The following is a 72089-nucleotide window of genomic DNA, read 5'->3' on the forward strand; positions in this document are numbered from 1 at the left end:
TATTGTTTCCAGTTTCTCTCAAAGCTGAAGACAGGACAGCTCTCCCAGAAATCAGAAAACCCAAAGTCCATTAGATACTTCTCAACATGTCTTTTTCCACAGTTCCTTATGTTCACAGATTTGATATTCATAAAAAAATGTAGTGCTGAGAAGTAATTACTTGAAATAAGTGCTTCAGTTGGTGCAAAGAGTGGTAAAAAGTACAACGGATTAGAGAGACTGCAGAGTTTTTAGTAATGAAAACAAAACCCAACATTAGATGGCAGTAAAGTTACTCTGATGAGTTTTTACCGTTTCATTCAACATTCCTCTTTCATAGTGATAGCATCCCTTAGAATAGTGGAGCAAAATCTTGTAAACTTGTAAAGCTGAATTTTCATAAACTGTAAATTGGAAGCCAAATTGAATAAAAATCTACTGTAACACAATGTAAAGTGAATAACATGGTTTGAGACTTGAGCCAGAGGAATATTCTTTTTTTTTTTATGTGAATAAACTTTAACATCAGGCCAAAAATGATAAATTATTTAACAAAACCTTTACATAATGAAATAGTTTAATGGAATGTTCGGGGTCTAATTAATGCCAACAGAAGAAATTAGGGGAAAAGTAAATAGTTCTTCCATTAATATGGAATTTTAAGACAGGAAAAATATTTTTCTTTTACATATAACAATAATTAGTTTTAATTTTAGAACTCATAAATCTGATTGAGAGGACTATCTGTAAGTGACCTACACATTCATCACTGTACAATAAAGCATAACATCCAGGTAAAGGTAATGGCAGACACAGAGCAGGCGATGACTATGAAGTTTAATGGGGCCACATGAGGTGAGGTTCTGCTCTATTTGTGAATTGAAGCTTGACCCTAAAAAAGGTTATGAGGACTAGAGGTGTTGCCGTGACCTTTTGTGAAGCTGTGAATGTCTGTTGCTGGTTGCTCGGGTCCCGAAAAAACATGGCAAGCATACGTGTGCATATTGCAGCGTCTTCCTTTGAAAGAGTGAGAGCTCAAGGCGGTCTGGAGCTTATTAAATCCTTTTGTCTTTCTCCAATTCTTCCCTCCTGGTTGGCCTGTCTGTTTTTACTTTGTGTTATTCATATTCATTCCATTACGACCCTCCTCCCTTCTGTCTTCAGCATCCCATAATGCATTTCGTTCAGACTGCCAGGCAGATGTGTTTGTGGTGCTGAAGCATCTGCAGAAATGTTAAAAAAAAAAAAAAAGTGAAACACTAAACTGGAAAATAATCCTTAAAATTGAGTAACTCAGTTGTTTATGTTAAGTTGTGCTGTAGTATTAAACTACACAGAGGCGTAAAAGAGACAGTTTATTCTATTGATCCTAGCAGAGATCCCTTCCCCAACCCACATGACAGAGCAGCTGGCTGAGAGCGGCCTCATCTGGAACTGCCATCAGTCGCTTGTTAAATGCAGTGTGCGAGCGGGGTGGGAATGTGGCAGTATGCAGTCTCAGCCAATCCATAAGCAGACACTGGGAACTGTGCACACAAGCTGCAGGTCACACAGCAGTTTTTTTAGTGCGTGGGTGTATGTGGGCTACATGCCTATGCTGGACCCGACCATGGTACGGAATCTGTGCTCCCTTCTCTTTCTCCGAATCCCGTCTATGTAATTGATCCCAGACTGGACATTTGAGTTGCCAGCAGCGATTCATATCATTTTTATCTTTTAGACAAGCCCTCTACTGCTTCCAGATGGCGAAGGCACTCCAGGGTTCAAGTTTGTTTTTCAAAAAAAGGGGGTAATGCTTTAATGTCTTTACCTTACAAAAGCCACGCAGCAAACGGAGAAACCGACATCAGTGACGCATAGCCTGCAGCAGATGTGTGTCGCTGTCTGAAGCTTGCAAGCTGTACCGCAGACCCCTTGTTGTTTACCTTTGTTGGTGTTTGTTTTTGTGGCCGCTGGATGTGTGAATGAAAGCTTTGTACACTGGAGATAGTGGCTGGGGTTTACAGCTGTAGAAAAACAGCTGGTGGAGCAGCACAGTAAGAATCCATGTCAGATATTTGTTCTGATTAATATTCTTTTTCCCCGGAACATTAGACATACAATCAAGATGTGGCTGTGCTTTGAAATGACACTCATTCACTTTTCCATGTGCATGTCTGCATTAAAAAGCTGCCATTATCCACATCAGAATCTATACATTTTAATCCTTTTACGTGCCAGCTACTCAGACAAATATACTGAGGTTGGTTCCCATCTGAAGCACTCATTGGACAACTTCCATATCAGGGTAGTTGAGTATCCATTTAAGAACCTTGTACATTTGCAAAAGGAACACAAAAGAAGAAGTAGTTTCTTGCTGATGTTACCTTTGTCTTACATATGAGACATCTGTACAGAAGTCAAGTTACAAGCTAAATCCAAGAGCGTAGATAACATCAGGCTGGCCAAAGCACAAATATCTTCTCTTATGCAAATGTAAATATTATATTTGGCAGATATATGTAGACCTTTGGTTTACTTCCAATCTCAAAAGATCAAACAGGAGCATTCCCAGACTGCATACCTTTACCAAGGATGCTCCATTCCCTTTATGAGGAATCCTGCTCAAAAAACAGACAAAAGCCCACATGGTTAATGCCCCCCCCCCCCCCCCCCCCCCCCCCCCCCCCCCCCCCCCCCCCCCCCCCCCCCCCCCCCCCCCCAAAAAAAAAAGAGTTAATCAGGCCATGATTCTGTAAATATACTGATCAAGCCCTCAGGTGTTTAGTGTGTGGAAATGCCTTTGTTTTTGGATGGATGAAAACGTTAAGGTAGCAATGAAAAAGGCTCATTTTAGTGGTTTTAGTGTCGAGTTGTATTGAATTACCAGGACAGAGTGATATTATCAATACAAGAAGAAAGGTGTGGTAAAAGTTGTTGGTCTGCTCATTTTTGTGACACTTATTATCACTGCAAACCCCTCTGTGCACACGGTACGTTTCACATTTTCCCATCGTTACAATTCTAAAGTTGGCTAAGCACAACTATGAGGTTTTACTAGAATTTATCAAAATGAACTGAGTAATTTTACTGTCAAGCCAGTAGAAAGTTTTCTACTCCATTTATTAAACCACTTCGCACACATTGTAGTTTCCTCCAAAATCCACAAAAGAAAACATTTTCAAATTAGATGAATTTCAGAGGGGAAAAAAACCTGAACATCTATCAGAGGTTATAGGGATTCTCTCAGAAATGAATGGACTTCTGGTCGACTCACATACAATCACTCGTATGAGGAAAAATTATGTCCTATGACGCAAATCAAAAGAAGTGTGTGGAGTCTCTGCAAGACATCAGCGTCAGATCTGTGGTTGGAAAGCAGCAAACTTGAATTGACTCTTCTAATTCTCTTTGGACGAGTGGTAAAATATCTTACCACAAAATTCTGAAAGCTGCCTGATGATTTCAAAAGTAGACTTTCAACAAAGATTATATTTGAACAACTGGATAGACAAAATGTTTTAGAGAGTTTCACATCACTGGATGACTAATCCATTTGGCTGCAGAGATCCTCTGACTAGGACCACCATCGGGTTTGTTATCGTCTTTCAGCTGTATTTCAACACCATATCGATCATTTTGCTTGATTTTCATTATATGTGGTGGAGATATTAGGCTGCTCACCAACAAATACTGACACTGTTATTCTCTTGTTCCAGCGTTAAAATGAAGATCATTTAATGACAATAAAGTAATCCTCCAAGACTTCCCCTTTCTCCTCCCCTGTTACTTCAGTTACTTCAGTCACAACTTTCATTTCCACACTGAAACCTCTAAACAAAAGGCAACTACAGCTAGAGCAACAAGCTGGAGCCTTCATGTGTGGAATTTGCATGTTCTCCCTGTGCCTCTGTACTCTGGCTTCCCCCCACAGTCCAAAAACATATGCATTAACTGGTTTTTCAATAGTGAACATGTTGGACCTGTGATGGACCGGCAAACTGCAGGGTCTATGCTGCCTCTTGCATGATGGTAGCTGGCATAGGCTATTGTTATTTTTACTCTATTACGTTCATGTCATGAACTGTTGTTTCCATCATCACTTTGTTCTATATGTTACTGATTTTACTTAAATAGAAAGTACTTTGGGCCAGTTTCTGGTGTTTTTATGTGCACCATGAATAAAGATGACCTTTCAACACCGGGAAAACTCAACCAAAAATCCACATGAACCAATAATTAGTATTAAGTTGCGTTTTTTTTTTTGTTGTTTAATTCTAGAATACTACTGAAGACTTTCGAGTGTGTTTTAAACTTTTTTTTTTACAGCATCTGTAAAAATAACACAAGCTTCTGACAAACCTGTGCACTCTGAATCATGATGGACCTCATGGGATTATGTTCAAGGCTGACAGACTCTGCTGTAAGAACCATCAGCTTCTCTCTGCAGCTGTGATTTCTGCCAGTCTTGAATCAACAAGCATCGTGCCAACCAGCATCGTGCACATTCACGCTTGGACAACTCGGTAGTGTGCTCGTAAATTACTTGCAGGATGTAGTTTTCCGACAAGACGAAGGAGTTAAACTATGTTTGACATCTCCATTACACCAGTGGAAACAAAACAGTAATTTCAGCGTCATGCTGAAAGCTTTTTTTAAGCTAAATTTTGGTTTAATGGAAACATCTCAACGTTTAGCTTGTCGACATTCCACATTGTTGAGCTTCTGTTGAGAGAGAGTGTTATACATCTGGTGATAAATTGGATAATGTCACAAAGTGATCTTCAAATGCTGCAGCATAAACTGTTTTAACAAGAAAACAAAGGTCACAGTGACAGTAAATTATGTCATCTATGGAGAAAATAATAAGTTAACATCTGTCCAAACCAATTTAAGCAAGATGTTTAAAAAAAAACATTTTTTACGCTGCGTTCTTACAAGCTTCCAGATACCCTCACTGATTCCACTTATAACCGAACAGCGACAACATGGAAAGGCTTTGTAATTTGAGTTTATCCAACACTGTGAATGTTGGTGCTTTATTACAGACACAAAAGCTAATAGAAAATGTGTGGTTTGGTGTTCCGGGAGTCTCCACTGTCCAGAGATGGCACAGTCACAAGATGTTAGGAAAAAATATTGGTTCCAGCATTCACACTTTGGATTTAGTACAGATTAAACAGTATGTAGAGTACATTATCCATACTTTATAGAGGTCATGAAGGACAGAACGTTGCCACATAAACACCATTCATTTGTGATTATGCACACGACAGTCCCTGCCATCAGTTTGCAATCACAAATTATTCTAAACAGGACAATATTCTGATAACACAGGAGGGTTAAAGTAGTAGCTGGAACAATCATTACAGTTCTAAAGCAATGAAGAGGAGTAAAACTTTCCAGATACAACCAGCAACTATCCTTCAGCACATAGGAGTGACCACATCAGGACGAAAGGTGGAACTGGGCAGTAATACTTTAAATACTGTTGGGGCCATTTTATATCATCTAATACTTTGTGACCTAATCATTTTTATTATATAATTATTATTTCAATATGGATTCATTTAAAACACAATTGATTAGAAACAGTGAATCTAGCTGACATCATACTGAATTGTGGGGACAATGTATTGACTTAACATTAAATGAAAACAGCTGATATTCTTGGGAGTCAGTCGTGGTGAACGATGTTTTGGAGTCAGCAGACAAACCCTTTAAATTACAACATCTACAGAAGATGCTCCAAGAGTGTGAAACTTGTCCTTAAGAAGATTTGTTTTGTTGTCTCTTTTACAAAACAAGAAAAGGCTTACTGCCTCCTTCCGTTGGTCACAACGTTGGTCTTTTTGGTAAAATCCCAAAAAGAAACACTCATTGCGTCATCCTAAATATCCCCATCTAATATGATATTCTGACTAAACGAATTAAGCCAGAGAAAATGCTTCCAAAAAGCCTAAAGCTCTGGATTATTGCATGTTTCTCTTGTTCTTGGGTCTCAGCTGTCATGGGAGTCTGTGGAAAACAAAGAGGCCTATGACAGACCACCTGCTCCGAGAGGATTGTGGGTATGAGCTACTGTACATTAAACAGCTGAACCGGGAGCAGTCTGCGCGTCCCCTTGGGAGAAAGACTTGAGAAGGGGCAGTGGAGGGAGGCTGGTCTGGAAGAGGTGGCCCTGTGGAAATCGTAGCAGAGGTCAGATATGAATGTAGCATATCTGCTCTTAGAGTCCTGATGGACAGTGGTCAAGTCTTTGCTCAGTGCATAAATACTCCACGCTACATTAGCCACCAAAGCCTTTCCACATGTTGTTTGCTGAAGGCCTCCGTGGTGCTTAGGCCCCAATCCCCATCTGGCTGTTTCCAGGTCAGCCCGTCCAGGACTTCACACACGATCCCTGACATGGACATGCTGTCAGCTTCACAATAGGGGAGAGTGCCAGGCCAGGTGTTGTCCTGTGGTTTTGAATACCCAACACAGCCTGGTGCAAACGCAAACCAGCCCGCTGCAAAAAATCGCAGCCAGAATCTCAACTATTCCTCTGTCAGAGGGATGAAACAGGACTGAGTGAGTTTAAACAAGGCAGGAAAAACAGATCTCTCCACTTGTCACATAAAACGACATTTGATTCGAGTAAATCTTTACCCAACTATATTTATATAGATTTTCTTCTTGATTGGAGAAAAGTGCAAAACAATAAACCACAGAGTATGTTATGGTAAGTTTTGGTTAACTGTTGTTTTGTTTCGAGTTTATTCTTATTCTAAACATGTGTTTATCTCTGAGGACTGAGAAGACAAAGTATTATTGTGTGTGCTCCTCTTTTTAATATTGGTTTCCAGTGGAAATCACTTCAGAAATACAATATTTTCTATGTATTCATGTATGGGATCTATTTTGTGTGTCTCCAGACCAGAACAGGAGATTAGTGAGAAAACAAATGCATGCCTGCAGAGCAGCAGTTACGTGGAAATTTTCTTCAAAACAGCATTTTGTGCTTATGTGCTCCTGGGGCTCAGTTGAGGAGAGAGGCTCCTTCCTGCCACTCTTGTCCCAAGGCCAGTCAGCTGTGGCTTTGCTCTGCTCAGTGATTCACTGGGAGGCCCAGCAGGAAGCCCTCTGCAGAGGAGGCCAGCATGGTAAGGACGAAGGCTTTGAGATGAGATGTGAGCTAGGAGGGAAGTGGAGGTCATGAGGAGGTGGTGGGCTTCTGTGTTTTATGAGCACAAACTTCTGCACAGCTCTGCTTACCTCTTCTCTGCCTGCCTGGCAGATAAATGATGACAGAGCCAAAACATACGGAAGGCTGGCTAATATGCAGTATGTTAGCCTGTCTAGCAGAGTAATACAACAGCCACGCTGCACCTCCTCAATGTGTGGTCCGTGACACAACTGTCAGCTGAAGAAAAAGCAGGGAGGAGGAGGAGGAAACCTCACAGCTGCCGGCGGCATGAGATGTATGGGACTCAGGTCTGAGAAAGGTGGGGGACAGAGAACAGCTACACCTACAAGTAAGAACAAGGCAACATCGCTGGAAACTGGCCAACTCTCCCTCTCACAACTAAATAAAGTTGTATTTAGTTAGTAAAAATACAAGAAAATCAGAATCTCATTAGACGGTAAGTGGAAACACATCCTTACTGTAAACCAGCACAGATTACATTTCTCATCCAGATACTGAATCATCTTCTGTTAAGCTTTAGTAACACATTCCAATACTGGTGGTCCTCTGAAATAAGAGGTTGTATTTGCCTTCAACAAAGCCAGTGGTAATGACTGATCTAATCACAGGGCACGCTCAAGGAGCCCACCTGTTTTGCCAGCTTTGCTCTCACATAAAGTGCAGTCTTGCCAAGAGCTCACAGTCTGGGCGGGTGGCACATGTTGGGGTGGCAGTAATGTGTTACGCAGATCCCTATACAGTCTCAGTTATCTGGGTCTGATTCTGTTCTCTCATCTGTTGCCAAGGACAAAAAAAAGTTGCGAGACCTCGGCCTGGCCGGATCTGCTCAATGGGGCACTGCACCTGAAAGCTTTTAGACCTCAGAGCGTCCAGATAAGATAAAAACTCTCCTTTGTCCAACTCCCCCCACGCCGATCCAAAACATTTTTTCTCAAACAACTCACATTTTCCAGTTGCCTGGTCCTCTTCCTTCCTTTTTTTTTCAAAAAAAGTTGCAAGTAGGCAGCAAATCAGGCAGGCAGCCAGCAGATGTGGCAGGCCCTTGTGTGCAGGACTGCAGTGTCTAGAAAGGATGTGCTTCACCAGTAAAGAATTTGGTCGGCTCCTACTCCAACAGAACAGTACTTACTGGTGCCATTAATGACAAGTCATACTCCTTTTCTCGTTCGTCATATTTCTGATATTATAGCCTGAAGCAGCTGCAAGGCACAGCCGCCTTGCTGCACTGGCATTGACTTACATTTTTTAAGTTTCCGAGTTTCATAAGTAGAATCTATGGTAAGTATATAGAATAAAGATTCTCTGTATCTGATTCTCTATTATCTGTATGTTGTCTGTCAGTTGTTCCCAGAGATTTCAATTCTCCTGTCATTACAACTGGTGAAAGTTGTATGAATCCATGTTATTTCTCTTTTTTGTAAAGTTTTCATAAACATCTTAATGTTAATCATTTCTATTTTTACCATTTTACCATTTATGTTGTTATAAGCTGTCATTTCTTTTAAAGTTACAAACGCTTTATCAATATCTTATATGTTTGTCATATTTAAGGTGAATCAAAATCAAACCAGACAACAGTGGTGTAAAACATAGGAACACAAATTATCTGTACAATTATGTTTAATACAGGAAAGGTTAAAGGGCTGCAGGAGAAAGCCTCTTCTCTCGAAAAAGAACATGGCAGCACAGCTTAGGTTTGCAAAGCTGCATCTGAACAAAGCACAAGACTTCTGGAACAATGTCCTTTGGACAGACCAGACCAAAGTGGAGATGTTTGCTCATAATGCACAGCAGCACGTTTGGAGGAAACCAAACACAGCATATCAGCACAAACACCTCATACCAGCTGTCAAGCACGGTGGTGGAGGGCTGATGATCTGGGCTTGTTCTGCAGCCACAGGACCTGGGCACCTTGCAGTCATTGAGTCCACCATGAACTCCTCTGGATACCAAAGTATTCTAGAGTCAAATGTGAGGCCATCTGTCCCACAGCTAAAGCTGGGCTGAAACTGGCTCATCAGCAGGACAATGATCCCAAACACAGCAGCAGATCTACAACAAAATGTGTGAAAAAGAAAAGAATCAAGGTGTTGCAATGGTCCAGTCAAAGTCCAGACCTCAGCCTGACTGAAATGCTGTGGTGGGACCTTAAGAGAGCTGTGCAGAAACCAATGCTGCAAACCTCAATGAGCTGAAGCAACGCTGGAAAGAAGAGTGGGCCAAGATTCCTCCACAACCATGTGAGAGACTGATAACGTCACACAGAAAACCATTTCTTCACTTTATTGCTGCTGAAGGTGCTTCTACAAGTTGGTGGACCATGAGGTGGGCTTAGTTAAAATATCAGGCGTTTTAGTTCATCCAAGGTTGTATTTACTTAACTTTAAAACCTGTTACACACTAGAAGTTTTTTTTGTTATTATGCTCCCATAAGAAAAAACTTGGATGTACTTTCTTTTTCACATGACTGTATGCTGGAATCATGGACAGATTCCATTCTTTTCAGCTACTCCTTGTAAAGAAAATTACAGGCAACCACATTTTACAAATTCATCTTAAAAAAAGAAACATTCTGGACGTTAGCCTTCAGATGCTTTTTCGCTCTCTTAAAAGAATCATCACTATGAAACGTATTAACATCTTTGAACTCAATCTGGAAGTCCAGTCTGCACTCACAAACTGTGTTCTTTTATACCAGCTTTATTACATCTGTTTGTATTCTAGCGGATTTCTAAATATAGCCCTTCTCTCCTCTTCAAAAAAAGAGCTAAAGATGAAGCCATTACTAATTAGAACCTTCTCGGCAGACCGGGGTTGCCTCTAGTGAGAGCGGGTTTATGGACTGCTTGCAGGGCAGCAGTGCCGAGCCTCAGCCTCTTCTGTTGCTGCCTGCAGGCCCAAACATCAGCCAGATTTTACTGCATGAAACCACTAATGATGCTCACTGTTTGTCTCCTAAATCGAGTCCAAACAGAGACTTTTTTCTTGCAAATGAGATGCTTGTATGAGGATTTAGAGTTCTATCCATGTAGAAATTATGTAAAAGACTGCATTTTGAAGTTCTCACTGCACAGCTTTCATGTGTATAATCTCAGATGAGACTCCAGTGATCAGCAGATGCTTTGATTTGTATTTTGACTGCCTTTTTAAGGGTAAATTTTAACCTGCGTGTGTTTTTGTGGCAGCCTCAGAGGTCCCAACCTTACCGGGCCTTTGTTTTCATGTCACGTTGTAAGTGATGGAATTTCTGAAAAGGCTATCTCCACCAGTTTCTTTAATAATATATGAAGCAATCGCGTCATCCTGACACCCTATATTTTTCTCTCTTGGGTTTAGCCAGTGGCCCAGTCATGAGTGGAGAGCCGGAGAGACAGGCAAAATGGAGCAACACAGGGGAGGTGGAAACACTGATGAATAATTAAATGTGATTCCAGTGTAGTTTGACAGAAATCTCCCTGTCACTCCTCTGGCCTCGCTCAGTCATTCTCAGTGTGTACAGCAGTGTGGACCAGAGAGGGGACACGCTAAAAGCACAGTGGTAGGCCTCCTAACTTTAGATTTCCACTTGTGGCGTCACACAGGATCTGAGGATGCCTCTCTTTTTCTGCTCGCTCCTCTGCTGGCTGGTGCTTCCTCTACAAGGTAACGGCTCTTTGTGTTTTAGCTCACTTTAACAAAGAGGTTCAGGTGGAGGCAAGTTGAGGCAAGTTGCCTTCCTCTTTACAGCAAACTGGTATCATTATTTTGTCAAACTGCTGAGCACAGCCAGAGGGAGAGTCATAAAATTTGATCTATCAAACAGGCCAGAGTATTAAATTATGTGTTGTTTGTCCCAAAGAGCTGACACAGTCCATTCCTAACAAACTGTGAGGTCTTGAAAAAATTTCTGACTTCACTTGCTAATGAATAAATCTGTCAATACCGCGGCTGTTCTGTTGTGTTCAGAAAACAACAAAAGCTCTTCTTTTCATGTAATTGCCGTAACTGACTCTAGCTGTCTTGTGTTACAGGTCTGGAGATATTTGATCCTGAGGAGGTTGAATATATTCGCTACAATGCTACTGCAACTGTAGGAGGCTCAGTCACCTTGGACTGCGGCTCTGTCATGCCCACCATCTTCATCTGGGGCTTCACCAAACCAGGAACTGATAATAATGTTGCAGTGGCGCATAACTATGGGCAAGGCCCGAAGCTCCAGCCTCAATCCAGCAGCCTGGGCCGCATACAGCTGCATGCTAACACATCTTCTTTAGTCATAGAGGAGCTTGAGAAGGACTCAGTCGGGATGTACACCTGCCAGGCTTTATATGAAACAGACGAAGGAGCCAGGATTACATTTTACTTCACTCGACTGGATGTGGAAGACAACTAGTGATCTTCAAAACATAAGCTTCAAAGCAGAACTTGGTAATCTTGAGAAGACGGTTGGCTTTGCATGAAATTTTGAACACGATGGGGAGGTCCCTCCCTCTCTGCTGTGCTTCAGCTCTGTTCCCAAAGTCCCCCCTTCAGACGTGGCTGTCATCCAAACACACAGGCCAGTAACCCGTGACTGACAACACTCAGAGACTCCTGCTGGCTCTGACTGATTGTTTTCTCACAGATATTGTGGATTATTGCATATCATATTAGAAATAATAGGAGGAGTCAGATTTCCAACAGTTTCAGCAAATATAATATCAAGTTATTTTTGTTCAAGGTATCAAGTTTTGCTTTAAGATTTGGTTCATCCAAACTATCTTGGAAAATGTCATCTGTTATATCTAGTAACCACATGAATATTTTTGTTTTATTTGCCTCGGTAGTTAACTGTCTTTATTACCATCACATATCAACGGTGGTTGTAACTTGCTGCACATGGTCAGAGTATCACTATGAACCTCCTCTGTACTGACTCAGCTCTGTTCAGTTTTATTTGGTATCTCTGCCCTTTGTGAGTTACTCCAAATATGTAGAATTTTTTTGACTCCTGGCTGCTTAATAATGTATAAATAAGCTAATAACTGAACTCTGTCACATCCGAACACCCTGAGACATTGTTGAAACAACCCATTCCTCCAGGCCACACAGATGTCATTACACAAGCATGACCACAAACACTGTTTGTCTCAAATATATGTTTTTTCATCTGAAATAGTAGTTGCTATTAAAGCAGAAAGTTTTGACATAGAGGTGATTAGAACTACTGCTAGTAACTGATCTTAATAGAAATATATAGCCAACATCTGCGTTTGAGCACTGACTCACCAGGCAAAAATAAATGAAGAGAATTTCACCCATAAAAAAGGTAATTTCAGGGGAAATCTTTTTAGTCATTGTAGGAAGTCGACACAACCTGTAAAATCAGTTTCGTGATGTCAAACATTAATCTGGAGTTTTGTCAAGCTGGAGAAAACCTGCACTTCGTAACAAAGTGAGAACACCAGGCTGATGTGTAACACATACTGAAACACTTTGATCAGTGGAAGACTGCACCATTGTCTCCTGCAGACATGTAGACCTGCGGGTTGTGGTTTTCATTTCAAACACTTTCCCACTCTAGTTTTTTCCTGATTATTAGAACCATCTGTGCTCTGGGTTCATTAGACAAGACCAATTTTTGTGCTTTGTTTTCCATTTAAATATATTGTTCATTACAGTTCCTGTTTCATTCTAATAAGAACCCTGCTGAGTTGTTTTTCTTTCTTTGAGGGCATTAGACTGTGCTTATTATTCAACTACCGTGTGTTGTGACTTTGAATAAAATGATCACCTGTGGCAGGCTCAGGGCTAAGCGACCCATCTCACCATTTTAGAGAATAATACTCGAGGAAACAGACTTCTCTGAATAATTTCTGGGAAACTTTTAGCCTGTATGTACTGACGGATACTAAAACAAGTTGTCTTGAATAATGAACCTGACTGAAATAAAAATCTTTTCTGATTTCTGTGCACAGTGAATAAAAATAACTGCATGACCAGGTTCACCCTGCTTGTTTTCAGCAGGCTCATCAATTCACAACTGAATTTACATGAAGAGGGGGGAGTTAAATGAGATTTTTCCACCTGATTGTATCCAACAGGTGCAGTTAACAAATGCAGCTGCTCTAACAGGATGAAATACCAGCTACGTGGCACCTTCTTGGATCAAGACCTGAGTCTGATCACAAATACAGAGCAGATATCCTTGAAGGGGAAATTGGATTATTAGTCTTACAGCATGTGAGCACATCATCTACAGGGACCCACTGGAATGCTGTTGGACTTCATCCAACTACAACATGCTTCACTTGTAGTTTGTGACATCTCAAGGATAAAACCGCCCGAGGCTGAATCAAGCAAGTTAACAACACACTGCCCGATTCTTAAGAATCGCATTCATTCAGGGTGTGCTGGAGAGGGGAGTGAGAGGAAGAATAGAGGGCGGAGGGAAGAGGGACTGGCGTTAACAGGTCGGCTCTGCAGCAAGGGGCAAAAATTCCAGGGTGGACAATGAGCTTTCTTGTTCCCATGGGCTCCTTAATGAAGGGGTGTAGCTGCGTGGGTTGAGGGTGCAGAGCAGGACTGAGGGAGAGTGCCGACTGACAGACGTGGGAGATGGAGAAGCAGCTCATTTAGAGACAACCTTGCCCTTATCTTCTCCTCATCAGCCCAGGCTGCATCTGTCAGCATGCCCTCTCCCTCCACAGACCATTTCCCTTTCATTTCCAGCTTCATTTCCTACACATTGTTTTGTTCCTTTTTCTTCCAAAGAGCACAAATGGACACTTGAACGAGCCACAGCAGGGAAATAAAGTTAAAGTTGAAAGGAAACTTAACGAGACTGTGCAGAGAAAGGCCAGTTCATATCATTATTCTGGACCATTAGTTACTTTCTGTTTTGGTTGCTGACTTAAAAATCAGGATACATCAAATACATTTGAGGGTTTCAGGGCTGAGAAACCAAGGCAGCCTGTTCCTGGGAAAGAGCTGAGTTCAAGTCAAGCGAATCTGATGAACGTAGCCAGACATAATCGCGCTACAGCCGCCTTCAGCACTAAAAATAACTGCCGGAAGGGGCTGTGCCACGCCTCAGCAGCAAGGCGAGTAAATCTGGGTGCCAGGAATATCTAGTATACCATCACGGAGAAGAGAGATGCCAGGCGAGCCGGGGCCTGAGGACTGGCAGCCAACTCTGGCAAAAAAGACGGGCAGACAGGCACCAAGCGTGGAAAGCCTGCACCGCAGTCATCCTCAGTGTTGCACAGCCAGGCCTGTCATCTGCCTGCTGCAATCCTATCAAATCCAATCTGCCAGCACACCAGGGAGATTATTCTAAAGCCAACAGAGGGTGTGAACTTTTAGAAAAGGGGTTTGGCCAACACAAACTGACATCTGAGAAGTTTCTGCTACAAGTGTTTTATGAATGAGCAGCTCATCTTCCTGCTGTATCCAATATACCACAGCATGCTTTGCAGAGATATTAAAGCTACACCCACAACAATGTTGCCAGCAACTTCTTTTTGCATGTACTAAAGGGCCTGTTCACTCAAATCCAATGTAGGCCAAAGTGCTATCTAAATTTTATGAGATTTTTCCCTCCAAGTGGAGATGCAGAATATATTTTTGCTGCATGAATTACTGAACATTCTGCCCACAGCTTCAACAATGTGGATTAAAAGAAGTGAACTTGCATTTTTGTAAATCACGTGAAGCTTTTTTTAGCTGCTTGTGACATTTGTACTTAACTTTAGATTTTTTTCCCCTTCATGTGGCTGAAAACCTGCAACTTGCATTAGAGGGCTGCACCAACACAGAACTTCTGTTTTAATGTAACTGCTCCACTTGTCCCAACAGATTGGGGCCAGTAGGTCAACAGTGCTCTCAAAGCAACAGTGCATTTTGTGTAAAGTGATGAGCCATCATGTATTCAATGAAGCAAAGAGCAGCAGCCTTAACTGAACAGTGAAGGGAGTGTTCACCCCATTCAGGGGTCACTGCAGTGGAACAGCCCATCGCAGAGCCACATCAAAGGCCTGCCAGAAATATAGATGGGTTTGGACCAAGGATGGGAAATTCACTGCAGCAATCATTCATCCGGCACTGCACATGAAGGAGGGGAAGAAAGACATTCAAATTGGGTTCTTTTTGGCTCTCCCATATCTTCTCTTTATATTATTACAAAACTTTACACAGACAATTGCTAATCTCCAGACTTGAGTGGAACACAGAAGGACAAAACAGCAAAAAATAAAAAGTATTTCTCATCCAAGGGCATAAATAATATAAAAGACAAACTTTTTTCTTTTAAACAGATACATTCATATGAAATAATATTTTACTACTACAAAAAAATAAATAAGTCATCTAAAGAGTTCTTGATCTTTTATGGGTCTTCCCTCCAGTGGGATACAGTTTCTGTCTTTTTGTTTCTCTCCATCTGGCTTTGATCTCAGTCTTTTGGAGTCGCTTTTTTTATTCCCTCGCGTCACTCTTCTCCCTTCAGTCTGACAGTTCTGCGTCCTTGTCACCGTAATATGCAGTGTCTCTGACTATCCCATCACCTGTCTTCCTTCTCTCACTGTGACACATCCACCTCTCTCTCTGCCCAGTTTCTCTTAACTCTCCACATGTGGGGGAGTGTGCTTGCGTGTGGGCTGCATTCAGGCCTCCTGTGGGCCGGGCTGGATCAGCTCTCCTGCCAGGCTGCTGCTGCAGATCCAACCAGGCTTCTCGTCACAGTCCAAGTCTGGCAGGCCGAGACTTTCCCAGCAAACCACCGCGTCCACGCACTCTGGCTCCTCCTCTGCTGCACACAGATACAGGGAGACGAGAGTCTTTGGTTTGTACTTCATATCAAAAAAGGCATGCACAGATTCTGGAGAGGGCCTCAGTGTAATTTGTGGTGATGCTGCATAGTTTGTCTGCAGACAACACGAGAAATGCTGATGATATAAAACCGCACTGGTATGGCATGAACAGAACAGCAACAGTTCAATTTCAGTGCTGAACCATGAAGATCTTGAAGTGAGTGTTACATAATCTAATTTCTCAATTTGTAAAGGACAAAGTAAGGACAAAGTTGACATTTTGGGGGAATATTATATTCAACTTCTAAATTTTCTAGGAAAAAGATGGCTCTGCCTCCGTCTCTGGGGGTTCAGGCACTGGATGACCAAAAGCACCTGGACCCTAAACATCCTGGGACTTTTTTCAAGGTTTCAAGGAGCTAAAATCTTTTTTCAGCCATGAGGCTTCTGCAACTCCCCTTAAGTCTAAGGTACAGTGCAGTTTAGGCATCAATCAAATCAATTTAAGTTTTAAAAAAAGGAAAGAAATGTCTCTCTCTGCGTAAAGTCAGGCTACAGTGCTGGTCACTCGGCAGCTCAGAAAGCAGACAAACCAGGAAATGCTTAACTCAATGCCACACATTTCTATGGGGCCGTGCGTGTTTTTGATCTGCTGTGAAACAGATTTGACCATTTTATTGCTCTGACTCACTGCTTTAAACTCACGATTGTAGTCATTCCTTCTAATTCATTCTCGTTCTCACTCGACACACGACTTTGAATATTGTGTTTACAGATTTAGTAACTATTCCTTCAGTACAACTTAAAATTGGGATATTAAATCTCAGATGACAGAGACAGAAAAGCTCGAATGAACAGCTGGGAATAGGTCAGAGCTGTAATCCCCTAATCCCCACCTTGAAAGTTCCAAGCTACTTTCTTATCATGGCTGTTATAGGGGATAAATATCTCCCTGGAACCTCTTTTAGACCCCCTTTAATCCCCAAAAGATCCTAGTTTCTGGTAAAAAGTTCCTATAATTGAAATGCAGCTGCCAGTGTTTATGCAAAGCATGACAGTGGTACCAATAATTCTATCAAACTCTCAGTGAGAAAGCAAATAAGCAGATCTATGAAAATATACTTTAAAATCAGAACTGGGCAACTTTGAATTTAAAGAAATACAAGCTGCGGGTCCATTCCTCTCTGCTGTGCTTCAGCTCTGCCTCCCCACTAAACTCACTGTTTTCAGTCAGGTGCTCTTTAACATTGCATTAGAGACACTGAAACCCCTTTTGTCATACAGGGGTTCCAGTGCTGGTGCTAAAGCCAGTTCTAAGCAAAGAAACTGGATTGGTTTTCCACCAGCCATGTCAAACTTTAAATGTCTAATGTTTCAACCTCCGTTCAGCATATTCCTAATTTCTGTAGGGAACAATAGTGCAGGGAGAAAGTTTATCTTCACAAAAACAAAAATGGTGTCTCAACATCACCAATCTAATTTGTTACTGCTGTTTTAAGCCACAGTTGTTGTTTGTGAACCTCTTGCAACACGCTCTCTCTTGAATTAAAAAACAGACTAAAAGCTACAATGGCCCTGGATTTTTAAACCTGATGGTCACAACATTTCATTTGGTTTAGTTGGTCTTCATAATCCTGCTCCATAGCCTCCGACATCAGCGGTTCTTTCTTTGGCCCAGCAAAGAATTGGTGTCAGTGTGGCTGTAGTTTATCAATGCTGGACAGGCTTTGGCAGTCAAAACAGAAAGAACTGGTTTTAAGTTAAGTTTTGGCTCTAAACCAGCACTGGAGTCATTTTGGTGGAAAAAACCCCAGGGAGAAACAGATTTGTGTCATTTGTACTGCTGTCAGGTCTCAGCGATTAAGTTTCCAGGTTTTCCTAAAGCTGTACCTTTACATCTTCTTCTATAACCTCATAATTCGACTAACATACCACAGTATCAAAAAAACACCTGCAATTATGTGAGATTATCTGAAATACCCAAAGCCAGACAGGTTGTATGAAATGACATTTCCTCACAGCTGTCGAGAGAAGATGTGTCTCACCAGTGCTATCTGCTGAAGAGTTTTCAATGTTCCGGATTAGACAGCACGAGTGCTGTGAGGGTGAGGACTCCTTGTGCTCATCTGGCTCGTATCCAATGTCTGCCTCCAGGTCGGAGCTGTGGCACTGTGACGGAACCTGGCCCAGAGGCACCATTTCCAGCCCATCTTGCTGGCAGGGCGCCACACGATGCATTAGAGGCAGAGTGCCACTGGAGAACGTACCGTTGGTCTTGTTGTAACATCTGCTTGGAGACAGAGTGAGAAGGAAAGTAAAGTGGAGGATGCTCAATAATAATGTGTCAGATGCCTGTTTGGTGGTGTGTACAGACCCACTGACTCTAAGCAGTGCTCTGCATACTGCTCTGATTCTTCCCTGCTGCAGATAACTAAGTTTTCCACAAGACACAGGAAAGCACATATGTTACCACTAACAGTGTGCAGAACTATTGAAGGTGTAACATAACTGAAGCACTTACACACAGTTGCAAGAACTGTATTCAGCAATTGAATCATGTATTAAAGCTTCAGGCCCACAACCCTTAAAATAACTGTGACACGTTGTGGCTTTGTTTTTCTGCGAAGTCACTGAAAGCTGAACGTTGCAGCAAGCTTCCCTCTATCGGTGCATGATTGGATTGAGACCACACCTCCTTTTTTTCCAGCAGCTGGAGGTAAATAAACATAGGGCTCATTAGGTCTGCTGGCTGGGTGCACAAAGAGTAAACTGTGCTGCTGGGGACGCTTAAGTACATAAACAAGACAAGCAGGAAGAAAATCTATCTGTGTGTGTGTGTGTGTGTGTGTGTGTGTGTGAGAGATAGGCCCTCACAAACTCCCAAACACTTCTTGTCAGCTGCATCTTATGAAATACAAGTAATGTTTACCATTTTCGGCACAGCTTTACTCTGCAATAACCATGAGACTCATCCTTTTTGTTTCAATTTCCATCAAAAATATACATATTTTTTCCAAAAGTAGCAGGCTGATTTTTATGGGATTTTATGTTCCCACACCTAAAAGCTTATTGTGCTTTTTCTGCAGGAACATTGCGATTTATTGTGTGTAACTGGATACAATTAACAACTAATAAATTCTCTAACCTGTTGTTGTTGCAGAGGTTCTGACAGCTCATACAATCCGAAGACTCTGTTTGAGGAAGAGCTGTGTACATGCTTCCACCCTGACAAGGCAACACAAACAGCAGATTGAACATAACTTGAATTAATTGAAACCTGCCACCAGCACAGTGTGAATGAAGCCATCTCTCCTGGTTTGGAGAACTTTCTGGGCTGTGGCACTCACGTTCAGGTGGTGGTGAGGGTGTGAGTGATCGCAGTCACGCGTGCTGTGGGGCAGCGTGCCTTCATGACCATGTGGGTGGCCAGGTGAGAATAGTCCTCCAGAGCCATTGAGCAGCGCCAAGCCATTGGGGAGTTTGTGGTGGAGGTGATGGCACCCCTGGGGTAACATCTGGCCACTGTGCCCGTAGCCCCCATGGATGCCTCCATTGATGTGGCTGGTGCCAGGCGCCAGTGTGGTGTATTCGAGAACATGGCCGTTCATCTCTGCTGGCTGGCACAGGTAGCGGGGAGGGTCATACTCTGCAGCGCAGGGGGTAAAAATCAGGTTGAGAGTCTAATATAAAGCTTAATCTCCGATTGATCTGCAGCTTCATTCTTCAGATTTATCGTTGCACTTAATAATTACTGTTAATAACTTAATCAATCAAAAACATATTATTAAAGAAGGCAGAAGAAGACGTGCACTATATATGTAAGTGAACCCCTCCTAGATCGCCTGTAGTTGCACCCCCCGGAGCCTCTTACAGTTTAACATTGAGTTACAGGATTCACACGAACAGTTCTTATTACGTTGCCATTTCTTTACTTCTGTCAGCTCTCACAGACCAAACAGAAGCAGTTTAGGACTTTTGCTTTCAAATAACCTTCTCTGTAGCTTACGAAGAAAACGAATGTTAGCAAACAGCATAAATGGTGTAAAAAGAGCAACAGAAAGTGACTCATTTTCAGTTTTTCTCCAAAATGTTAAAGGTATAAAATGCCAATTATTTCCAATTCCAAATGGTCAAGTAAAGAGTTCATCAAACGACAGCCAACACTTTTGCAAGTCTGGTGGGATCTGCATACGCACTTGGAGCGAACACTTGGAATATGCTTCACAAGCCACCTTAGGACCAACTATCCCTAGAAATGGGGCAACATTTGTGCTTGTGGTTCATTTTGGAGCAAACTGCAGTTCAACTTGGGAGTGCACACAACTTTATAATGAATCTCTTTTAGAATCATTATGTAAAATCTCACAGGACAAGCAGCTACTGGAGCGCAAAGTTGTGCTTATCTGGAAACTCACTGTGCATGTTGTTCTGCTGACGATTCCTCCATAAACACATGGCAATAAAAGCCAGCAGGATGAGCACCATCACCGCTAAAACACAGCCCACAATCAGGTAGAGTAGTCCTCCTGGGGTGCTTGGTGGCTCCGGAGGGTTGATGTCAGGTGGGGTGATGGGGTGCTGGCTGGGTGACCCTGGTGACTGACGTGCTGCAGGGGAGAGGGGACACAAGGAACAGCTTCAAAGGTAAATAACACAGTACCAAACGGTAAAATGCAAGTCTTTGTTGTTTCTTAAACTGGCTTCAGACGATTTTTGTCATAAATATAAATAAAAGTGAATTGAATTGGCCTCATGAAGTTCATTTAGTTTAAATTTACAGCAAGCGATGTGATTATTAAATCCACAGACTTTGCAGAAACGCGCCTTGACTTCAGATAAAGAGGTTTGGTAGAAGCATGACTCGTGTCTTGGGTGTTTTAATACCTCTGGTCTCACAGATCATAACGTTGCTGTATTCACTCTGCCCGCCATCATTAAAGCACTGCATTTTGATATCATAGGAGGTCTCAGGCTGCAGTTGTGCAATCAAGTGCCAGCTTTTTATACCTGAAAAAAAGAGGAGATGGAAGTCAGTGCCGACTTGTGTAAACTCACAACCAATATTTATGCTTTGTCCTCATGTCTCACAGTTCTTTGGAGCTTGTGTTCTTCCATGCTCCTTCTCTCATTCACCCCCTTCTTTCTTTGCTTCTGTCATCCCACCCTCATGTATTTCTCTGTCAGTCCCACGAGGACCCAGACTGCTGCTTTACTCTAATCGAGCTCCATATATGGCAGCTTCATGTTTGCTCTGGCTTGCCTCCAGCAGTCCTGCTCCATACTCACACCACTGCTGTGCTGCCTCACACTGTCGCACGACAACGTGTTCTGGGATCACAGACGGGACACAAACGTCCAACGTGGAAATGCTACATTTCCAACAAGTGGGGTTCGAAGAAGTTTTGGTGCAAGAGTTCATCAATGACAATCAATTCAGAGGTTTGTGCTCAATCATAGATTTAATGAAGGCAAAAGAAAAAAAAAACAACAGGGAGTATATACTGAGTCTCAGTGCTGACTAAGTATATACTCAACTGTCTTCAGCGCAGATGACAAGAAAGCTCGTCTAAGAGTGTTCAGGCTGTACTGAAGAATAAAGGTGGTCAAAACTAATATTGACTTTCAAGCTTGTTAAAAATGCACAAACTCTGTTGATTTACATACTGTATTTGTATTCATCTTTGCACTAAATCACTGCATTTGTCTCCTGTTCTCCTGACAATATATTAAGACTTTGGCACCTACTGTAACTCGTTAGGAAAAAACAAAGAAAATGAGTTAGAGCGGGGGTAATATCAAACAGTAAGTATTGGTGTAGTCTATCTCTTGCTCACTTACGTGTCAGTTTTACAAGTAGCTGTAACGCTTTACATATTATTGTTTTGTCATCAGACAATGTTTCATATCCTTCACTTTTGTGGCTCAAAGAAGCTCGCTGGATACCCAGCCTGACCCCACATTTGACCCTGACAGTTAGGTGCCTAACTGCTAAGATGTTGAAGAGCGGTGTTAAGTGAATGTACGCCCCTCCTTCCCTCCCTGTACCAGGCTCAACTGTTAGCATTCCTTGCGGCAACCCGAGCCCCTCTCCTCTGGTCGGGCTCATGTTACAGCTCTGGACCATTAGCTGGCAACCATTTATTAAAAACAGATTTCAAAAAGCCCTGCTGCCCAGGGAGAGCACTCTCTATAAATCAAAGGGCAAAAATGCCCTCTCTCCACTGCTCCCCACTCTCGACTGAGTATCCATTACACTCACAGCTCCCAGTTTATCTGCACAGCATGAGCTTACGTCCACGACAGGATGACGCTGTCGACAAACACTTTGCAAACTCAATCTGCGGTGGAAACATGGTCACACTTTAAAAACACATTTCTCTTACCGTCCACCACATCTCTTTTGTAGTCACTGTCATTGTCGCTGTCTGTGGGCCGGTAGTAAATGTAGAAGCCCTGGATCGGAGTGTTGTTGTTACTTGAGGGGCTATACTGGATGGGGAGGGGAAAATGTTTGTTAGATTGTGGCAATTACTTTAGAAAGAGAGGACCTTTTTCCAGCAACTAATGGTGGGATTTGTTATCAGCAGATGTAGAAGACTGCAGGCTGGGCTGCGATTGCACTGTCTGTCTGAAGCTCAGGAAATAATGAGAGTGTCTGAGGTTAAGTGCAGCAAATGTGGGGAACTATCTGCATTCATCTGCTGCTCAGACCGGTGTGGGGATGAGAAATTACTTTAAAGACAGAAGAATCAAAAAAGTAGAGGAACCGGAGCTCTAATCAGCACAGCCGCTGATTTAAAGGTCTGATTGAGTCTTGGCTGCTAGTGACCTCCAGCTCAAGCACAGGTGAGCCAGCTGGAAAAGATAATGCAACACCCAAAATTCCTCAGGCGGCTCAGACAGAAACATTCAAGTTTACTTGAAACCTGAAAGTGCATATAAGAATGGAACATAGTCACCATTTGGTTTATCGTGGTGTTTTTGGAGTCAACACCAACTCAAAATCTGATTGGATAAAAATATGTCTCTTAGTGGTTTAATATGTACATGGTTTAATATGTAATCATGCAATTATTTTCAGGATTACCAGCACAATGATCAGATGGAAAGAATCTAGCTAATGACATCACAATGAGCAGTGGGAAAAATGTTTTGACTTTGTGTTTAATGAGAGAAGTCAGTGCTTTTTGATTAGGATGCCAGCACGTCGACATTTGCTTCAGGTTCGTGATCATGATGGCAGCATCCATCCCTTTTAAACTCTCATTCTCATTGTAAAGAAAAACAAAGTGGTGAACACAATTAGAAGGTTTACATGCATCAACAAGGCCAAAAAACACAAGAAGACAGATTACTTAGACGGCTTCAAACTGAACTGCTCAACAAACTCGACTTACAGTCCACCGCAGCATGATCTGCGTGTCGCTGATGGCATCCGTGGATGATATATGAGGTCCCACCACCGGCCGGTCGGCCATGCGAGAACTGGCCTGCGGCACCTGGTACGACTTCGAGGGAATGCTGTGGGGACTCTCGCCGTACATGTTCATGGCTGCCACTCGAAACTTGTAGTTGGATCCTGATAGAAGAATGAAATGAATGAAGTAATGTTAGAGAGCAGTGGTGCTGGGCAGTAAATGAAGTGTCCTGTGGTGTCCTCCTGTTTTGTTGTTCAGTTCAAACGGTTTCAGTTGTGCAGAAATACGTGCTGCTTTCTCACAGCAGACCTGTAATTTAGACTCCCTTTAATAAACATGTCCATGTATTCTATTCTATGCAGAACTCAACTAAACTGCATCTACTTTTACACCAAGTAACAGTAAAATATTTGTATGGTGCAATTCTGACTTCAAGGAATGTTTTCAGTCCTGCTTTATTTCCCTCAATTTCTGTGCTAAAATCGGCATTGGGACACTCGTATGAGCAGGGGCTTCGAGTTATGGACTATGTGAAAACTCACCAGGCTCCAGATTCCTAATTTCCACAGACAGCTTAAGAGGTGAGATATTATCCGCCGCCACAAGCCACTCCGCACTGCGGCCACGTCTGTACTCCACTCGGAAAGCTGTGATCGGAGAGCCGCCATTGGCTCGCGGGATCCAGGCGACGTATGCCGAACTCTCAGTGGCCATGGAGATGGTGGGGCGGTCGGGAGCTTCGGGTACTGGGACAGCGACAAATAAAGGATAAAAAACACAAATCGTCAACCATCTTATCTGCAAAGACGAAACATGTTCAGGAGGAAAGAAAAAAGAAAGCACATCACACTGAAGCCATGGAGGATGTATACTTACAACCGGGGCTCTTAGTCTCAGAGTTAGAGAAAAGCAGGAGAGACAGAGACAAAGGAGGGTTAGTGAAGAGTCTCAGCATAGAAAGCTGGATTGTAAAGTGAGTAAAACATGCAAGCACAGACAAAGACTCACACAAACTCATATCTGGCCCTTACAGTTTTCTGTCACAGCAACATCCAAAGAGTCATTACAGGGTGTCAACTAGTTTGTACTCCCAGGCACAGAGAAACAAAGCAGACAGCGTTTAAACATGAAGCTCAGAGACCTGTGCAATGAACTCCACAATGACTATCAACATGGCAGAAATCTCCATAATTGCCTCTGAAGCATCCAGTCCAGCAGCGGCAGCAACAATACAGGGTTCTGCATGGATTCAGTGGTTGTGTCGACATGTACCTCTGTCATGTATGACGACTCCAAAGTGGGTGTTGGTGGGTCGGTCCTCTGGAGCTTTGGGTGGCATCGAGATCACCGGAGGCTTGGAAGGGTTCTTGTTGGAGGAGGCGCTCTTCTCTAAGGTGAGAAAAACAAAGAAAAGTTGGGAATAAGACAACAGTAGCCATCAGTTCCACCACAACAACACTGATCAGCTTTAAATGTTGTTTTGTAAACTTTCCTTCTAGTTTCATCTGAGTTTCGGGTTTCAACTTTGCAGCCACAACTCAGCTATTTGGTCTGAATCTTTGAATCTTCCAAAAAAACGCTCAACTCTTTGAATCAGGGCTGCAGATCCCAACATCACGCGTTTGTTCCTTTACATTATAGAAATTCAGCTGTTTGAAGCCAGTATCATGCATGGATCTACACTTTACCTTGTTTTTAGGTGATGTTCTGGTGGACCCACATCTGGATACATATTGGATTTTTTATGTCTAAAAAAAAACAAAATATTTGCGCAAAATCCTTTCGGATGTCTGATTCTGATCATTATATTTGGGTTTAGGATTGTAATTGGAAAGACCGATCATCAGATACAGTACATAAATAAGTTGTTTTGAGACAAAACTTGGTTAAAAATACCTCTTCTTCCTCCTCTGGGGTAGAAAAACAAATTTCACTTAAAAACAAACCGGCTCCGGTACATTTTCTTTACACCCACGACTGTAAAATGTAATGTGCTTTGGATACTTTTCTGCTCTCGTGAGACTGCTTATGTTAATCTATCTAATCAATTTCCTTCGCAATGACTGCTGAATGTTGAGTCCAAGAACAACCAGACGCTCTTTAACTCAGAGGAACTGACACCAAAACCTGACATTTACTGTTGATGTTTTAGGCAGCTGAGGATTTTCCTCTTTCTGTTGTAGTTGTGGTGAAAAGGGGAGTGCTCACTGATCCCCACGACAATGTCAAGAAACACTTGCGACACACACAGGAATTAAAAGGTGAGCAGTTGTTTGGGTGTTGTTTTGTTTGTGAACCGGTGATTGGAACTGACCCTTTCCGGTGCGGAACGTGAGCATGGCTGGTTGACCCTCGCCTGCTGAACTTCGAGCCACCATCAGCACCTCGTAAAGACTGGAGGACTCCAGCTCTGACAGCCGCAGGCTTTTCTCACTGCCAGGGACACGAACCGTCTGCCAGCTTCCCACCACTGTTCCCATTTCATCAACCTGACACACACACACACAGATACAAATACATGACTAAAATTGACAAAGAGAGCACAAATTTATCTTCCTCTGGTCAACAATCCTCCACAGTTCAGAGATTTTCCGAGCTAAGAAACGAAGCCTGTGAGATTTTCTGTCACAATTTCCAACTCCCAACAAAAACGGAGTCCTGCTGCCAACGCAGTCTTTACTGGCCTTGCTGGAGTTTTATAGTCAGAGTGAAATGATTACTGAAGCAAACACAGGGTTTTAAAGGGGAAATGACCAACCTCTCAGTCAGTCCACCTCTTGGCCCTTCAGGCAAAAGAATTCAAACGAAAACAAAAGGCAGAATTTTCTCCTCACCTTGCGATATTTGACAAAATAGGCGTTGATGGGGCTGCCTCCATCGCGCCCCGCCCTCCACTCCAAGTCGTACATGTCAGGCTTGTGAGTCTGCGGCGGGCTGATGATGATCGGCGCCTCTGGAGTGGGGCGCTCGCTGCTCCTGCCAGCCGGGGCGTTATTCCCGTCGCCTTCTTCGTCGGTCAGGAAACGCTCGTGGCCCTCGTCGCTCTGTATCGGGTGGACTGATGGAGAAGCCTGCAGCTGCACACCGGCAGTGGTGCCGAGCAGTGGAACTGTCAGTGAGAAACATGAAAAATCCTTCATCATTCGTCAGGTTTAATCACAGCACAGACAGTGTCATACTGCTCGTAGAGGTAGTTAAAAGTGATATTCGTCTTTACGATGCATTTAGAGAAGATGTCCAAAACCTGCTCTATTGTCAAATTGTAAACACCTGCAAAGACTGATTTCTAGATAGTTAAATACATCAAATGCATGTTAAAATATGCTCAGATGTTTTATACAGCAGGCACAAAGAAAACATGGGATAAAAAAAGATTGATTCAAAACATTCCCTCTTTTGGAGATAACGACCAGTTCACTCATTTTTCATCTTTAAAATGAATGATTTTTGTATCACAACAAAATCTGTTTTTTTCTAAAATGTAATCAATGACGTCTGTTCAAACGATGCAAGAGTGAGTTAAACATGTCAACAATCAGAAGATTAAGTGAAAGATTTCAGAAAACCAGGCTAAAAAGAAGAAATCATCCAATTTTGGTTCAAATTCCAATTGTTTTTAGTAAAAATTGAGAATTGCCAGATGATGCACTCTGAGTGCTCGGTTCTTAAGTATGAATGGCAAAACAGCAGAAAATGTACATTTGTGGTGAAAAACCACATCAAATTCTATCAATCCTGGCTCATTTGATTATACAAACCAGTTTTATTAACATTCATGCAGCCATTTTTCAGAACACTTCAGATCAGCTAAATCTCGAGAGGAATCCCGAGTCAGTAACTGTAAAACATAAACTTGAATGTTATAACTAAGTTTAATAGTCTGAGGTATGAAAGTCAAACACTCCAATAGCCAATGTTTTCTGGTTTTCATTTATTTGGTGAGAAAAACTAATAAAAAGACAACGAGAATCCATTTGACATACTATGCACATTGCATAGGACAAACTGTGTTTTATTTTGGTTATTTCATTTCTTTATCATAAACACGCATCAGTGACGGAGCATGATGTAATTAAAGCTCAGTAACTCAGTGAGTGACTAACAGAGTGGCCTCACATTTGCACAGAGGACAAGCAGCGCTGGAAAGTTTTACATTTGGAACCGGACCTTTAATCTACATAAAACAACAAGGAAAACCATGGTCGCTGCAGTACTACATCAAATCCCACTTTGTCTTTTCTTTTTTTTTTCTTCATGAAATCTTTACCAGAGCCAGAGCCAGGTCCACCTGGGCAAACCGAGCGGGCTGGAAGACTTATTACAGCTGACACTGGTTTGGCAGAGCTGCAAACAGTCGACTTTGAGCTGCGCTGCTGAGGTCAAACACCATCATAACTGAATCTAAAAGCCTAAACAAGTGAATAAGGAGGTAATGCAGCGGGGTTTGCCACACTGCACTGAGTCTGGGCTCCAGTGACAGGCTGTTGTTGGTGTGCGCTGCATCGGTTCACTTTGTAAAACAAACAGTCCTGAAGCTGGTAACACTAGACCTGATCCTGGGACTGAGGCCAGCTGCCACACATTCCACACACCGACCATTAAAATACCGAAGAGAATCAGACCTCAGCACTACATCCAGTCCTCTGCACCCTCCCTCAGCCCTGCAACACTCTCGCCTCTCCACAGCCCTGACTCACAGCCCAACCACAGCCAGGGCTGCTGCTCCAACACACTCCTAAAGGAGGGGGCGGGTAAGGCCACGGCAGCCTCACCATCCTGATGGAGGGGAGCGATATATCTCAAGTAAGTGCTACTACACCTGGACAGAGATGGACTGCCAGGTTCTTCCCAGAAAAAGGTCAGTCCATTAGAGGAAAGCACCTGGGAGTAAATGTGATGGTAAATCACAGAGGATTACAAGCAGAGTCAGGGAGCCTCAGTTTGGACAGAGCTCAGCTTATTGGAAAACTTGTGGGAGTATTTTTAATTTTCCTGACTGACTGCCGGGACAGAAAAATAGTTCCCTCCTGCTAAGAGGAATGCAGCTAAAGATTAGTCTCTTGATGTTTCCTAATGTCGTTTCAATTATCTGATTAATCTTTGGTTCAAAAAGCATAAAGTAGGGTAAAAGGCACAGTCTCCTTGTGATAATCAACTGATTATGACTGCAGTCGTAGTTGCTGTTGCAGGGCTGTTTGATTAGTCTTTAGATACATTTTTTAAAAATAACCCGTGTTAATGAGAAGCTCAACAACGAAACAGCCTACCGCAGCATGACACCTCACCAGACAGATAAAAGCAGGGTGTTGTCATGGTGATGGAAACAACGATACCAAACAGAAAAACAAAATATTTCAGATAGGTTTCTTGAGATTAATCACAATAACAGACTTGACAGATCACAGATGCTGTTTACTCTGAATGCAAAGGGCATTGGATAAGCTCCTGTGCCTGGTACCTAAAAGAACACAAACTGACCACAGAGTGTTTACCTCTGCCGCGCATGTCCCGATTATCTGCTTCTGTGTATAAAGGTGGTCTGCAGCAAAAGATCCTAACTCTTCCTCCTGTGGTTTGTGGAGGGGAAGCAAATGTTTAGCCGTGAACCCGCCTGATCCAGACTGATTTGTACTCCCTGTGTACCGCACGTATCAGCATTAATCACTCAGCAGATAGAAGGGTGAGCTGAGGAATGGGGTCTTGGCGGAGAGCAGCCAGGGAAAGGAGAGGAAGGGAGTCTTGGGGCCGGCCGGTGGAGGAGGAGGGCTGTAATGTGTTAATAAATAAAAGGCAGTTGTGTACGATGTTGACAGCTGGGTGGTCTGGTCCTCGTCATAACCCTCCACGACTACTCCTTACATTCCAGCGTCCGGGGGCTTATCCCCGACGGTGCGCACAAAGCTCACTCTCACGCTCAAGCTCAGTTCAAGGCTCAGGAGGAGGGCGGCCTTGGCCCAGCCTCCCTTACCAGCACTCAGAGAAACGCACACATTCACACTCACAAAGCAAGGACGCCCTGCAGATACTGTATGCACAGGCCCAACTCCTTCCAGCCATCCCAGAATTTACAATGATGTGGCACTTCAGGAGGTTCCCCCGTTACTACGCTATTGTCTTCAGTCCTTCAGTGATACAAAACCAAAAAAACTATCTTTGATTTTCTCCATTTAAGGATTTATTTTGAGGATTCTCTCCACAACCATTTCTAACATTTCATAAGCGATACTTTTCCCGCTTTTATCATATGAAAATAAATCTAAGTTGCACCGAACTTGTGACACATAAAAGATGAAAGTGTCTCTGCATTTCTTACTTGAAAGTATTTTTGCTTTTCAACATTTCATCCCCATTTTCAGCTAATCAAAAACTCCAAGCAAAGTTGAGCTCCACATGAGCTCAATTTATAAGTCAGTGTACAATCAGCTGGTGAACACATACCTGACTGTACTGTGAGCATCCCATGTGACTGTGCTGAGCCAATCCCGTTGTCTACCACACACTGATAAACTCCCTCGTCCTGTGGTGTCACCTCTGCAATAACAAGTGAGGATCCAGAGATTTCAAAGTGGTGTGATGGGGCGAGAGGGTTGGCATTGAACAGCCAGGTGATGTTCGGGGAAGGGTTTCCTCCAGTAACACAGCTCAAACGAGCAGAAGAGCCAAGAAAGACGAGCTGGTTGTCCAGGCCCTCCACGATAGAGACGGGCTCTGTGGAGGAGAGGGCGCAACTTTAATCTCACCGTGGGCTGCAAGCAGTCCCTGCAGGTGCTCTTTTGTTGCGTTTTCCTTACCGAGAACGTTCACAGTGTAGTTGGCGCTGACCACAGTCCCCTGCTCGCTGTCGACAGCGCAGGCGTACCTCCCTTCATCGCTCCTCGCCAGACTAACAAAGACCAAGTTGTTGTGCTGTCGTTGGTGAGAAGCTCCCAGTGTGACCTCATTTCCATTCTTAAACCACTTTGCTGCAGATACGAGAGCTCCAGACACGACACACTCCAACGTCAGCGGCTGTGACTGCTGCATCGAAACAGTCACTGGGGCGGTGGGATAAACGACCCGCACTGAGGAGGAGGGGTCGGAATCTAAACAAGTAAAGAAACATGTCGGTAAACTTCAGCTGAGAGGCGAAACTTCTGCGCCTTAAATGAAAAGTCATCCGACTTACATTTGACTGACAGCTTTGTTCCATGAGACTGTACGATGGTTTCCCCAGTAACAGGATTGATTGCACCACATTTATACATGCCCTGGTGCTGGGCTGAAACAGAGGTAATCTGTAGGTTTCCAGATGGAAGGACTAAATAGTTGCCTGGAAAGAGAAGGCAATTATATCAGTGACAGCACAGAGAAGTAATGCACAGTATCCATTAAGTGTCATCTGCAGGTGGAAAGAATTCATTTGAAAAAAACAGGTCATTTTTGTTTCCAGTGCCACGTACATTTCTGGAAAATATTAAATCGACTCCTGTTCTCTTTTTTTATTACTTTGTCAGAGTTGTAGTAATACTAACAAGAGATGTAAAGAGACAATTTGAGTCGAAAACAGCTACTCACACTCGTCAGTGAGTGAATTCTTGCAGCATCAAATGTACACACTGACTACACTGAAATACTCTTTTAATAACTGGTATGTACTGTTGCACGTCTTAAACACGTTTCCCATCAGGCACATACATAGTTTAACCTTTTTCTGGATGCAAATATGTCATAAAGTGGAATATTTTTACATGGCTTAGAAATTATTTCTGTTCACTATAAACCAACTCATTGCTATTTAATGTGAAATCTAATATTACTATTAGCAACATGTATATATCTCTCCTCTCTTTTAAAGTCAAGATTGTTTTTTTTACTTTTTTCATCTTTTTCAGCCTAATTACATATTATATGATACTGATGGAGATGATACAGTTGGAATCTCAAGAAAAGTAGCTAAATTCAACAAATACCATTTAAATTTCCAGGATTTATCTGCAAATATCTGGTATATTCGAACATCTTGGATATCTGAACTTGAATCTATTTTTGTGTATTGTGGTGTGTAGCGTTATAATGTAAAAGAAAAAGTGTGCATTCATCCACTTGTTTTAAACCCACCTTCTGAAACTTCCATCCAGTCCCCTCGTACTTTCAGTCTCGGACGAGCTGGAGGGACACTGTGTGGTAGAGGACACTCTAAAAGAACCGTGCTGCCCTCCTGCACTGATAATGACCGCCGTCGGCCATCTTCATATTCTGATATTTCTGCGTGAATGGAGAAAAAAAAAAGATTCCCTTGATTAGCCTCATTGTCTGTGGAATATCAGGCCTTCAATGTGCTCTGAGTGAAGCTACTTGAGTTGAGCTGTTTGTGTTGGATCCCTGGATTTGTTTATTGTTGCGGAGAGTGATTCTAGTCATGCTTGATACAGCTCCAGATCAGGGTCAACCTCTTAATGTAGCGCCCAAGAGCAAGCAGCATCCCAGCAGGAACATAACACGCTTACACACAGGAAAGCCCAAGGCTCATTAAGGATACCGGTCAAGAGGCATCTGGAAAGTTGCCCGAGTAAAAACTCCTACTGCTTCCTTCCCCCTCCGCCACTCAGCAGCAGGCAGCCGAGGACAGGCATTCTTTCAAAGTGTTCAACACTCACAAAATGGCCTTCCTTTTCTCAAGGCCACTTCCTGCCTTTCTTCAACACTCTTTGAAGTGAGGAGAAATATGCACAGAAGGGTAATTCTCCATATCCGTACCTGCTAGAGCCACACGAGCGAGGCGGCTGGCGATGGCCGGCCCGTGGTCTAAGCGTGCCACGCACTGATAGACGCCGGCATGGCTGGGCGTAAGGGTGGATATGGTGAGGGAGCCCTTGCTGAGCTCCGCACCAGGCAGAGTGTCCCGGTCCAGCGGAAGGCCTTGGAAGCGCCAGGACACCGTCGCTGACGGAGGACTCACCAAGCATTGCAGACGAGCCACAGAGCCTCGACTCTGGACCAAGGAGGCTGGCTCAGAGCGGAAAGAGAGATACTGAGCTGGAGAGAAAACAAGAGAACAACTTCAGAACATATTCTCATTCAAATATGGAATGAATCGATGCTGTGTGAAGCGATACTGACACATGGCAGGATCTGAGTGATTTTTGCTGTATTGTGTTTGGCAAACAAATTCAAAAAGTCTATTGTGAGTGAAAACGTGGTTATCGTCCAGATTTCTGGAGGCACCAAACCTTGTTTTGATGAACCTACCAAAACATTAGATTAGAAAAGTATCAGTAGTATTTCACCATCATAATAGTTTACATTCACAGCCCTGTTACCGTTTATGCCCATCTTATGAATGTACGTAGAATATTTCCCTTATTTCTGACCTGTTTTGGTCTCCAACAGCTTACTGTCGTTGTCAGCTGATCTCTGATTTAGTATCAAACACTGGGTTTGCAAATACTGCTACTAGAAAGTGAAGAAAGACTGCATGAATGCTGCGTAGAGCTGTGTATGCTGACTATCTTTGCACCGTCAGCAGCATTACTCATCACACTCGTGGCTATGACTGTTTAAGCAGACGACTATCGTCAACTGAAATTAAAGGAAAGATTGTCTCTCTTTCCTTTAATGCTGCTATTATACTATAAGCCCACCAATAGTTTTATAATATGTTAAATATTGAAAAAAATAAAATTATTTGCACTTACATTTAATGCCCAGTGAGCAAGATGTAGTGACATTTAGTGATATTAACGACAACTAACTTAATATCTAAGCTCAAATACAATGGCCACAGAAACTGGTTGTTATTCAGTCATGAAAACACAACAATTCTAATTATTACTGCCACATATTTCTGCTCTAATGAAAACATAGTTTTAAATATTTTAAGTTTCTTTAAATCTGTCAACTTTCTCTCATTTAAGTAAGAAAACGGTCACCTGTCTGGCGTGTCGATGAGGCACAACTACAGAAAAAGCGGTTTAGCTAAACAATAAGGGGATTAAGCTAAAGTAAGATCTTTGACATTAACGACAGTGAACAGTTCACCCCATCTTATAACATGTGTGATTTTCATTTCTATGCAAATTCAGCTCCACTGTGAAGAGATTTCAGCAATTTCAAATTAAATTATTTCTCAATATTTAATATCCAGTTCAAATAACCTGGCGTATACTTTATCTGTACTTTCAAGTGGTAACTTAAATTAGGTGTTTTGCAGTGAAAATTCAATGTCTTGCTACACTACGGGAAAACATTCCTTTTTTCCTTACTTTTTAATAATCAGACATTCAGCTACACAACAACTTACATGAGCAGTTGATTAGCAGGGCCTGGCTGAGACACAGTACTGTGGACAGGAGGACCCTTAGGCCACTGTCCATGGTGCACTTTAACACCTGCCAGTGGCCGTGTTGCACGCTGTGTACGTCCTCGTCTGTTCAGAAAACCTGAAACACAGACAAGAGGAGAATCTCATCAAAGCAAAGATCAGCATGGAAACATGACAGCACCCGCACGAGCAGAAAAGACGCTAATGAACAACTGAACAAGCTGGAGGAGGATTTGAGATGTGGATCTCAGCAGGAAAAAAATCCATTAATTTACAAATGAATCCTGTACGACAATCCTTCAAATCTTCACGACACATCCTCTTTACACGCTCCTTGATCTCCACCTCCCACCCTTACCCACTTCAGTGTCTCTGCAGAGGCTGGAATGTCCAGCTTCTATGCCTCCATCTCTCCCACTGGGCCACTCAGATCTCCCGCTAATGGAGAAGCAGCAGAGAGACTGTCGCCTCACTCCTAATATCACTCTCTTGTCACACTGTGTTGCCTCCTCATAGGTTCACTGTAGCCTGAAGTTCAGACCAGACACACACGGGGAGACAAGAGAAAAGCCAAAAGGAGAGACAGAAAAGGAGTGGAGGGCACGTAATTAGGAGCATTCCTCTGTCCTTTTCAACCAGACCCCCCTCCGAACGCAGCACCTCCTCCTTCTTTTTCTCAGAGTAATCCAGGCAAGCTTTGATCCCAGGTTCCTGGTTGGTAACCAGGGTTGGAGCCTAAGGCTGCAGGGACAATGGCCGTCCAGCTGTGATATTCACACTGGCGCTTCGGTGGCTTGCAGACATTAACAGAAGGGCCAACCAAGGCTGAAGGGTGGGTCAAATTAAAAACATGATGTTTGGGTGGGATCACAAAAGGTGAGCAGGTTTCTAACCCTCATTCTCCAACTTAAGAACATGTTTCTTATATTTGACAATAAACCAAATCAGTATGATTAGCCTACTCTCACGGCTGCAGCATGGCAAGCAAAGGAACATGATGGTTAATATTTATTCTTGTTGTTAAATGTTAATAACTTAGCCCCCAGAATGTATACTTCTGATCAAATCAACAAGTAAATACATGCATCTGTAGTTTTTAGTCAAACTATTTTTTCACAGAAGAAAAGTCACACATTGTTAATATTTTAGCATCAAACTTTAAGAAAAACGTCAATTACCATAAGGTTTAATAGCACAACAGAAAAAAAACACAAAGATGAAAATGAATTGTTCTCCAGCCCCTACAGGAGCTCAGTTTCTATTCAAACACTAAACAAATCTGAAGCCATCTTTTGAAATCCCACGAAGGAGAACTGAAAATCAGACAGGTTTCCATTACGTGATTTGAAGTGAATAAACTAAACAGTATAATGTCACCAGAGGCTATACTGCCAGTGGTTGTAATTCATAAGAAGAAGTAGCTGTGTTACCCGGTGGAAAAAAACAACAACTGCGGTGGACATCCTCAGAAGGAGAATAAAGAGAGCTCCTCATCAGGAACTACTCTCCCCTCTGGGAATATCTGGGATATTGCAATTTAATCTTTGCCAGGTTAGGAAGGGATCCAGAATATTTTCCCTTCCCAAAATGTGCGTCGAGTCTCCTTCGAAAGAGGCAAACATACCCAGCTACTGATGCACTCAAAAGCTTTTTCCATAAACTAAAGCTGCTTCACTGAATTTTAATTAAATTGTGATCATTCTCAAAAATTGCAACAAAGTTTTATTTAAATTTCTTGTCTTTATGTTGTGTTGTTATTTAATAGCAAGAGGGCCCTAAACTACGCCCACGTTTCAGAGAGGAAGTTCTTTTATACTTTTATAGATGGCAGAACCCACATGGAAAACTGTGTATTTAGTCAGTCCAGTTTAATTATAATGCTAAGTACTTGAGATGTCAAAACTGTAAACTTCTTGAGGTCATTCCCTCCCCTCCGCTACTCGCCCTCTTCATCGTGCTCTCAGAGGGCATCCTCAGAGGAGGCGGAGAGAAGAAGCAGGAAATAATAAACTCTTCCAGCTTCTGGCTCACGCCCCCTTCTCACCCCAAGGTCGAAGGTCAGGGAAGAGCAGAGGGAGAGGATGAACCAGCGGGTGTCTAGTGGCCCTGGACCAGCCCCCTGAGGTCACCCCCGGCTCTCTCTGTTCCAATCCAACACATTTTTACTGCTTTTACACACAGTGTACCTTCCACACTAAAGAAGGATAAATGTGCTGAAAAGACACATTAAAAGCTCCTTAAGATGCCTTCTCAACTACTCCAAATTGAGACTGATTGTCACCGAACATTCTCATCACTAAGCAACAATCTGTAGGTTTGTCTTTAGGATTAGGAACACATCACATTTTGTACGTACGCCTTGCTTTTCAGGCTCAGGTTTAAATGTGTGCATGCTCATTCAGGCAGATCAAACCCACATCTTGCAGGCTGGCGTTTCTCCAACTCACAAGTTGCAACAGGCTCTGCGTACTGCCCCCATGTCATCAGTGGAAACTATCGTTCTCTCTCTACCAGAATAATGATATATAATTACAATAATAACAAGTGCTATAACAATGCACAGTCAAGCATATGTGCACTGGCACATGGTATGATGAGAAACCAGAGGTGTTTCTGTATCCACCTTTTTGTCTCTCATCTTTTTAACAAGTTTAGTCATCCCAGCTCACATATCAGTTGGGCACTAAAGTTCCGTCTGGATGCCCTTGTATAAACACACACAGCTGCCTATCTGGCCCATCAATCTGGCACAACGAGGAAACACAAGGGCATCATTCCTGCTTCTTATCTATTTGGCTTTCCTGTGACATCCGCCACCATGAAGCCTCCTCCTCAGTGGAGACAGACACCATGAGGATATCTTGTATCCTTCATCACAGAGACTCATCCTGACGCTGGCAACACTGGCTGCGTGGAAAAGGCAAGTCGTGTTTCCTCGGGAGCGGACAAAAGCTGTAGAGACTTTTTCACAAAGGGAAAGTCCATGTCAAGTGAGCTCTGATGAGAGCCCTCTCCTTTACCTCTCCGTTCTGCTCTCCTCAAAACTCCAGTCTGGACTTCTTAAAAGGAAAAAATCCAGCGCTCCAAATGTCTTCCCCTCATGCTAAATCTGATCATGTGTTACTCTGTTTTTGTAGTTAATCTGTAAATGCATGGCCATTCTCAAGGTGGGATCGACAAACTATAAATTGAAGAGACAAGCTTGCATTAAAAAAATGACTCTGCAATTCTGAAAGTTGACACACAGGACAGTGTCTGACACCTGGCTTAAAAGCTGTAAAGGCAAGAAAAAAAGAGATACACCACTTTTTAGACTTTATCTGTCATGCTTCTTGCACACAACTCCATAATAGAGAAATAGCATTGAGGGACAACCCCTTTATCTATATATCTATGGAGTAATTCAAAACCCAAACACAGGAATAGAACAATCAATCCCCCTGCAGGACAAGAGGGATCCCTGGTGATGACACGGGAGAAAATAAACACACTGACAGGCTGCCCTAAGGGAAGGGAAAGGGATCTGAGTTCTGAGGCGATTAGCACCTGCACTTCTTTTTCGGCCTCCTCTCTGCAGGAACTACTTAAAGCCCCATCTGCCCCCATGTGGGGAAGGCCCATATCCCTGTCATATTGGGTAAACAGGGACAAAAGCAATGCGGCGAAGCATCAAAGACCTGGAGGGCAGAGGAAGAACAGGTCACAACTGGTGCTGCTGACTGAGGCTGGGGCCTGGCCTCTCTGCTTCACAAGACTGCACAGCTGAATGAAAGCAAACATCGTGAGGCAGCTCTCAAATTTGATAACAGAAGCTGATCCCGACGGTGCTGGCAATCTGTGCCAGAGTGGCACTGATACAATGAAAGGCTTACTGTCAACAAGAAAAGTGAACTGCAACAAATGCCCAGAACTGAATGAAGCTTATGGAGAGTCATGGGAAAGCAGATCAGTGGGGTGTAAGAGAAAGAGCAAGTCTTTTCTGGTATGATGGTCTAATCTGACCTGTGCGCTGAAGCAGATTCACATGCTATACCCCAAACCTGTCTGCACTCGCCCCACATCTCACTGACAGAGGATCTGTAGCACACACATTCCTCAGCTCCACAGAGAGCGCGAACAACGGACACACGGGGAAAAAAACAGACACAAGAGAAACACACACACAAGAAAGAGATGGGAGATAATTCAAAACTGAGTGATGGGAGGCAATGGGGGGAAAGGCAGAGTGAGATGGGGGTATAAAGAGGTGAAACATTCATTGGGAGGCGAAACACTGCCAAGCCCCGGTTCCTTTCTCCTCCCTTCTTATTTGGCTCAAAGATAGAGGCGTACAGATAATGGCATCCACGTCTGCCAACACTCAGCTCAGCCCAGAAACTTGGGAAGGGCCTCCCCATAGAAGAGACTCTAAGGGAACATTATGGGCTTCTTGTATTGGTCTGGGTGAGTCCACAGAGGCAGCCCGGGGCCACAGAGAAAACTGATGAGTGGAAACACTGGGCTTTTGGTATGGCCTAACTCTATCTGATTAAAGACTGAGATGTTATTAAAAGTGGAACAGACTTAGACAGAAGGGGAGTGAGCTAAAGTAAGGAGAGAAAAAGAGCGCGATTTGTAATTAGCTGTAGGGATTAGGAGGAGAAAGAGGGGTTCTTTTTGTTTTACAATGAGAAGTACGAAGAAAAATCACATTCAAGGGGTGTAGTTGATCTATACAGTGAATGACTGCCTTTGTCTGAACCTTTTCTGCAGAAAGTTAACACAAGTCTCCTCGATAAATCATTTAAACTGAGTGTAACTGCAGAAGACAAACGAGGCTCATCTTCAGGGACAGTCTGCTCTGTCTGCACATCTGTCCACAGCGCCGACGGACAGAGAATCAGCAGTCCAAGAGGTGCAGGGTGATGAAGAGGCCAAGATGATCCCAGAGCCCGCTGACGCCAAAGTCCTGACTACACTGCCGTGGTGTGGGATCAGACCAGCAGAGGAATGAAAGGAGAGGCCCTCAGGGATCAGACAGTCACTTCCCACAAAGCCCTGTTTACCAAGGACACACACCCCCACCTCCTCCCAACAACGCCTCCGTTCACCAAAGCCCGACCCTCCCAAAGTGCCAGGGCCGGGACCTGGGAGACAGCGCTAATTCCACCCTAAGGCTTGTTGGCCGAGGACACAAACAGAGAGCTGAGAGTGTAGAGGACGGGAGGGGGTAGAAAGATTCAGACAGAGGGAAAAGAGAGTGGGGACTGAATGGTACAGTATGTAAGACCCATCTTAATTGGCGATTGTTCTGAAATGTCTTGTTTTTCCTGGGAATCTGTGAGGGGGGTGTACAGGAGGGTAGGGGAGGTACGGTTGTTTCCCAAGGTCCTGAACAGTGGGATTAACCACTGGGACGAAACTCAATAGCAGCGTTGGACACTGGAAACAGATCCCCGGGTATCACCGCCATACAAGACCACCTCAAGACCTTTTGCAAAGAGCATGTAACTAACAACCCGTCCTCATTGTCTGAGCTCTCTGGGCCCTTCCAGCTGATTTCACAGGCCTTTCAGCCCACGGGGGAACATTAACTCAGACGAAAAGGTAATTCTGATTGAAAGGAGGAATGCACAAGATGGCCTTCTCGCCTGCAGGGTGTGTTTTAACACTGATCTCCAACATGTGCCAAGAGTCTGATTCATCCCGGCAAGTGGGAAGAGAGCTGGGATTGTGCAGCCATGGCACCAGAGCAGGAGGCCACACATTCACATTCCTCAATATCAGTCTTCATTAGAGAGATGATGGGGAAACACTGATGCGATGCAGGGGAGGGAGAAATGATCATGACTGCCTAAAGTCTTAAAGACGTCCATCTTCTCCGGGGGACTCATGATAGTATGTGTTTTTAAACGCTGTTGTGTGGGCATACAGTGATCTGATCCAGCTGCCCCCTCAGCTGAGTCTTTCGTCCCTCCCTCGCTCTTCTGGATTCCATCACTGCTTATGTCTCTACGGCAACAAGCGGCAAAGACGCAGACAACAGTTTCTGCTCAGTCTCCTCCTGATCGGTCTCTGGCTGCCAACCAAAAGCACTCTCAAACTAAAACATACATTTAATAAAGTCATTTCAAACATGTGCAACAAAAACAAAATGACAAGGTGTCCAAACAGATACGAACAAGAAACCGAGTTTTACTGAGTCAGTATCTGAGACCGACAGAAATAAACTCCAGCATGTTGCTTTCAGGGTGTTTGCCTTATTGTTTGTTGCCACAGAGGCGTGAGAAAGAAAATACGCACGGAGGTTACATTCTTCAGGGTGATGAATTGACTCTGCAAGTATGATAAAGCGATGCCTGTAGATCCAAGGAGGGAGGATTTATGTGACAACCTGAACCCCACAACTAAAACAAACATGTAAAAAGGTTTGAATATAATTAGTCCTCTTCACCAATTCCACAAATCTCTGCAAACAAGTTAGCTGCCTTAAAAGTCTGAGGACCTCAAGATAAATATGCATTCCCAAACAGAGTGTGAAAATGCTTTATTTGGTTTGTCCAAATGTTTATCCGTCTCTCCTTGTAGCACTCCTCACTTGTTGTGCGGCACTTGAATGAACGCAAAACAAACTTGGTGGTGATACATAAACACACGCGTCATCGGAGTCTCCGCTTTTGGCTCTTCAAATGAAGCCAAAATGTTTGAGTTCCAGGGCCGGCAGAGGGGAGAGGGGTTTATGAAAGATGACACAGCGCTCTGACGGCACCAGGACACACACGACCACAGGGTAAAAGCTGTGAAAGCACGGTGCATGCTAATGAAGAGCAGGTAATCTATATTTGTGTTTGTTTGCTGCTGCGTGAGAGCCCAACAAAGGGAAGATGATTTATTTTGCTGATTGAAGTCAATCAAACCGGAGATGTTTTCATCCGGCACGGGGCAGAAATACAGAGTATCTGCTCTAATCTTAAAACATTCTCAGAACAAGCAGAACCATCATGGTTTTATCCCTCTGACTTACATTCTTCTGCTCACTTTGAATATCTTGTGTAAATAAGGGGTTCAAATCCTCCCTAAAGGCCCACATCTTGGAGAAGGGAAGGCCCAAAATGGCACCCACAACCGCAGGCCCAGAGGCAAGTGGCAGCAGCAGTACCCACACTGCCTCACACTCTGATCTGGGAGAAAAACAGCCCTTCAAACAAGAAGCCTGTTTGTCAGCTGAAGGGGAGTGCCAGCCACTAGTTTTGCCTTAATATAGTCTTGCTGATCCTTGCGCTGGCTTTTAAACAGCACACACATTCTGGTTCACAGAAAACCCACGTCAGATGTGACTTATTGGTTCAACATTTGAAATAGAAAGCTGCGGTCGCAAGCAGTTTCAAGGGAAGGCTGACTCCTGGGGCCCGTGCCGAGGTGACGGACTGAAGCGGGCATAGCTCGTCGGGTCACTTACAGGAAAAGGAAAAGAAATTAATCTTGCAAAAAGGAAGAGGCTGAGGATGCAAAAAATATCCCCCTCACATGTTCTTTGCTGTGAGGGTTGTCAGCATGGGTTTGGTTCACAAGTTCACTGCCTGAGGTTCTCCTCCATGGGGTTGAATTTAGAAAACTACATAAGACAAGGCTGCAGAACAATCAGTCTCATCAGGCTTTCACTTGACAATCACAACAGAAACGGCAGTTTTTCATGCAGAAGCTGCATATAATCCAAAATGCCACGTTGGGAAACTTTTTACACGTCACTGTAGCTGCATAAGCCGTGAGGCACTCCCTCAAATAATAATGAGTCCTATAAATAAAGGACAGACCTAAATCTGTAAGATCTAATTTGTGAGCTTCTGAGTGATTTTCAAACTGGGTCTGGACCAGAGTTTTGCAGCGTCTGTTGTAGTCTTTTAGCTCTGGTATAAAATCTGACCTATAGAATATTTTCCTACATTCAAACACTGTCTCCTACTGAGTCGCACATCTGTTGTCGAGGCGTTTTCATTATCTGAAGCCACAGTGTGTTCTTCCTCAAAGCAACCATGTGTGTGGTATTGGTTTACATTCCCTTATCGTATCGAGGACATAGACATATATATATATATATATATTTAGCTGAGGCCAGTATTTCCACTACATTATACAGAAAGCAAACCATCTTCAGAGAAGAAGCAGACCTCTTGGCCCTGCCTATCTCCAGCCTGCGCTGCATTTTAGCAGCAGCCTGGAACATCTGTTTCTGCTGCTCCAAAAACTGTTTGTTTGTCTTAACAATTACGCCCTGATGTTTCTCATTTCATTTCTCAAATCTCTCGAAAGTCATTATCTGGTTTCAAGTCCTTCAAGGTTCTGAATTTTTAGAAACTCAATCCGACCATCTGTTGAAAGCCAGTGTATACACTGAGCTACTTTCTGCTCACCTCTGACATTTCAGAGGAGTCGCACCAGAGGAAGCACGCGGCTTATCTGAAACCTTGCAGGGTAACATGCTTGCGTAGCACAGCGAGTCAGCGCCAAGCTGTTTGGATCATCTGTCAGAGTGGGGTGGGGAGTGGAAGAAATTAGGAGAGGGTCCCACTGAGAGAAATATGCGTCGCGTACTTAAAATAATGATAGTGTGAACCGGGAGCAGATAAGAAGTGCTACTAATGATATATTCACATAAACACCAGCGACACTTTCAGCTACTGCTTTCACAGTCCTGGATGCTTCATCACAGACTCACTTTACACACTCACAGTTTACACAGGGAGAAACTTAAGGTGGAAAGTAACATCGTTTTTTGTTGGCACTGCAGCTGCACTCACAAACCCAGCAGTCCCAAGAACTCCGACCTGCCCATCTTTCCCAGCGACCCTCTGCTCATGGCTGCTGGGTGTTGTCAATCAGCACCTCCTGGCTCTTTGAACACAGGGGGCTCTCTGGCACGCTGCCTAAAACTCTCCTCTGTCCATCGAAAGGGGCCCGAGGTCCACATCTATCCTTAACAAATGGGAGCTGAAAGCCGCAGAGTAAAAGGCAAGTATTAGAAAATCGGAAAAGTGCTGCAGGATGACTCAATCCCTGAGCAATGAAGAGTGTCCTGGGATCAAAGCAAGCCAGGTTTTCGTTTGGGAATAGTTTCTTGATGGGTCAAACATACACAATAAAACAGCCCTCTAATTTCTTCTATTATGAGCTGAAATGGATTAGCAATCAAGAGATTTAGAAAATGAACGACTTGATTCCAGCAGTCTAAATATTATAAAGATGATTACATATTATGTGACTGCTCCAAACAGAGAGCTTTCTCGTGTTTTAGGATTCCTTTTTCTTTATCCTATAGAGTGATAATGTGAAATCCAAATAAACAAGCAAACCTCACTGTGATTTAGGGTTTAACTTAATTTCCATTGACCTGAAGGTCATAGCTGAGGACTGCTGCTTGCTCTAGAAAAAGGAGAATGTGGGATGTGCCCAAAATATGCTTTAGTCACCCACTCAGACACACCCTCTCCCACCACGCTCACCTCAGGAAAACCTTTATCCCCATGTTCTTTACTAAAAGGCTTCAACAGACGAAGTTAGAGCTGTAACTGACAGCAGCTTTTATAATCTGTGAGATTACAGTTCAAAATACCAACTACAGCCTCCCAGAGCAGAAAAAAACAATTTAGAGGCCAAAAAACAAGATATCGTTTGCCACTTTTCCTTTTTATTATTGACTTAAACTGTCTGTCCATCAAATAATCATGAGTGCTGCAAAAAGTAACTTCCATTTCACGTCAAAACCACAATATTTGAACTCTAATATGACCTCAGTTCCTGCTTTTACCTTTAATAAAACCATACCTCCGCTGTTAGTATTCAAGAATCATTTGTCACTGCTGGTGAGCATGTGGCTGTGCGAATATAATACTGCATCAGAAAAATCAAGACAGCCATTATGAGCGCAGGGGCTGGTATCATTACACATGCTTACATTCAAATTGCCCACTTAACATAGTTTTCCTCCAGCAACATGTGTTTATCATTAACGAACACCCTAATGGCTCAAACATTATTCAAACTCTCTTAATAGCATGGCTGCACTTTGTTCGGGTCTGTCTGATAAGAGCCGGGCCACTAATGGTTTATTAATTTCCCCTAAAAGCACGCTGTGAAAACCCTTTTTTAAAAAATGGCTGAGGCTCTGTTGTTTCATTCCGTCACATTCCCAATACTTAGAAGCACTGTGCTGGAAACAGGATGGTCACTTGGACTTTGAATAATTAATAAGTCATTGAATTAGGCTTGAAATAATTAGTTATCAGTAATAAAACGTGAATTTCTGTTTGTTTTTTTCTGTAAAAGAGTCTTTTCTGTGGCTACTAAAAAAATAAAAAGTCAGTTCTATGAAGCATTAAGCCATTTCAAAATATTTCCATCTTGTGGAGCAGACAAGAACTGCCTTCAAGAAGCCTATATCTGCCACTTCGATGTATAAACATCATGCTTGGCTGTCAGGCTTTCTAAATAAAAGGGTAAGAGCTGCTTTCTATGAAAACACAGAGCGAAAACCCGGAGTGAAGAGGCCCGAACACACTGCAGTGCAGTCAGATTGATGGCTAAAACAAAAGAGAAAAGTTCGAAAGTAAATGTCAGAAATCATCAAGTTAGTTATGTTTAAATGAGGCGAGCTGGAGGAAAGAAGAGACCACAGGATGATTAAAAACAATAAACACCTTACTTGCATAAAAAAAAATGAAAGATTCCTGAAACACTCCGTATGAAAACGTGAGCCTGAACACAATGACCAAAATCTCTCTGTCCCCGTCTCAAGCTCACCCAATACTGGGAGGCCCTGAAAGGATCGAAAAGCCATCGGAAGTGTCCTCTTGTCCCCCAACCGATGCAACAATGCGTGAGCAACCGTTTGAACTTGAAAGTGTTTTATCTGAGAGCAGCCAAGTGTGTCCCACTGACTGCATGTCAAGCATTCGAGAGGGATTCAAGACTTCGCTCTGGATACCTTCTGAGTGTTGGGTTTTCTGAGAGACACCCCTATGTAATAGAAGACGTTGTGAAGCTCTGGTGATAAGGGTGAGCAGAACACTGAGGAAATTACATGACGGAGAAAAAAGTGAGAACTAGTCTCAGCAGCTACAATATTACTTCTACGCTTGTCACTTTCTGCTTCTACTCAGCGGAAAATCCCGGTTTATCATTGACTACAGTTATAGCACATCTTAAATCTGCAGATTTTAGTTAAACTGACAGAAGGAAAGCTTCCTTTAACTGTATTCAAACCTCAAACACAAAACAGTGAATTACAAGGTGCAAAACTTTGTCATCCAGCCAGCCCTGAGCTGTTACTTTTACATTTCTACATCTTTTTTTGTCCTCAGCGTTCTCAGAGATTCCTCTTCGCCTCTACTGCTTTTATCCTGTCAAGGAAAAGTTCCCGGTCAGCAAACAATGACACCTTCACTTCGGCAGGGTTTTGTGCTTGCTTTGTGCAGCCATTTGTGCACTTGCCAAATTTCAGAGCAACACTCACATTGATTCACCAACATTTATGACACCCTCTGGGGATTTAACAGAAACAATAAAGGCTTTCTATCTGTGGAGGAAGGAAAAAAAAGATGTCAAATATTAGTGTAAGCCACCATGTTTCTACGGGGTGGTAAATGTGGCTGAAAGTTGGCTCCTGGAGGAGACCTAGTCTAAAATATATGTAGAACTTCATGTGTCCCTGATCATTCCCAGCTTTTATAAAGGTGACGCCAGCGTGTTTAGGGAGGGCCATATCTGCCATTTCAGAGAAAAAAGTTCTTTCATCTTTCTAAGGAGAAATGTTGCCCGCGGGCCATGTGTTTTTAACTGGGATGTTAAGCGAAGTGGAGCTTCCCTCCAGAGTTGTTTACCAGACAAATATTTAGAGTTTCGCTCATCTCAGAGACAAAAGAGTCGAGCTGTGTCAGCATGCAGAGAGCCAGCTGCACAATAATAATGCTGATCTGAGAGCCGTGGGTGGGATTCTAAAGAAAATTGTTGCTCCAAAGAGCCAACTCGTACTTTCTTCAGAAATCCATGGGTTATAATTGAACAAATGTGTAACCTGAAGTTGAGTTGAAGTCTTAAACTAGTCTAGAAAGTGTTCACTAATCAGTGATGTCACTGTAATGAGGTACATAAAACAAATGTAATGCAGAGATTGTGGCCTAATTGTTTAAATCTGAGTGTGACACATGCATCATGGACTCACACGCACACACACAGCATAGTGTCCGTACAGGGGCGCCCACGTTCACCAGCCTGACTCACAGTGGCACTCCGTGCTGCTGGTTTCCACCGCTGCAAAGTTGAACAAACACTGCAATGTTTGAGAAACAGATCAAACTGGAGCTCTGGCTCTTTGAGCTTCACCTTTGTTTTCTCATTCCAGACAAGCCCAGCTGGCTTGGTGCGCACACCGAAGCCTCCCCGGATCCCCCTCCCGGCCAACTCGCCAGCCACCCCGGGACTCCCCTCTCCGTACGTGCCCTGTCTCCGTTCTTACCTCTCTTACTGGAGCGCAAAAGCTTCGAGACGTCTGGTGAATTAGCAGCAAAACGCATAATTCTGGTGGCAAATCCGTACGGGGCCCTCCATTAGAAACGGGCTCAAAGTGCAAAGTGACCGGAGGAACATGAAAACAGCCGGAGGTGGAGGGGCAAAGAGAGTTTTTAGACCCGAAAAGCAGCGCCAGCTACGGGGGCCAAGGTGCGCCAACTTCCCCTGGTCTGAACTCGAGCTGTGGTGGTGGACTTTTCTCTGAGCAAGTTTGTTTGAGTAAAAGCGTTGCGTCCCAGCTTTCTCACACACTCTCTTGTCGTGTGTCTGACCCGTTACTGTAACTTCTCCAGCTCTGGGTCTCCTTCTCTACCACTGCCGCTTCCACACACGCATCTTTGAAGCCAGTGTCGAATTGCTCAGCAAATCATGGCAGCGGCGAGGCTGATCGTCAAACCAGGAATGTCCCAGCCCCACAGCTCCGTAAGTCTCCTGGAGGACGGAGGGAGGACGGAGGGAGGGCGGGCGGGAGCAGGGGGGTGTTACCCGTATGGACTGTGTAGTAACAATTTTTACAATCTAACGGGAAAGTAACTTCCTTCTTGCCCTCTGCACGTGTGGACGTTGTTACCAGGACGTAAAAACGCACCTGAACGCGTTCTTCTCTTTGGGTAACACTAACCTCATAAAGCAGTGGGCTTTAATGCGCGATAACGCATCCCAAAAGTAAAAATCTGTTTCATGTAGGGATTTCAAAACACGGAGACAGTGTTGGAGTGGACAGGATTTTGTTCATGATTAAAACAGATAAGCAAACATATCACATACTAATGAAAACCCAAATTCCATCTTTGACACCCAAAATACAATCATGTCGAAAAGAAAGTACGCCCCCTTTCAATTCTAAAGTTTAACGTGTCAACACATGATGGAAAATTAAGAATACATGTCTGGTCCTTACCAGGTAATAAAATGAGAAAAATACAACCTCAAACGAACAAAAACACATTAAATATTGGACTGTGTCAATATTATGAAACAAAAATGAAGCCAAAATACAGAAACGGGAGAGAAGAGGGTAAATAGCAGTCAGGTGCTGCTAATCAAATGCATTTTATTAATTGATCATCAGTCAGTGTGAGCAGCTCTATAAAAGCAGAAGTTCTGTCAGTTTGCTGCTCTGCAGCATTCAGGTGTGTGTTAACACGATGCCAAGGAGGAAATACATCAAGAATGATCCCAGAATAGCTATTGTTGCTGCCCATCAATCTAGGAAGGGTTATAAGGCCATTTCCAAACTATCTGGAGTCCATCATTCTACAGAGGGAAAGATTATTCACAAGTGGAAAACATTCAGGACAGCTGTCAATCTTCCCAGGAGTGGACGTCCCAGCAAGTTCATCCCAAGGTGAAAAACCCAAGAGCTACACATCTCAGACTCTACAGGCCTCAGTTAGCATGTTAAAGGTTAAAGGTCATGACAGCACAGTTAGAAAAAGACTGAACAAGGATGGCTTGTTTGGAAGGGCTGCAGGAGAAAGCCTCTTCTCTCTACAAAGAACATGGCAGCACAGCTTCGGTTTGCAAAGCTGCATCTGAACAAAGCACAAGACTTCTGGAACAAATAGACCAAACACCTTGCAGTCATTGAGTCCACCATGAACTCCTCTGGATACCAAAGTATTCTAGAGACAAATGTGAGGCCATCTGTCCCACAGCTAAAGCTGGGCTGAAACTGGCTCATCAACAGGACAATGATCCCAAACACAGCAGCAAATCTACAACAGAATGTGTGAAAAAGAAAAGAATCAAGGTGTTGCAATGGTCCAGTCAGAGTCCAGACCTCAACCTGACTGAAATGCTGTGGTGGGACCTTAGGAGAGCTGTGCATAAACCAGTGCTGCAAACCTCAATGAACTGAAGCAACTTTGTAAAAAAGAGTGGGCCAAGATTCCTCCACAACCATGTGAGAGACTGATAACGTCATATAAAAACAATTACTTCAAGTTGTTGCTGCTAAAAGTGCTTCTACAAATGATTTAATCATGGCATATACTTAGTTTTTCTCACACTGCATTTTTGTTCAGTAAATAATGACACGGTATAGTATTTAATGCGTTGTTGTTCATCTGAGGTGGAATTTACCACATTTCATGCCCTGATAAGGATAAAATAGTTTTCTTTATGTGCTGATACACCAAACCTTTGAAGAAAGCCTTGGAAGTTTTCATATGTAAATATTCATGACATAGCATACTATGAACCCAACAGGCCTGTTGGTGTTCCTTTTCGGTGACAGAAAGCCAAGGGACAGTTTTCACAAGGTTTCTTATACCTATTTTAGGATATACTGATACTGATACTAAAAATCAGCCAGGTCTGACGCGGAGTGTCACTACATAATCATTTCCTGATCTCTCCAGACATGCTGTTCTGGATTCAAGTCTAGACTTTTTTTCTGAAACCACACCTTTGTTTTCTTAGCATTCGAGATGTATTGTTGAAATGTAAAGCTGCAGCTCAGCATCAGATTCAGAGTACAAAGTCAAAGCTTTTCACCCTGGTACATTCACCTTTCTGAGAAACATTCCCAGGAAGTGACGCTGCCATCACCATGTTAGACTGTCGGGATGTCCCAGTGTTAATGACGTGTGCAATCGGATCGGATTAATGGCTAATTTACAATAAGACTGAGTTATTCAGCTCATGTAGACAGCTTAATCTGACAAGAAATCGAATTGGATCGGGTTACTTGCGAGTGAATTAAGACCCTGGGATAACTCGATCCTAATGCCTGCTGAATGTGCGTGTAGACGACCGTGGATCGGATCGAGCGTTCTGCACATGCTCAAGATTTTTTCCTGGGATCATCAACTAGAAGTCGAAGGAGACGATATTACTATTGTTGTCGCCGCCATCAGAAAGAAACAAACGACGCGATGGAGAATGCGCCGTTGTGCATCACGTTTGTGCCATAACCAGCTCATCACGAAGCTTCATCTTGCTCTTTGTTCGCCATCTTTCTCGTATGCCTGAGTTTGTTGTTGTTGGTGGTGAAGACGTCAACCGGAAGTGGCTCTATTAGAAGTAGATTAAATGGGTACAGCGCCACCTATCGTACTGGGGTATGACATGCTTTGTGCCAGTGATTCAATTCATTCACCGCCATATATCTAAAATTACCCTTGCTCAGATAAGGAGTGTTATGATTGGCTTTGTTCTTAGACATTATAAATTCATATTCTGTATTTTACTAAATAACCTATGTTCCTAGCTGGTACTTTTCCACTCTGCTCATACTGCACAACAGATGACCTTAAATGGTCCAAGACCTTAGAATGACATAAACAACTGGGTCAGACAAAACATCTCTATTAGGGCAGATAGGTCTGGTACATTAGATCCACGCCTAAAACAGCACTCACACACACACACATTGTTTATCACATCCAAAGAACACAACAAGGACAGCAGCTGGCCTGAGCATGCCACTCAAAACTGGTCAATTATACTCTGACAAGTGTGAATACAACTTCTGTGAGATAAAGCTGAATATAAATATGACATGTTTCCGGATATCGGGGCTCGGCCTGACGGATTTCCTGTGGGAGCTCTGTCACTCCGAGTCCAGCGCTGCAATATACTTTACTTGTGACCACTAATAAACGATTTCTCCAGCTTGTTCTTGGGCTTCCAATGAAAAAATCGGGCTAACAGGAGCAAAACCCAACTATAGCTATAATCCAGTTAATCTCATCATGTAAACCCACTGAGTGTCTGGGGTTTATCAAACATTCATGGGAGTTATTGCCTGGAGGCTCTGTTTAGCTTTGCTGAACGGTCAGATCTAGAAAGTTTGTTGGTTGTAACTTTTATTCATTCCCAGTGAATTCAGTTAGTCTCAAGTAGACACCAGCTACATTGTAGAAGCATATAAAGGAACTGTGACATGATTAATGACCTGTTGGAGATTAACCTGATTAGGTGAAAGATGTTCCTCCTGCTGTTTCTTTTAATTAATATTTACTTTTCCAGCCTTTTGTCTCCCCTGTCCCAACTTTTTTGAGATGCATTGCCTCTATCCAGTTCAAGATGAGCTGATATTTTCAACGAAATAGAAAAATGTCTCACTTCCAACATTTATTTGTGTTATTATAACATTTCTATGTTTTATTGTGGGCAGAATATTGGTTTAAGGGATTTGCAAATCATTGAATTAAGTTTTTATTTACATTTAGACAGCAGTCCAACTTCTTTCCTCACTGGAGTCTTTGAATAGAATCAAAATCATGAGGGAGGGGGGTGTTTTAAGAGCTAACAGGTATGGCTCATTTCTGGCATCAGACAGGTTGCTTATACAGTCTGAATGTTGGATGGCTGCAACAAGTTCCTCATCGGCAGGAGAGACGCTTACTCAGAAACGCAGGGGAGAGGGAGCTGTGAGAGTGAAACAGTCATCTGTTGTGCGTATGAGCATGAGTAAACAGCATAATCATCTTTAAGGCAGTAATTACGTGTTCCAGCGTTGGCTGGGCGGCGGGGGCAGCGACGGGCCCACCCTGCTTCAGACAGCAGGTGTAGCTCAACATCTGACAGCTGACTGTGACCAAAGGTGTGATCCAATCCTCCTGAGGCTGCATCGACCCAGTCAAGGCCTTCAGGGGGTCAGGGCCAAAAGCAGCAAACTAGCGAATTTCTGACCCAGCAGGAGAGGAAAAACAACATAGAGGGGATGTGGAACTGATGAAGCACCAACGCCTCAACTCTTTGTTTCATGTACAGGAGTTAGTCATGATCTCTTTTTTCATTCCAAAGGATATTAAATCCCCATTTTTAAATTAATCCTTACCCCACAGCACATAATTATTTTGACATTAACATTAAAGGGCAACTTACTGACATGTGCAGCTCCAGGTCTGGTAATGTAGGAGTATTTGCATCAGATAAAGGGATTTATCCCAACCTGGCATCCCAAAAGTTATCGTAATTTACTGCTGCTCCATAAAATAGTAATAGATAATCTATTAACCATTAATTACCATGATTCGTTGCAACTCATACCCTTCTCTGAGGAATGTGTCTCTGGACAGTTCTACTCATTTTTCTCCCCCCTCATCGTCTTCAATACAAGTGATTCGTTTTCTGTCAGGCAGGTATTCAACTCACCAGTAACAACTTTTCTCCCCCCTGAGGGTCAGGAGCTGGTTGGAGATGGAGACAGTGGCTCTGGGTTAGGAGGAGGGGGAGAGCAGGGTGATTGGACACAGTCGCATGTGAAAGGCCAGAGAGCGGCGAGTCCACAGGGAGCACAGTCCACACACAAAGGGCCTTGGAGGGGCTCGGTGGGGGTGGGAGGGGCAAACGAAGGCGAGAGGCCACGCTGGGAACCAGAGCTGACAGCACAGACACTTCTCATCTACAGAGGGCTTGGCTGTCTCTGGCCCCCTGGGGTACGTGCTCGCTTATCTGTGCGGAGCTGCCAGCTCCACGCTGTTGAGATAGGCGCTCACGAGAGCAGAAGCAGCAGAAACATTAAGCACACAAAAGCAGCAGTGACCTCTGGCCTACATTTGACTGATATGTACCTTGTTTCCTGAGTCATAACAGTCCTGATCAAATAGATTACAACACATTTAGCCAATACGAGATTACTTTTTGATGTTGAGTGTGTAGGAGCTGGCTGCAAAACACGAGCAGTTTACACTTCATACACTAAAATTCTGACTTTTCCCACATGTCGTCCTGATAGAGGTCAAATCAGAGCGGAGGAGGCAGGACGCCTGCTAACAAGGGATTTGTGCTGAGAGTCTGCAGGCTGGGATTGTTTGAAGTTGGGACATTGAGCTTGTTGTCCTTTGGTGTGAGGATAATAAGCCTCTGACCACTGTCACCAGAGTGTTTATGACCTGCGAAGCAGCGCTCCGTTGTGTTGACTCTGTCAGCAGGGGCCCGAGCGACACTTGACTGCCAGTGCTATTAAAAGGCACTTTCGGATAACACAGTACCATCACTCCGTTTGGGCCAGTCAGGCTTTATTAATTGGTTGCAGAGAGAAAATACAAAAGCTTAGTTGTTGGGCCTCAGAGCTGACATCCAAATGTGTATGAATAACATGAGACTTGTTAAGTAAGTGGGGAAAATGCAACGAAAAGGCACTTGTTGCTCTAGTTTTATAGGCTACTTAGACCTGAAGTGGAACATTGTATTGTTTTTTTCCTAAGTAGCTGGGATAAAGACATTTATTTGCAACTTTTATATGTTTCCATAAGACAAGTGACACTATGTTCAGGTGAAGAAATGTATACAAGAATGAGAAAAATCACATTATTTTACAGGATAGGCTAAACTAATTGCCCCTCAGAGGGCCATATATCTCATGGCTTAGACAGGTGTGTGCGATGTGTGTGCGTATGTAGGTTGTTTCTTGGGTTTGCGGCCACAGTTGTGTGTGCTCATGGATGTGTAACAGACAAGGGTGAAGGAGAAATTTGAAGGAACCCCTCTCCATCTGTTTTCTACATCACTGTGGTGGGATCACATTATCCGTTGTAGGCTCTCTGGGAATTTCATCAGTCTGTAACATCTCACTTATTCACACGTTTCCTCGCGCTTTACCATGTAGAACATCCCAGAGAGTCCCTCCTGACGCTGCACTGACCCGGCACATCATCTAACCATCTTTAAATCTTTCTCTCGTGTGATATAGTGTGTCTGTGAGAACTGCACGGGAGATAAACTACAGCTCACACATTGTCACTGTTTTGTCTCAGTTGTCCACAGCTCCGAAAAATATGTTTATTCACATAAATGTAGATGGTGCTTTAGCTGTACCACGATAGATTCACAAAGGCTGTTTGTAGACTCAATAATGTGTCTTTATACCTTCAAATTATTTTGTTTTTTAAGCCCAAACTAAAGAAACATATGAACAACAATTCATGTTGCCAGTGTCATTTTACCTTTAAACTTCTCATGCCATGTCATTTAATGTCACGAAATGACTGTAATAAAGAATATTGATGATTTCTGTACAGAATGAACCAGTTTTCATTTATTTTTTCAGTGATATTTTCAGAGCATATTTTACTTGTGTGTCTGCAGCTCATCGTGATAGGATTTAAGTTTAAACCACTTTTTTTAATCAAAGACAAGAAAAAAGAAGGTATTTGCATGAGAAAAGATGCACCAGCATTACCAGCAACTATTTAACGTACATTCTCTGTTGTCTCTTAGACATTGACGACTGATTTATGTCCTGCAGACTTAAAAATAACTACATAGAGGACATAGTCTCATTGTGTTTCATGAGGCTGTCACGAAAGGTGTGATCATCAGTTTTAACGGGGAAATAAGTCTATAGGAGATCTGAATTAACGTCTCATCTTAGTTTCCATGTTTGGATTCAGGAAACATCAAGACTTGCTGAAAAGATACTGTTAAAAACATCAACCTTAAGTTACAAATCTCCTTTTTCTGGGCTTACCAGGTGAAGAGTTCTGCTCTCTCTTCCAATGACATAAATGGGGTGCAGACACGATAGAAACTTCCCACTGAAATTAATTTCTTTAAAAGCCGTGCTGGATGTCAAGAAACAACAACAAAAACAATCAAATCCAGTTCAAATCCAGCCACATGGATCCAATGATTTTCTATGAGTGCATAATCAACGTTTCACCCCCAGTGGTTCTCTCCACTACAGCGCTGCTCAGCTCTCATTCCCAACATCCAGATCACCTCTGACATGTAGTCGTCATAATAAAGCATTCATGACATGGTTTTGGGTATTTGGGGATTTGTGGAGCAGGAAGAGGCTGAAAACATGATTCCTGTGGTCTCACAGGCTCCTGGAGACTTTATGATTTATGAGCACCTCTGCAGCATAGCTTCACCAGACTCATGCATAACCTTAATCATATGTAGTCACTGGAAGTCATGGTCAGATAAGTTCATCATTGCACTGAATGTTTTCGAACTGTAACCACATTTCTTCTCTTTTGTGTGTGCTTGCTTCGGTCTGTGAATCTGCCGTAAAAATGCGATGCTTGTTGCAGCTAACTGGCTTTTCCAGCTCATTCCAAATGGCATGAAGTGATGAAGAAAATGAGCTAGATGAAAGGGATTAGGACTTGAGCTCGCAAGCGCTTATCATCTCCAGTAGCACTGGAGTGTAGCCATGGAAACAGGAAGTGAGAGCAAAGCTTCCAAGATGGCCACCAGCTTGTGAATGGATGCATTCCTCAACGGCAGGGTGTCTGCTGCAAGGAGGAGGGGCCGCAAGTGTGTTTACTTCCAAAAGGGACTATATAAATAGTAACTGCTGCTGTTTTAAGGACTTCCTGTCACTAGGTATTCCTTATAACAGTTGTTAAATAAACAATCACTTTCCCATTGGGGCTGCCTCGTCTGTAGTGAAGTGGGGTTTGCAGCGGGTTCAATCCAGGACCCCGGCGTGTGGATTTTAAAGCCCCAGACTGGAGTCATGGAGCTGTTACAGGTCACCACACTCTCTTTCACTCGCACCCCGTCTGGTCGTATAACCTTTACACACTCAAACTGAATTCCACATTCAGCACGTTTTTTCTCTGCCAACTTACTCATTGTTTTGTTATGAGAGCTGTGCATGTGGTGCTCTCACAGCACAAGGATTCGCAGCATGCTCATGATCACTCAGTGTGTCAGAGCAAGACAAATAACCAGGTAATAAATGACACATTTTCAGTTGTTTAGCTTTGTACTCCAACACTTAAACTGACACATAACCGGGACTGTTTGGTTAAACTACAAACTCCCAGCATATTTATCTACTTAAAAAAAACTTAAACAAACTTTCTTTGTATCTTTGCAAAAAATGTTGATGGAGTTCACCAAACAATCAAAAGTCTTAGACCACAAGACACAATGCTGCTGTGTGCTTTCAGAAATGAAACGCAAATATTTCCTGTTTTCTTCTCCAGCCAAAAACATGAAAGTTTCCAGAGCGAGATCAGATTACAAGCCCAGAGTGAATGTCATTACTACAAACTCCCCATAAAATCATTATTTAAAAGATATTCTCTATAGCTTTGTTAATGCTAACTGCTTCATTTACCCAACTATTTACATTCATTTTTTTATTAGTTGATTTTGACTATAATCTAATATATGGCAGCTGGGATAGGCTCCAGACTCCTATGACCCTGAATCGGATTAGGCGAGCATAGACAATGGATGGATTTTAGATATAAAACTGCATGAAATCTGTTGAAATAAATACAAAATGCCAAACTTGGACAAAGCCACATCCCTTAAAATCCAAGTTAAACACATTCAGATATTTTCTTGGAAACATGTCACATGTGTTAGACAGCAGTTGCTTATAAAATGTTTAAAAACTGAAGCGAAAAACATTTTTTTATTGATTTCCTTCCATGAAGCAGTGGAGCCTTCCTTAAAGGTGAGCAAAAGCTGATTCTTCCCCCAAAACTGTAATGTTATAAATCTATCTGGCCTATCTTGATGCATTAGCCTCTGATCAGCCAAACATGTCATCTGTGCATCTGACAACTAGCTGGCAAACTGTTGCACTTTTACCCGGGAAATGTATTTTCTAAGAAATCTCAATTTGTAGAATTTGAGCTGCTTATTTTAACTGATGAGGAACAATTAGAATAAGAGAAAAACTAAGTAATTTTGTAGAAAGCAAAGTAAAAATGCAGATGTTGGAGGCTGTAAAAGTAGCACAGAGAATCACATTTAGGTTGAAAATCATCATTTTCACAAACCTTTTGAGGAGACAGCTGAGATTAACAGATACACCAGTACACCAGTGCAACTGCTGGCATGCTCATGCTACTGAAATATCGTGGCACGTACCCATCATGAGACGTCATTGTTAACATCTTAGTTTAAAGCTGGAAGGAGACTGAAATATTTAATATTGTAGTGTACATTTGTAGTTGTCTAAATTGTGGCAACGAAAAGTCCTTTGGTTGACTGAGACATGCCAAATGTGGAGCCAGTTGTGCTAGAAATGGATGTAAACTGTCCCCTTGGCACGCTGCCTCTTGCAGATCATTGTGTCTGTGCTTCACATTTTGACCGGGATCATAATTGCCAATGAACAAGGGGAGGAAATCCTACATTAAAGCACCTTTTCCTGCTGCAAAACACTGTTTCAGAGACCTTCACCCTCTTTGAGCAGTGTCATTCCCTTTCTACTCATCTCCTATACAAGTTGTAGGAATTCTGCTTCTGTATACTTTTCAGAAATATGGAGCCCAGGCTTCTTAAGCTATAATCACTAGAATGAATGATCAGATCTGCTCAGATTTACTGTGACTTGAAGGGAAACAACAGTCATTACATTCTTCCTTGATATGCTTTGATACAGGACAAAGAGAAAACAGATTGAAAAATACTGAAATTTTCCTGAAAGGCAGGCTGGGTTGCCATATGGACAATGGAGCAGAAGTCATTATTTTTTCCATGTAAAAAGCAATATCCAAAACAAACATTTCACTGTGATACTGTGGAGGAGTGGAGCTCTTGGGAATGCATAAGAGATCTGCTAAGAGGAGGTCAAAGCCAGGGACGAAGGAGTAAAGAAGAGAAATCTTCAGTTATCCACTCCATCTATATATGTATATACATATGTGTATGGAGCAGGATATGGGAATGCACAAACATCTACCAGCTGGCATTGTCAAGAGGGTCACCATCCATCACACTGGCTCTGTTTTAGACAAGGCCATGAAGCTGTCAGCGTGCATTCCTCAGAGCAGATTTTGCAGAGCACATTTGTCAGCTTGGAGTTGAGCGCATGCCCAAAACGTTTGAATGTTTAAACTTGTCTCACTGTGGCCTTTGGAACTTATTGGCATTCCCACAGGTGCTAAAATAATCCACGAACAAAGCTCTTTGGTATCACTGGAGGCCTCAAGTGGTGTTCTCCAGGGCATATTTCGGTATGCCATTGTGTTTGTTTGTTTTCAGGGATTTGTGCAGAGATAAAGCGCCTGGCATTTAAAAAACAGAGGGGAGGAGAGGATGTCAGGGTGTGATAGAGTGTCTGCTGCCTTCATTTTTTACTTCTGCTCGTCTCCTCTGGGTATCTTCATCTTGGGGAGAAATATTACTTTTGTTTTCACTGATCAAACGCACCGACCCAGAAGATGTATCACTCTTCTGTGGAGCCTCAACCCTCAGCAGGAGCCAGGCGCTTAATCACTGCACAATATCACCAGATAATCACTGTGGAGCCACAGGAAAATTTTTGCTGTCTATTTCTATTCTCATATGTCAGTTTGTTTTTATATGTGACCGTGTGGATGCGTGTTTTGTCTCTCCAAGCACGTTGCAGTGATCCTCCCTATCTAATCAGTAACAAGAGGAACTGAGAACACCAGATATTTCTTGGGTTTAATTGAACCTCAGAGTAGTGACTCTTCGCTAGAAGAAGGCGAGCTGCAGAGAGATCTTTGGGCAGATGTGAAGTGGAGACACTGATGTCTTCATAATGATCTCCCATGCTATCTCATCGAGCTCTACCCACCTCCTTGTTTTTCTCCCCCACATGCCAGAGAGACAAGTTAGATCCGTGAACAATCTGCTCCATCCAGGCTTCTATTCCTTCTCAGCTCCATAAATCGCAGCTCCCCTGGGAGGACTGAGTAGACAGTACCAGTGGGAGCCAGATAGAGCTGTCTGTAAAGGCCTCTGTTTCACATTAAGCTTGCTGGACAAAAGTCCCCTCGACCTCAAAGCTGACTTCATATATATTTCCTGTATCTTGTTTCATTCAGAAGTGTGTTGCCGGACACTAGATGGTGAGAGTCAGTGCGTTAAGACTGATCAAGCTGGTGTCGATGTGCCTGTGGTCTCCTGATCAAGGCTTTGAAAGGCAGTTTACAGCCCTGTTAAATCAGAAGAAAAGCCTCTCTCTAAAGAGGCATATATTTCACGACATGTGTGCTCCCATGGTTAATGTCCAAAACCAGCACGAATTCACTGGACTTCCGCCTTTGTCTTGTTGCCCCGACGGACTCAGGTCACTGCTGAATAGTACACCCAAAATAAGATGGAGGGCCATACTGGTGCATCTATACATGAACATTTGAAGTTTATAACCCAAATTATGCCCTGAATATTTGCCCTGAAGATCTTGTTGTGTCAAACTACTACACATACTATATATCAAGAATATATAAACTGGAACTTTAAGCCTCTCGCTTTAAAAATAAAGAGAGCAGATTTATGAATAGATCAAATAACCTGAGCAAGAGGACACGGTTATACATTATGTGCTGTTTTGATAGTAAGAAATTAAGGGAAACTGAGCTGCCGGGACAAATTGGCTGAAAGAGCGACAGGACAGGTGGAACCTCAGCTCTCTGGGTGGATTGATGGCACAACGGGGAACACGTAGACAGCTCAAATTCTCTGCTCTGGTTTTGGACAGTTAAGGGTCGGGGGTGGAGTAGAACGCCAACTGCTGCTACAGGTGTGGTATCATACCAGCCTTTCTAAAATGGTTTGATAATGACAAATGACTCATCTGGTCCTCAGGGTGGGTTGATCTTTGAGCTCAGTTTAACCAATGTGACTTTCAAATCAAGCTTTGTGTGATGTCAGTGGTTGAACTCACCTCAATATCACATAAGTTAGGGCAGCACCCGAACCATAAAATGCACAACTTTATGCTTCTGATTATTATTATTTTATCCCCTAAAACTGCCAAATTTATGACATAGTGCCAAACAACCACTACTATGCAGGGTTCACACTTAGCCCTACACCTCTTTTTTGAAGGGACAAGGTTTCCCTTTTCTTTCAGTGATCAAGGAGTAGTGGACATCTATCCCTTTACCTGGAGTATTTGGAGCTAATTGGACGGCACCTTATTCTTTCAAAGCACAGAGATAGGTCCAAGGGGAGAAATTGGAATTGGGCCTAAAGTTCCAAGGGTTTGAACTGTAAACAAGGCAGTTTTTATCAATGTTAATGGTTCAATCTGCCTGGGCCTTGTTTATCACTGCCTGTGAGGATTCCTTCCCATATGAATTCTTGCTTATGTCCATGCTCGTGCAGGTGAAATGATTGATGGTGATTGGTGAAATAGAGAAAATGAACCCAAATTATCCTCGGTTGATCCTATTCTGCTCCCTTTAGATTAGGATCTGATTGGATGATTTGCTTGTCTAATGCAAGATGGTAATGAATAATAAAAAATAAACATTTAATTGGCACTCAATTTGATTCACTCTTCTTACTGATTATGTTGTGGCTACACTCATATTTGCTGTAATGAAAGACTTGCTTGTTACTGAACGATCTCTCTGTGAGCAGAAACATTTAAGATAACAAGATGTTAGACTTCTTAATGCTTCTTAATGTGTGTCTGCAGAGGATATTAACTGTAAATGTTTAAGAAATTATTTATTTGTAAAATATTTACAGTTTGTGAAAAAATGAGGTGAATGTTATTCATTAACAGTCTTTTTCAGTGTTCTGGCTTTCAGTCACTCTGAAGGTGGACACGCACCAGTTACTTGTCAGCCTTTTGTGTTTCAATTTTGTGGAATTCGCCTGGACTACATATTGATGGAGTTAATCTGTTTTAATCTGGCTCATGGATATTAGGACCAGTGTCGGCGGCCTCAGTCCCATCACCTCTGACCCTCCCTGTAATCCGCCTCTCCCTTCAGCTCATTAAGCCTGGGGACTTCACACCTCTGGCCATGTTGGGCCCAGCTGTGTCCCCACTGTGCCCGGGCCGGCCCAGTGTACCAGGAAAGGCTGCCGGCTGCACAGATGCACAACAGGCCAGGGCCTCTGATCTCCGCTAAAAAAGCTGTAAATCACGGAGTGAAGGTGATGGTCCAAAGTGCTCATTAAAGCAGGCAATAATAAATGTGGTGAGAATGAAAGGCTCTCTCTACCTGTCAAACTGGGCTGGTTAATGAGAGGAGCTCGTTGGACTTTTAGTGATGACTAATGATTAGAAAAACGATAGATGGAGTGTTAACAAACGTTTAACTACAGAGCAGCAGTCATAAATGTTTCACAGCTACAATAGGCACCTGAGTGTTTCCTCTGGCTGCAGAAAAATATCTAACTCGATGTGTTTACCGCCACAGTTTCACTCCTTTAAGCTTTATTCATCACATTTAACAACATGTCCTATTCACTGGAGTTTGTGCAGAGTTTATAATTTAAACAGGGTTTGTTAATTAAACTTTGAGGGAACATTTACTCATAACAAAGCAGTCTCTCTGTCCATAAAGCTGACAAATAAAAAAGTTATTTATTAAAGTGTCAACGTGCATCATTTAGGGTGATTTACTGGCACATTTAATACAATAATCATAAGTATGCTTTCATTACTTTATCACTTCTCTACAGTAAGAATTGTTATGCTTTCATTAGCTAAGAACACACAGTTTATCATCACATACTGATGCTTGATAAAGAGGCTTCGCATTATTTCAACGCACAGGCTGCCACTTTGCCATCACTTTCTGACGCACAGGGAGCTGCTCTACAGCTGTACACTGACATTTATTCTTCTACTGTGGAAAGTGACGCACTGGCTCCTCCGATCATGAACAGCAACAGGAAAACTGTCATTACTGCTGTCTTACCAACAAGTAAAGGCTTGTAAACGGTTCTGCAACCGCTCTGCGGCGCTATAGCATGTAGCATGTTATACTATAGTGTTATTACAAGTCTGAGAAATATGACCTATTGCATTTATTAGCGTTGTGCCATGGCAACAAGTCCCGCCACTGTTATGTTATGTAACCAGCTCGGTACCCTGTGTGTTCAAAGCCAACTCAGCGACTGACCAAGTGTCAGTATGTGACGGCTGCAGGTTGCCTCGTTTGCAGCAGTAGCTCAGAGGACTGGTCACTGGATCAAGTGCAGGTCTAGTTTTTCCAACACGCTTGGAGGACTTGGATGACATGAGACAGTTGGTTGCAATCTGCAGTTTATGCAGCTGGATGTTGCTACATCTTACACACTTGCCCCCGTAAGAGGTGAGAGGTTTTAATGTTCTCAATGAAAACTAATTCAACAAAATTAGGGGGTTTTAGAGGCTAACATCCACAGTAAATGTGAAATAGTGAACAAAAAAATATTTTTTATAATTGACTATTTGTTTTATTATGTAAAACTGCCAAACAATTATTGTTGACATGTTCGTAGCTTTTTCAAATTTCAAATCTGCAGTGGCGTTGCCACATTACTTCCAGAGCTCCGTCACACAACACACGCAATCAAACAAACATGCTCATATTCATTACCTGCAGCAGGAAAGCTAATATTGGGCTTGGTGGTTTGGGTGGCGCAGTGTGGATTAGGGGGCAGCGTAAGCGTGAAAGAGCTCTGTTCAGAGCCTTATCGCCTCGCAGACTGAGCCCCCCACTGCAGGGCAGCGTCCAGCGTCAGTCCAAAGACGGCTTTCAGCGAGCAGCCAGGGTCACTCAGCGTTCCTTAGCGGTCCAACAATGTACCTTTAAATGTCTGCATGAATAAATAAGACCTCAAGTCAGGTTCATATGTATTTCACGCCTTAGAATTTGACCTGCGTCCCCTTTTTTTTCATGCTCATACAAGAAGAAAGAGTTCAAACTTTGTGTTTGAGGGAAGTTTGAGTGAAATATTGTGGAGGTTGACAGAGAAACGTATAACCTCAGCGAGCTCGAACATCAGCTGCATTTTGTTTTGTGAAAACATAGCTCAGTTTGAGGGATGTTTTCTCTGGAAAATTAAATAGATGGAGAGAAAAAACGAAGAAAGAGAACTGCAGGCTTGACCGGATTAGGCGAGGGCCTGTTTTTCCTCTTCATGTCAATGCACTCCCTGACCAGGATAGATAGATAGTGACGGCCTGCCAGTTGGTTTTCATTACATCTAAAAGAAAAAAAGAATGGCATCCCTCCCTTCCTCTTGCCTCCTCTCATCTGAACACAATTTTCCCTCTGAAGGCAAGGTACAAAATTGCTCCTGAAAGTGAAAAACATTGCCAGAGGGGACTTTTTCCAATGTATTTTTCTAATATCCTCTTTAGACCTGAAGTCTCCCCCTGCATGCCTTTTTGCTTTTAAGTAAAACCCTGTCATGTACCCTGTGGGGGCTTCACTGGAATGCTACTTCAATATAAGATCTGTACCTTTGCATTCTCTGTAAGGCATGCCGTTGTGTGTCCACATGGGTCTGCACACAGGGGGAGAGGAAGCTAGGGGAGGAGGGTAGGGAGATTTCAGTCAGGGATATGGGAACAAGGTGGAACTGTGCTTTGTTTGTTGCCCTCTGTGCATACCGCTGCAAAATTGAACAGCAATAAAATAAGGCACAGATGTGCATTACTGGCTCAGACTTCAATTGTCCTCAAGCTGGGTGGAGGCCCAGTCACATGCCATTAAAAGGTAGATGGTCTGACTCTCTCTGCCTCCTAAAGAGTTGTTATCTCTTCAACATGCTGGGCTGCCTGGATGCCTGCACAGCACAGCACACCGATAACCACAACCAGAAAATCTCCCCTCATAGGTCTCCTCACCCTGTTCAGCTCGAGTCACGCCATGCTACACCTACGGGAGCGCTGCGCTTCAAAGAGAGCAGACTCATACACACACATCAGAGCCACAGCAGGCAGATTTTCTTTGGATAAGACAACTTGTGTCTGTTTTTTGAGAAGATCTGCCCTTTGACCCTGTAATGTTGGCGCTCACTATAATTTCTATCGATCCAAAATTCCTTCCTGCGCACCTCCTGCTTTAAGTTGCTCATTATTTGAACCAGCAGGAAAATCAAAAACATGCAGCATAATGTGAAGAAAACATAATGACATTTTGATCCAAATGAGCGGAGCAGCATAAATGCCATGCAGAGAAATAACTATGTAAGCAAAATGAAAACTCTTAAATTAACCTAAAACCCATTCAGGCCCGGCTCTGAGGGCATGTGGATATGATGAGCACACCCACTGCAGCCATGAGAAACATTCTGCCAAACTGCTGCTCTTCATTTTTGGTGGCAGTTTTCCAGGTTCGGGCTGAAAGGTTTTCAGCTCGTTGGGCCATACTGTCAATAAAACCTTTGCCATCATCTTCCATCTGTTTTGTTTCTGCAAAAGAAAAAGCAGTGATGTGTGCCGACCCATGATTCTCTGGAGATGTTAATTTAGTATAAACAGCTTGTGTTGGCTTTCCAAATGTCCTGATTTGTGTTGTGTGTTAACTAGGCACACATTTAGGTACACACATTTATTTATGACCACCTGCAAAAACTGTGACTGCAGATCTAATCGAGATGGAGCCAGAACTGAATCGTAATTATCATAAATTAGGAATAAAAAGGAAAGGTGGCTTGTGGAGATTTATGAGATGATTTATTCGACAAATATTTTGTTCAAGTTTGTTCAGACTTGTCCCCTTTTTATAGCTTAATTCCAGTTTAATTGTCAGTACCAATGCCTCTGTGGGTGTTTGTTGTTGTGTGTCAGGAAACATATGTCAGGCAAAGGAAAAACAGAGGACTGAAAACACCTTTTATCCTGCAGCTTTAGCCAAGCAGAGGGGGGATAGTATGGGAGCAGTTTACAACGCAGGAGCCTGCAGATTTTTCCAGATAACATATCTGCCTCTTTAACTCTTCCAGAAAGAGTTTTTAAGGGACCCAGACCCTTCAGCAAGCATCAGTCTGTTGATGCAAAGCAGAGCAATTACAATTCCTGCCCAAATTGTGGAAGATATTGCCTGTCCAAGCTTCAGTGGCTTCGACTCTGCATCACAAGACCACTACGTACGTGCTGTACTCTTATCTGCTGCAGCAGAGAAGTTAAAGATAGGGATAAAGAGCTACTGAGATGGGAAACAGGATCGCTCAAATGTCACACAGACGAGTAATCTCTTCACTAATCACACTAATTAGTTCACTCAAAGAGAGGTTAGGTCAGAGTATTAGCCTTAAGACATCCTTTTCTTTTAATCTTTGGCAGTCAGCCCTGTTAGTGAAAAAGTTGAGCTGAAAAAGTCTGATAATTCCTTAAAAATTACATTTTTTATTTGTTTGTTTGCTTTAAGAGCTTATTCTACTCTAAAACCACATGTTTTGTATATAACCAGTGTTTTTATTGGGTTTTGTTGCAACTTAGTCTCACAGTAAAATGTGAAACAGGCACACAGACAGGAAGAAAAAAAGATCATTTTCAAAAATCAGCGCCCAGATGAGGTGAGACATGTCAGCCAGAAGGCCAGAATAAAAGGATCTGTAACATGTGTAGATGTAAAAGTCGGTCTGTTTACATGCACAGTTAAGCTGAGCAATGGTTAAACCTCAGCATGCTCATCTTATTGCACTAACGTCCTTATCTCAGCAGAGAAGGGGAATCAATTTATTGAAGTACAAAGGACTCCGCTACAACAGGTGGCGATACACCCTTTCAAACTTATTCCAGCTGACCTTTTAGATCATGAACTTAAAGAATCAACAAACAATTTAGATGGTGGCAAATTAGTACCATGTTGAGCAGTGAAGTAGACAGTTTTACAGCTCATTACATTTCATATGTGCTGTATGCTTCATTTGTTTTTTTTACAAATGAGATGCACGCTATCAGTTGGGATCGCTCTCTTTTGTTACTGGCTTCTTCTGTTGCTTCCACTGGTTTTCACCTTGTTATCACTGGGTTTCCTTTGCTTAACAAACGGTTTAGTTGACGGCAAATTGGTATTCAATGGAGCAGTGAATTCGACAACTGTACTGCCCTCCACGCTTTACTGTTACGACAGATTTAATTATTTCTGGGTCAAAGCCCAGGACAGGACCTGTAAAGCATGTGCAACAGTACCAATGCCAGTTTGAGTTTAGCTGAGCATATACATGCAGGACTGATTCAGCGCCCAGCTGCATGATAAAGGTGTGTTAGTCCGGCACTGTGAGCTCTGGTTTTTGTGTGAATTCGGTCGGACTAACACAAAACACAATACTGTGATGTAAACATGCTGAATGTTGTCATGGGAATGCAGACGATCAAGGACCCAAAGCAGACTAAAAAGGTGGATTTATTTACAATTGGTGAAGGATGTTGAGTCCAAACTTTGGTGTAGTTTGGCTTGGAAGTTCTCTGCTCGACTTTCCCATGGCATGATATTTAACGAGTTCAGGCCTTTACACATTATGTCAGCCATATTTACACACTGACTTAGAAGTTTTTGTTTATTTCCCATCAGTCAAAGGCTTATTGAGAAATGTTTGACCATTCAGAGCCACCATACACACAACCGTATCTACCTCAGACACTAGATTGCAGAACTTGGTGACGTTCTTTTTAATGTGTGGTTACAGTGTTACAAGCAGAGCATCGAACTGGACCACTGACATCCTTAAATACATTTGGAAATAATAAGGTTAACTCTGCAGCTCTTTTATCAGCTGGTGAAACTCCTCGGTCTTCATCAGACAGACCCAGAATTTTCTTTTTCTACTCCTAAGTAAATTAAATGACCACACGGTCATTCTCACTGCTTGACGACTCTATTTGCCTCACACAGTCCGCGGATAGATTAATAAAATACATCAGAGTTTTGTCAGATGACGGATAAGAAATATAAGCGCATCCAAAAAATAGGAATTAAGTGTTTAAAGGCCTTTAGTCTTGGTCTCCAGGGTGGCTTAGGACACTGACTAGACAGGGATCTGGGACATCTGCTAATACTACGAAAACAGGACTAGAAAAAAAAAAACTTGACAAGGCCCGGTAGCAAAGAAGCTATGAAGATGCCTCACTGGCTGTATGCGTAGAACAATGATCTGGCAAGTAGCAAAAAAAGCAACCAGGTATTTATGGAGAGTGTGGATAATGAGCTGCAGCTGCACCTGGCTCACACACCAAAAACTGGCTCTGCTATTAAACACACAGACAGGGGAAGCTCAAACCATGACAAATGTAGTACGATTTTATTCGGACCAACGAGTTTACATGTATTATAAAAGTCCGGTTTTAGCTGGAGGAACTTTGTTTTTTCTCAAGTCATGTAGACGAACTGTCAGGAACATAATATTTCTAAACCTAACCACATTGATGTTATTGCCTAACCAATCAGGCAGTAAAAGTAAACCACAACTGAAATCACAAGTCTGGGTGAGGCAGGAGGAAAACTCTTAATCTTTTAAATGTCAGTCTGAAAATCCACCTCCTTACGTGCACTTTGTCGCAGAACACGAACACAGTTTGTTACATAAGTTTTCTTGCAAAGCATGTTGTGATTTTTATCTTAAAAAGGTGAGATTATAGCTGCATATATAACTGCATGGTAACTTTACCATGCCTGACACAACTAGGACTGTTCCAATTTATACTGTGAGACTTATATATGGTTCAAAATTTAGTCTGGTCCAAAGAGTAAAGTTGATTAGATATTAGATCACACACACATTGAAAATAACGTTAATTTATGATGTATTTCAAATGTTTTAGATGTTTTTGACATACAAGCTTAAATTTGGTTTACATCAAAGGCAGCAGCTCCACGTGCAGTTGTAATCTGTTCTCAAGGAGAGCGTAAAGCCACGACCCCATGACAAGATGTTTAGTCTGTCAATAGCACCTTGAAGTGGATTCATACACGGTCAGTACACACTCATAATAAATTTCAGAAGCAAACATAGTTCGGGACATCTTTGATGCGAGGAAGAAGAAGGCGTAAGTGTGTGTCAGTCTTTAAGAGTCACTCAAGCGAGCAGTGTGTGTTGTGAGCCCGTGGGCCCCAGCTTCAGCAGGTTATGTGTGAAAGCTGCTGGTGCTGTGTGACCGTCCTGCGGTGTGAGAGCGAGGAGCTGGAATCATCCGAACCCCCTGCTGCAACTCCAACATCTGCTTGCCCACCATAACCAATCAGAGGGGAGAGCTCGAGCCGCGACGAATTGGCCTGTTCGGTGATCTTTTCAAGGGATCCTGGTGGAGGGCTCGGAACAAAAGCCAACCCCCGCCACCTCGAAACCCTCCTGCTGTATCCACCCTCTTCATCCTCCCCATAGACCTCTGGCTTTGATATCTTAGACCCTTGCATGGGGGAATAGCCTTTTCTGTTCATACCCACCCACACACCCCACCTCCATACAAATAATCCAATGGATCATGACAGGAAAATAACGTGGGCTCCGGTATCCTCAGCATGGCTGACATATATCTGTGTTGCTTCTTGACAGGTTGTTTGTGTCTTTTCTTTTCTTCTTTTACAGAATAAACTGGGATATTTTCATGCTGACGTCTGAAACCTCAGCACTAACACCATCTATCTAGTTACTCATCTCTTATCTGGGCATTTTTACCCTAAGCTGAGATAAACTCTGACAGCCTGAGGATACACAGGCATCATGCTAGAAAATAGCTACAGCAACAACTGTTTTCCAATGTGAGATCATAAAACCACAGAAATGCTGCTCATGCATGATCAAAAGCAGCTTTAAGGTTTATGAGTTGGTTTGGAGGCCAGTGTTACAAGTTATTTGTGAAAGCAGACGTCTCTGGGAGATCCAGGGTCCAGACAGTCAATCCCCCCAGTCGGCCCTTCTAAGCAGGCTGATGACATGGCTCTCCCTCGACATCTGGCTGAGGTTCAGAAGGTAATTATGTGATGAAATAACAGGGAGACACAAAGAAAAGAGGGCATGTGTGAGTGTGTGTGATGCATCTACTCCATTGAGATGATAAGCAGTGACCAGCTAGAATTACAATGTGCTGAAAAGTGTCCGTGCCCTCACCACCTCAGCAGCCTCGTTTTATTCTGCTGTTTCTCAGGATGACATCAAACTATCTGAGGTTTCCTGCTGTTGTTAGTTTAAAAAGAAGACGTGAGAGGAGAAGCAGAAAAAGTATCACTTGACAAAAAGTTCTGATCACTTGCAGGGTGACTGTTTTACTTCACCGTTTGATCTCTGAAAGCATCCCGCCAGCGTTCGGGAGGAGGGGCACAGCCTGACGGGCTCTGGTTTCAGACCCGGTCTCCCTGTAGAACCTGCTACCTCCATAAAACAGGTGGTTAATGGCTTTAAAATCAAGTTTGTTCGGTTCAGTGTCACTTCTTGAATTTACGCATAAGTCAGTCCTCTTCCTTTCATCCCCTATGCTGTCACTTCTTATTTATCTAATTGGTCTTACTGGTGGAGAGGCACTGACCCGCCGGCCTTCACCCCTTGCACCAAACCTTCTCCTTCCTCCACGAGGCTCTGCCCAGGCCCACTCACTGGCCCTTAGACCTCATGTTTCCGTCTTCATACCCACTAATTTTATGCACTTCTGAACATTGAACTCTGGTTAACCCCTGTTGGTGATGAGCGTCACTGGTGATAGATCAGACCGGCCTGAGTGTCTTATTGCTGAGAGGCTGAGGCATGTAATACAATACGGTCTAATATGAACCAGGCAGTCAAGTTTAAGGTCATTTAATCCTTTCTTCGTTTTTCTTTCAAGTTATAAAATTTATAGACATCAAAGGTTTCCAAATATACAAAATCCAAAGTCCTCTCCCACTATCTCCAACAGAGACATTCCTCTTGTGCTGCTGAGTTTTCTTCTTTTCTTCTTTAAATCATCTTGTATAATGCTTCAGTCACCAAACTAGAGACTGGTTTGGCTGTAGAAGAGCATAATATGGGATCTTAAATGGCTTGTTGTTGGATGCCAAAATGGAGAGTTTTACACTTGTCACAAGGTAACATGGTAGATACATAATGTTTGGATGTCTCACTACTCAGAATTAAAAGAGTATAACAGTATAATGTTAATTCAGCTCAGCTCTCAACACAGTGATTGGCTAAACTAAGTCATATGGGCTTATGCCCCTACAAACCAAGTGGTCTCAGTCCAAACTGTTCTTATTTGTGATTGAACATGTTAACAAATGCCATCAAAGCAGAAACGTTTCTCTCAGCCTTTAAGACCTTGACGACTCATCTCTTCCAAGAAGACCTGCTCTACTAACACCTCATGTCATTCACCTTATGGCTGTTTCTGGAGCACTTTGGTATTATTTTGCAAATCAATATTTTTGTAACTTGTTGCACGAGTCGTGCATTTGAAAAATGGAAGCGCTTCAGAGTGTAAGCAGGTTTTGTCTTTACAGGCATCTGTACAACCCACCAACACCCATAAAGGTACAGTTACTGCAGATGTATTAAAAAGAAAAAAGACAAAAAAACTACTTTAAAGTCAAACAGATCAATTGAAACTGTGTATATGAATGTACTTTCTGTATGAATGTTTTTCCTAAAGTAGCAGCGCCTACTGTTTAAAATGAAGACTGCAGTGAATTCAACCCATTAAGCTCAAAGAAATGCCGTTAAACTCGGCTCTTTTGATATGTATCTACTGTTGTGTTAATGGACAATTTTACTGCTTATGTTAAGATTTGTTACAGGCAGGACCCAGAAAAGCTGAGAGAGGCAGGTAAGTAAGATGTGAAGTGATTAATGTACAAAAACCTAAGTTAAAACACGTGGATTCAGAAACAGGTGGCAAAACACTAGAGGTGGATGGGAGGTGTTCTTCCTGGAAGGCAGTTTGGGTCTCTGAGAGAGGAGATATCAGTTATCATTGAGTCAGGAATTCCAAAAGAGATCTTATTCCCAGAAGGTGAGTCCTGACCGGTAAATTGTTCAACAGAGCTTTGGAATGACTTCTCTTTTGTAATGTTTGCAGCTGTGGAAATGGCGGTGCAGAAGTGGCAGTCTTCCTGGCACTGGCTTGGCGGTTCAGGTGGTAGCTCCGGATGACTGCTTTTCACGAAAGTGAGAACCACAAGTGAGAATGATGAACAATCAAGGCACCACCATCCGCACACCCACAGGGAAGCAGGAACCACATACGGGAGGGAAACATGGGAGAGAGACAACCAAATACCATAGACGTCGACAGCTTCCTTTGTTAATTTTTTTTATTTCCTTTTTATTACTGTGAGTTACTGTTCTGTGCAGCACCTTGATCAACTCTCCTTTGAGTTAAATGTTGAATTATTTGGATTTGCACCTCTGTACCTGTTCTACCTGTCATTTGAACTGATTCAAATATACACTCATAAACCATTTTATATAAAAGCATGTGCAAATTACTAAATCTGCATGTGTACATATTAGCATGCATAAGGAAATGTGATGTGCCTTCCATTTGTCTGCTCACAGCTCAGATGGTTGAGATCGCATTGAGTCCACGACGCAGAGCTTAGTGAAAAATAGAAACATCATCCAGCGACAGGTTATATCTCCAGATTCATTCGTGTCTTCTGCCCTATTTAAGAGACTAAATATTTTCCAGGGCAAAACCAGCAGCCTAAATGTTTCTGTTTCCACTGTTTTTGTGTTGAAAACACGTGAACAAAGCATTAATGGTTAAAAACAAGGACAGCTTTTTAGATCTTATCTCTCCAGGAAGACATTAATTTTGTTGCACTGCTTTGTACACATGAGAAGTGCAACAAATGCTTGAGGAAACAGAGAAAAGAGGACAGCTCAGCTCTTCTCGTACTCTATCATAGCTTACCAGTCAGGGCACGGGTTTGACTTGGTCAAGTTTGGAAAACTTTGCATATCCAGTGTTGGACAAATGTTTGGGGGGTTATTTCCAGTGATATCTATCTAAAAATCGACAGACAGAAACACTGAATGGTTGAGTATACAGTCACCAGCCCAGCTGTGGCACAGCTGTCACAGCTGCACAGATATTGTGAAATGGTAACAATTTATTTTGCCTGAAGTCTTTTTTCTCATGTCCAACGCTAACCAAGTGCAACTGAACTGAAAAGTTTTCAATATTGACTCAAATGGGGATCCAACTGCTTTCTCTGATGTGACAGCCCACAGTGTAATGTCTACTCTCTTCTTATAAGGGTTTTTTAACGTGTAACAGTCGTGCAATATTACATCTGTGACAGATAGATGTAAAGTTTTTGAGCCTGTGTGACAGTTTGATATAATGCTAAATGCAGGCGTAGTATTCATGCACCAAAGTTTTACCATTTTTCAGCCTTCACAGTGAAACTGCAACCTGATCTAACAGCAGAATGTGTCAAATCTATGCTGACTGTCTAAAATTGCACCAATGTGTTTTCCACTCTGACTTCCCTTCGTCTGTATGGAGATCCAGCTTATGTGATGATGTCATTGTCCACATGCATGTCCACACATGATGATGTTGTTCGCCTGTAACGTCTTGCTAGAACACTTCAGTTTTACACTTTGCTCTCACTTGCAAATTAGGGATACAAGTCAAAAGCACATGGTTAGGTTTAGGTGTGAAAGATAAGAAAGATGTACATGGTTAACGCCACATGTTTTGATATTTATGTACGACCGTTACTGTAATGTAGTGTTGGACACTTGTTTTTGCAGATCAACAGCCTGCATATACCTCCTGATTTTAACCCTGAACTGTGGCACCATGACATTTAGACAAAAAGGACAAAGCTGCCTATTATTTTTGGTGAGATTGGGCTGAAAACTGCTACATTTTGTGTTGTGGACCAACATTATTAAGTGACTCTGCGCTGCAAGAACTGAAGTGCATTTGAATCAGGAAGCAACCGTTTTGCTGGCTCAGCAGCTACAAATATTTGGACAAAACTAAACCTTTTGAATTTAGACCTTTGCTAGATTAACACTGCATTCACTGCTTCAACCTGCCAAAAGACACGTTTACCATACGGCCAGTGAAAACAAGGGGAAAATTAAAGGTTTTGTTTGGAAAAGTTGTAGCCAAATCTGTGTCAGTATCATGCAGGAATTGTTTTCGTTAGAAAAGTCTTTCCAGATATTTCAGAAGTCGAGCTGCATTATTGTTGGTCCTGATCAGCCCAACTCTGCTACGTTATAAAGACCAATATGGACAGAAATAGTCAGATGCAAAGTCCAGATTTAAACACTAGAGTGTGGACTGAAGTGAAAGGCTGACAGGAAGGAAGGCCTGATTTTAAGCTAAGAGAGGGAGTTTTGAAATGAAG

General features: G+C 42.8%; 1 protein-coding gene across 3 annotated transcripts; it reads right to left on the reverse strand.

The window, feature by feature from the left end:
* Nucleotides 1-15247: 15247 nt before the first annotated feature.
* Nucleotides 15248-46597, reverse strand: cdon (cell adhesion associated, oncogene regulated). Of its 3 annotated transcripts, none has more exons than XM_072391994.1 (19): nucleotides 46124-46597; nucleotides 33613-33751; nucleotides 32070-32348; nucleotides 31431-31577; nucleotides 30499-30642; nucleotides 30125-30415; nucleotides 29772-30041; nucleotides 26168-26442; nucleotides 25648-25822; nucleotides 24606-24722; nucleotides 23876-24079; nucleotides 23313-23494; nucleotides 22299-22404; nucleotides 20800-20922; nucleotides 20331-20522; nucleotides 19263-19561; nucleotides 19061-19140; nucleotides 17961-18202; nucleotides 15248-15914 (listed from the first exon to the last, which is right to left on the reverse strand). In XM_072391994.1, exons 2-19 carry the CDS (start codon nucleotides 33683-33685, stop codon nucleotides 15769-15771), a joined length of 3345 nt encoding a protein of 1114 aa, XP_072248095.1. In that variant the 5' UTR covers nucleotides 33686-33751; nucleotides 46124-46597; the 3' UTR covers nucleotides 15248-15768. The 3 variants fall into 3 exon arrangements, with proteins under 3 accessions (XP_072248095.1, XP_072248096.1, XP_072248094.1); XM_072391995.1 differs by having other exon boundaries at nucleotides 15248-15911; nucleotides 17961-18205; XM_072391993.1 differs by having other exon boundaries at nucleotides 17961-18205.
* Nucleotides 46598-72089: the final 25492 nt, after the last annotated feature.

This window comes from Leuresthes tenuis, unplaced genomic scaffold (genome assembly GCF_036924035.1).
Source record: "Leuresthes tenuis unplaced genomic scaffold, fLeuTen1.0.hap1 SCAF_9, whole genome shotgun sequence".
NCBI lineage: Eukaryota > Metazoa > Chordata > Actinopteri > Atheriniformes > Atherinopsidae > Leuresthes > Leuresthes tenuis.

What these genes read in the sequence shown, in the direction of transcription:
- cdon (XM_072391993.1), bottom strand. Translation starts at nt 33,685, where the DNA reads ATGGACAGTGGCCTAAGGGTCCTCCTGTCCACAGTACTGTGTCTCAGC. An exon ending in ACCCTCACCACCACCTGAAC is followed by an intron (nt 19,141 to 19,262) that starts GTGAGTGCCACA and finishes TTGCCTTGTCAG; the next exon opens with GGTGGAAGCATGTACACAGC. An exon ending in AACCTCTGCAACAACAACAG is followed by an intron (nt 18,206 to 19,060) that starts GTTAGAGAATTT and finishes TCTGTCTCCAAG; the next exon opens with CAGATGTTACAACAAGACCA.